General features: G+C 39.1%; 4 protein-coding genes and 1 long non-coding RNA gene across 5 annotated transcripts; 3 read left to right on the top strand and 2 right to left on the bottom strand.

The window, feature by feature from the left end:
• The first annotated feature begins 1,233 nt into the window (after window positions 1–1,233).
• Window positions 1,234–1,853, top strand: LOC145739402 (uncharacterized). Its single transcript, XR_014181022.1, has 3 exons — window positions 1,234–1,387; window positions 1,443–1,673; window positions 1,731–1,853. It is a non-coding gene; the product is annotated as an uncharacterized LOC145739402 (long non-coding RNA).
• Window positions 1,854–27,604: 25,751 nt separating this feature from the next.
• LOC145739399 (uncharacterized) lies at window positions 27,605–28,403 on the bottom strand. The gene is given in 3 exon segments (XM_081994830.1): window positions 27,605–27,716; window positions 27,779–27,887; window positions 27,890–28,403. Coding segments are annotated over 3 exon segments (519 nt in total). The 5' UTR covers window positions 28,188–28,403.
• Window positions 28,404–50,144: 21,741 nt separating this feature from the next.
• LOC145739401 (cysteine-rich protein 2-binding protein-like) lies at window positions 50,145–51,035 on the top strand. The gene is made up of 2 exons (XM_081994833.1): window positions 50,145–50,274; window positions 50,859–51,035. Exons 1-2 carry the CDS (start codon window positions 50,156–50,158, stop codon window positions 51,028–51,030), a joined length of 291 nt encoding a protein of 96 aa, XP_081850959.1. The 5' UTR covers window positions 50,145–50,155; the 3' UTR covers window positions 51,031–51,035.
• A 1,994-nt stretch (window positions 51,036–53,029) lies between these two features.
• LOC145739398 (uncharacterized) lies at window positions 53,030–60,335 on the bottom strand. The gene is made up of 2 exons (XM_081994829.1): window positions 58,894–60,335; window positions 53,030–53,228 (listed from the first exon to the last, which is right to left on the bottom strand). The coding sequence occupies exons 1-2, from the start codon at window positions 60,333–60,335 to the stop codon at window positions 53,030–53,032; spliced, it is 1,641 nt and encodes a 546-aa protein (XP_081850955.1).
• Window positions 60,336–68,892: 8,557 nt separating this feature from the next.
• Window positions 68,893–70,107, top strand: LOC145739397 (uncharacterized). The gene has a single exon (XM_081994828.1). The coding sequence runs from the start codon at window positions 68,893–68,895 to the stop codon at window positions 70,105–70,107; it is 1,215 nt and encodes a 404-aa protein (XP_081850954.1).
• The last annotated feature ends 1,982 nt before the right edge of the window (window positions 70,108–72,089 follow it).

Genomic DNA, 72,089 nt, shown 5'->3' with positions numbered 1-72,089 from the left:
TCGTTAGATCGTCGCTTTGGCGATAAAATGGCTTCAGCTGTGCGTCATCGTGACGTGTTCATTAACCCTAGATTCAATCCTCCTACCCGATTGACCTATATACACACTAGGGCAATCGCCACAAGATAACTCATAAACTCCCGACCTCCAAAACCGGTCAACCGGGTTCTTCAGTCCGACAACCTTTTCAGAGTATTTCTAACGCGAAAGGCTATATATATATTAAGTTTTTCAACAAATTTAGCTTATTGCAAAACAAAACATTCTTTCGCCACCCCAAATCACCAACTTGAAACGAAAACTCTCGTTTCCTAAGATTATAACTACGTTGTTTGCGCTGATATGCTAAATGAAGTTGTCTTCTAACCTCTACAAACATGTCTCGGAAACGTTCCAATCCAAATGCATAATCGTCACAATCTCCGGGGTTAATGTCAAACTCAGCCCTACCTAACGCCTCAAAGTCACTGTAAAATTTACCAGTCAGGGGGATATCTACCAAAAACTAAATAAGATGGCGGAAAATGGCCTCATTTTTACTTGTATTTATAGCCTGTTGAATGTTGTAAATTTGCTTGTCCCATTTAGTGTGTTGTTCGACATAGCAGCGGATAGCGAACCCACAGTTCTGTTTGCGCATTCTACAAAGCTGAAAAGAGTGAGTTGTACCAGATTAATGTCTTACATAAATTTGGAAATGATCTAGATATGAACTGTGAACCGTTGTCACAAATATTCAGAAAGGAAGTTCAGAAATTATTGGATGACGGAATTATTGTAGAAAGTCAGCCTCCGTGGAGTTTCCCTGCCATATTGATTGAAAAGCGAAGACATCCAGGTGAAGAGGTGCAATATAGGCTTTGTATAGACTATCGTGAACTCAATGTAATTACAAAAACAGATTTCTTTCCCCTGCCTAACATTCAAGAAACTATTGACAAATTGGCTAATGCGGAATTGTTTACTACCATGGATTTAGCATCTGGATATTTTCAAGGACCCTTACACCCTGAAGATAGAGAAAAAAGTGCATTTTCGACTCCAGAGAATCACTATGAGTTTCTAGAATGGCCATGGGATTAAAAAACGCACCTGCTACGTGGAGTCGCTTGATGAACCATATATTTGCGAATCTTACTTACAATGAGTGCCTCGTATATTTGGATGACCTCATTGTATTTAGTCCAGCCAATATTGACGTACATTTAGAGCGCCTACGTCATATATTCGAAAAAATGCGGGAGTGCAATTTAAAATTTAAACCAACTAAATGTAAATTTTTACAACGGGAAGCCGAATACTTGGGACACATTATAAAAGCCGAAGGGTACCCTGTCCGAAGAGGCAAGAGAAAATCGAAAGTTGGACCAGAAAATTCCTATAACTGGTAAGTTCATTCACATTATACATAAAAACTGTATAAAGAGCAATTATCACCACAGATGCTCACACTTCTTCCAATGCTACCTTAACATCTGAGGATATCCCTGATGAGGTGCTGAGGGCGATATCAAATGATACCATGGACAGTGATGCACTAGTAGCCACAATGCTGCAGCTGCAATTTGATAAAGAGTATGACAAGATGCTGATGAGAACACAACAAAAGTATAATGGTGACTCTAAAGTGTCGATATCTTTCAAGAAGTTTAAAAGAACTCCTGAAAATTTTGGTAAGTTAAGAGAGTCAATTTGTGTTTCCAAACTGTTTTCATGATGTTGTCTTGTAGATTTTGAAAGTGATGAGGAGGAAAACACTAGAGACAGAAAAGAGTGGAATCATTTTGACAGTTTTCTTAGAGATAAAACCAGTTTTCCAGTATGTGGTTACAAGGTAAGTTTTTTTTTTGTTTTTGACTTTAAGGGAAAAGTTTTACTTAATGGGTTACAATGTTAATTTTGTAAAATGTAGAGATTTTTTAATAAACTATTTGGTAACGCAACCTTTTAGCCTGAGAAAACTCGAATTATTGAAAACTATCCTGTGCCAAGGACAGTTAAAGAGGTACGTGCTTTTCTTGGACTATGTGGATTTTATCGCAAGTTTGTTCCAAATTTTGCCAAGGTTAGTCACCCACTGACTCAGTTGACCAAAAAAAATTAAAAATGGCTTTGGACACAGAACCACCAAATCGCATTTGATACCCTGAAACAAGCTTTGATTAAGCCGCCTATTCTAAAGTACCCAGATATGAATCGTGAATTTATTTTGAACACAGACGCAAGTGCAACTGCAATCGCCGCCATTTTGACGCAAAAATATGACGGAATCGAACATCCTGTATGTTACGCCAGCCGTACGCTGAATACTGCTGACCAGCAATTGAAAAAGAATGCCTGGCTATAGTGTACGCTGTTAAGAAATACCGAATCTACTTAACAGGAACTTATTTTACAATTATGACGGACCATCGGCCACTGAAATATTTATTAAATACTAAGGATCCAAGTTCCAGACTGACCAAATGGAGTATGTTCCTAATGGAATACAGTTTTACTGTTCAATATAGACCAGGAAAAATAAATGCAAATGTAGATAGCCTTACAAGACTAAGAACAGATGATCCGCAGCCGATTTCAGCTGTATTACATGAAAATGAACTCACACCGATTTATGACGTACATTGGAATAAAGAGGATCTTATTCGCTTGCAGACCGAGGATCATTAACTCAGCTGCTTAATAAATAACAGTACGTTGGACGAGGAGACAGACTATATAATAATAGATGAACTTCTGCGAAAACGACGTAACTTAATTCCGTACCAGCAACAATGACCTGTTTACCCGTTGCTCGACAACCGCCTATTATACAGTGCAGGTCAAAAGTTTAAATTTTCGCATTTTTGTTCGGGTTTTACGACAAAAAGGCTCACGACAAAAAGTCCGTGATAGGTACTACAAATTTCATTAATACTATTTTTCAATCAACTCAACCGTACAGGCGCAAAAAAATCAAAACCGTTTTCCCATGTTAATCTCCTATGTCCAGGGTGCTCTTGGACACTTGGTATATTATATTTGCTTTGTCCTACAGGGAGGGGTGGGATGTGATGCCCCGGGAACATATTAGAAATTATCTTTTTGTTTATTTTTCAAAGTCAAAATTGTAATCAAAATTAAATTAGAACTTACGGAATTAGTTTGAGGCACATCTGAACACTACTAGACACAACACTTAAATGAAAGACTAGTTTGAAAGAAAAATCTGACTTCAAATCCTAAGCCAAACCTCTAAGAGATTTAATTGGCCAGCGTCGTTAATCCAGAAGCGGGGATATATTTCTATTAGTAGGTGTTTATAAGGAAAGGAATTTTTCTGTCATACTGTCGCCACAAATTCTCATCTTTTTGACCCCAAGCAAAAATGATTTATCGCCTGCAGCAGGAAAAAATTATTATTACTTATTGCACCCGACGACATGTTTTTCAAATTCCACCTTTTGACCTGACGCATTCCTGCTCACAGAATGATGTAAATTTCGTAGTATAAATATTCCCACCATTTTGGCAAACAGTCAGTCAGAATCGGGCAGTCAAAACTGAAACGTCGTCAAGTCGAAGACAAGTGTGAAAAGTCGGTTAAAGTTCAAAAAAGACCTAATGGGGTCAAGTTCTAGTCATGTTCAGTAGTGCAAAATAAGTTCTACCAAAATTCTTCAGTGTGCAAGATTTGTGAAACTAAGGTGTTTGGAAAACCTTCCAAAATTCTCGTAAAGAAACCACGTAACCGCTTGACCTAAAGCCTGTCACTTCAACTCAACTCAACATGTCCAGAAGGTACGTTAAAGCCAGAATTGCTAACTAGACCTAAGTCTTTGGAACCGAACCGTACCTAGCTGAGTAATTAATTATGTTTTGGAATCTTAATAAATGTTAACAGCCCCGAAGCCCGGCTGCCATGGAGGCTACGTGGGAATAAGTGAAAGTGTTAGTGTAGGGATAAACATTTGCGAGTGGAAAAGAATCTCCAGGCCCTGCAATGTTGCTAAGGTAATAATAGCTGAAAAGTTATATTGGGCGCTGATAGATTCTGGAGCTGTTTTATCCCTAGTGAAACCCTCAGTTGCTCAGGGGTTTGTACCGTTACAAAATAGTGGAATTAACTTAGTGGATATTCAGGGAAATAGTATTCCCATTTTAGGAAGCACGTATTTGCGTGTAGGCATTGGGCCAAGAAGAATTGTGGAACATGAGTTCAAAGTACTTGAATCTGAGAGTTTTCAAACAGATTTAATATTGGGTCTCGATTTTTTGCATAAACATGGTGCAACTATTGATTGGGGAAGAGGAGAAATGGTACTCCTAGGAGAAAAACTACCTCTATATGAAGAGAATTTGGGGAGTTTATATGGGACTTTAAATGGACCACAAGTACAGAATCAGACGCATTCACACACTGCTATCTCCAACGATCATTCATCGTTGCTACCAACAACGAGGGATGTGGGCGTTCAAACGATTGGTAGTCGTTTGGAAGCAATGGAAAAATCAAACTCAGAAAAGCATGGATGTTCTGAGGACAAACTTGTATGTTCCGGTGATTTTAAAATGGATTCACGAGCTGCCGCAATGGAAGGCTCCGAAGTCCGGGGAGAATTTTTTTATGAGACTCATTATGTGGAAAATGAGGGAAAATTGTGGAAAATTTTATTAGAGGAACATTTAATTATACCCCCAAGAAGTGAGGTGATTTGTTTAGCTAGTATAGCTGATTCTTCAAGAGTTACGACTCAGCATGTTGTCATAGAGCCATGTGAAGATTCTCAGCAGGGATTACTAGTTGCGAGAAGTCTCTGTAAAAAGGGCAACAAGGTGCCTGTGAGGCTCATGCATGTATCAGATAAAGATATGCTGGTACAGCGAAGACAAAGGATAGCAGACGCCTTTGAACTGGATATTGAGAATAAGCCTGATGTACAGGGTGGGCAAATAAGCGAGGTAAGCGGCTATACCTCCGAAACTAATGATCGTAGAGAGTTACGGTAAAAAAATTTATAGGATAAGTAGGCAAGGGAAAATGCTGTAAATTATTTTCAATTTTCCAAGATGGCTACCAGAGGGCGTTTGTGCCATCTTGAATTACATAAAGTTACGTTTCTTGTGATTTTCCCCAATGAATGTAACAAAAACGTATTTGCGTTTTAATGTTAACTTAAAGTCGAACATTTTTTGAAAAAAACATTTTTCTCTATCTTTCGAAATAAAGTGGTGGGGGGTATTTGAATGTTGTTTTAAATAAATGCCTGTAACTTCGAAACGTCTTTAATACATTTGGATAAATTTGGTATCATTGAAAAGAGCATTTCTTGGGATTATAGGTTTCTTCTGATAATGACAGTTGTGACCTAAACGGCCGCCGATAGAGGGCGTTATTTGATAATATAACCAAAATAATGGATTTTCTCAAAAAATTTAAATGCAATGATATGACTTTTTGTAGACTAGAAAATAGACAAATGACTAACCAATAAGCCTGCGCAATCCGCATCTTAATATTTTTTTTTCTTTTTTTGTCATTTGTCTATTTTCTAGTCTACAAAAAGTCATATCATTGCATTTAAATTTTTTGAGAAAATCCATTATTTTGGTTATAATATCAAATAACGCCCTCTATCGGCGGCCGTTTAGGTGACAACTGTCATTATCAGAAGAAACCTAAAAGCCCAAGAAATGCTCTTTTCAATGATACCAAATTTATCCAAATGTATTAAAGACGTTCCGAAGTTACAGGCATTTATTTAAAACAACATTCAAATACCCCCCACCACTTTATTTCGAAAGATAGAGAAAAATGTTTTTTTCAAAAAATGTTCGACTTTAAGTTAACATTAAAACGCAAATACTTTTTTGTTACATTCATTGGGGAAAATCACAAGAAACGTAACTTTATGTAATTCAAGATGGAGCAAACGCCCTCTGGTAGCCATCTTGGAAACTTGAAAATAATTTCCAGCATTTTCCCTTGCCTACTTATCCTATAAATTTTTTTACCGTAACTCTCTACGATTATTAGTTTCGGAGGTACAGCCGCTTACCTCGCTTATTTGCCCACCCTGTACAAGAGCAAGCTATTAGAAAAGTAAATTTAGAAAGTACCCAAGTAATATTAAAGCAATTTAACCTGGAAGACGTCAAAAGCGACGACGAAGCCAAGCAAAAAAGATTGGTTGTAGAATTTATAGATATTTTCCATTCTCCTGACCAAAAATTGACTTGTACGACAAAAGTGACACACCGTATCATCACTGAAAGCGTACCGCCGATAATAAAGAGGCCATACCGAGTACCGTATCATCGACAACCAATATTTTAAAATCTAGGGACAACCAAAAAACAAGAAAAAATATTCTCACATTCTCTCTTCCAAAATCTTTTCTATATGAGAGTGAGTGATTTTGAACTACGCAAGGAAAATAACAGGGTGTACTTAGTAAACCAATCCTCGACCACAAGCAACCATTCATGCCCTTTCTTTGATCTTGGAAATGGACCAACCAAATCTACTGCCACACATTGAAATGGCAAATTGATAACCTTCTCCCTTCCCATCAAACCCATTCGAGCAGTATTACAAGCCTTTTGGGCGCCACAAACTTTTCAGTTTTTAACAAATTGAAGTATGTCTTTTTTGATCTTAGGCCAATAATAATACTCTTGCACCCTGTGCATGGTTTTAAAGAAACCAAAATGTCCGGCTGTCGGAGGACAATGAAGATTTTGCATGACCTCCGTCACCTGAGGTAAAAGTACAACTACGTTCACCTTCACATATTATACATATATTCGCCGATAACATACTCTTCGTTTGATGATGATCTCCGCTTTCACATTGAATTCAGTTTTATACTCCTGGTGCAAACTAGTAGTGTCGTGATACCCAATTATTATATTTATTATTCGAAGTTGTACAGCCTTCTAGAAATATGACGCTTCTTGAAATGTTTGGTTTAATTGCAACTAATCAGTTGAAGTAGCAAAATCGATGTTACCTGGATTTACGTCGACTAAATACCCGTATGCAGGTGCGTAAAGCAATTGATTTTGACTTTATGTTGCCCTACCTTCGCTTCCACTATTGTCTTACTCGCTACTACTATTACTTCTATTGCCGCCGTCCACACTCTTGGCATTTGGAATGCATTCCATAGGGTTAGCCTCTAGATGGTAATGACTCTTGTTACCGCCCACGAAATTTTGATACCCACATATTTTGCTCTATCTGATACGAAAGAGTAGACAACTATATCGCAAATCAATGATTTAGACAAAGATGACAGGTTTTTAATTTGAAGTAGTCACGTGATCAGCTGTCAAATGTGGGACACTGACAGATGTCACTTACAAAATTTAACTCGACCTTAGTCTAGAGCATTGTTTTTCAATACAGTTCTCTCTAATCACCAAGGTTCCCATCTATAATTTGAATCTGTAGTTTATAATAATATAGTCAATCTGATTTCTGACAAGTCGGCCTTTTTTATGATGTTTTTTAATGATATATTCTCCTGTTACATTTTCAGTTCCTCCTTGATTAACGTTAGCATTAAAATCTCCTAATATGCTGTTAACGATTTATTTTCTTAAGAGATTCATTGTTTTACTGACATCGTCAGAAAACTGTTCAACTTCTTCTTCAGTGTTTTGACTTGCTGGTGCGTATACTTGGATTATATTGAAATTGACAGGCTTGCTGTTGTACCAGAACTATTCTATCTGAGACGGGAACAAAACCTCTTACTGAATTAACTAAGGAGTTTGTTATTCAAATTGCAACTCCATTTCTGCTCTACGTAATTCTATCGCCATTATAATCGACTTTGTGCTTTCCTACTACATTTGTTCCTGTATTGGGCCACCTGACTTCGCTGCATCCCAATATGTCTATTTTTAGCACTTCCATTTCTCTTATCAAATTTTCTCCAATCTTACATTCCAGCTGCTCATTTTCCTCATTATTTCACCGGGGAATTCTTTCCAACCGCTCCCCACTATAGGGATGCCCGGGACTGAAGGCCGCGTCCGCTTTGTATCTATTCATGACCTTTGTGATTTTACTAGGTAAAGTTAATGAAGTGGTTTTTCCTTACCTTCTTTATCGCTGTACAAACGTCGTTTCTGTGGATAAACTACGCCGTTTGCTGTCTAAACTTCAGCCAATTAAAATTTTTACTACATACCTTGCCTTAGGTTAGTTCTGAGAAGCCAGTTGCCGCTGCCCAGTACTAGTTTTAGTCTACTAGGCTGTTTCATTTCACAGCTACGATATATATCTGGGAGGCATTCTACTTCTTTTTAACGGTGACTATTTTACTGCAGTTTATACCTAAATAAATCTGAGTTCCTTTGTGATCCTGCAACAAACTCTAATTCTGACATCAAGCACTTACTTTTTTTTTTTTTCTTACTTTAGTTAACTCACCTTTACTGGATTAGGATTAATGCCATAAGTGCAAAGCTTGCCGGGTATTTTTAACTAACTATTTTCTATATGTGACTGATCTTGAGCTTTCAGCTGTTTCTGGTAATTGTCCATGACCTTTTCTTCAATAGTTTGAGTTTGCTTAAGCAAAACTTTGACATCTCCTCCATAGTGACTAACATGAATTTCTAGATCATAATCTCCTAGATCACCTGCAAGATAATTTAAAATTTTTCATTCCCACATAATAAAAATTATACGTTTCTATGTAATAAAAAATAAGTTAATTTGTTACATTAGTTGACATATCGAAACAAAGATTTTGATAGAATGGAATTCTTGACTAAACGCAATGAACAGTTCATCTCCCCTACTATAGTTAATTTTGCCGTGGCCGTTGCAAATGTCGGTTTATGAAAGGAGATGATCTAGGAATTTTTTCTAAAAATGCGGAATTTCAGACCAGAAATTCAAATGGTCGCGTTGCATTGTTTGGCCGAGTTGGTGGCCAAATTACGGAAAGATTATATACCTTTTTTGCCTGAAGCCACTTTTGAAAGACGAGGATGAAAGGATGAAAAGTTAGTTCCAAAAGGCTATACGTAAAATGGATAATTAGTTATCCTAATTGGTCTATCAGAAGTAGAGAAACTCACTGTTTTTCTTCAATCCATAGTTTCACTATTTTGATTCTCGGGATCACATACTCTCTAGGTATGTCATCAAGTACGCTCCGCATTTAAGCTCCACGGCTTGATCGCCACACACTAAAGCGTGGTGAACATTTTAAGATGAACCTGCCAAATGAAACGCTCCGCCTTTCAGTTACACGTATATGATCATATCACCTTAAAAAAAGGTTGCAAACAGGGGATAACCTCTTAGATGAGTACCGTATCAAAGAGTCTGCTTTGCAGCTACACGTATTAGTTTTGTATACACTAAGGTAGGTTAGTTGACTGTGTTACCAGTGATTTGCAATGTGCAGTGCAGCTTTCATGTCCGTACCTGACCTAGATTAACTTGAAACTTGTCAATTTAACTGAACAAGCGTTGAAACGTTCAGTTACGAAGTACGGTGATATACCCACAAAGCACAGACCCGGATTATGTCATAATATACTTAACTATAATAGTTACGACAATTTATCCCTTCTCAAAAATCTTAATAATTGTCTTATTTAGACATTTAAAAACGTTCCCATTTTTCTAAATTGGACTCGGATGTTCTTATTGGCGAGAATATGCCATCTTAAGGCACCGAAAAAGCCTAGTATGTTTCAGGTCCAAACCAACTCTAGATTGTAATTCTCCAGTTTTCTTTTTAGTTAGTTAGTTTAGTATCTTTAGGCCGCTATGTCTTCTTAATAACCTCTTCTATAGTAGCTTTAGGTGTGCCGCTGTTTTTTATTACAAAAAGAATAACCGCCTTGTTAAACTATTTAACTTCTGTCCCGCTGTTTACGTTTTGTTTGGTTAAAAATGGCATATTTAATGATGCTTCATTATTCAGAATGTTGGGAGCAATAGAAACTTGGATTCTGGATGTGGAGGTCCATTAAATTGAACATACGTTTCATCTAGTTCATTAATTTTGCCAGCGCATTCAGTACAGTTTTTCAGAAAACATGGAATTCTAAGTATTCCAATATGAAACTCGCAAATACACTCCGGACACCAGTACTTGACCAGTATAGTGTCATGGGATCCAAAGATCTTAGGTTCGTTCTGCACATCATTACAGACAGTTGCTTTTTATTGGTTAGGATTTATGGATGTACCGGTCGCATCGTTAGGCTCGGAAAGTTCTGTAAAACCCCGCTCTGACGCTATTCTAATTATGTTTTCTGGGATGTCGGTGGAAAACCTCAAGTCCATTAGGAACATTCATAGCTGAGAATTCCAAATTAACTCTTAAGCCTTTGGCTACGATAGCGTCAAGCAGTACTCCTTTGCCGTTTGCCTCCTGTCCTGGCTAAAATGGATTCAGTTTGAACTATTAATTTGAGCGTCCTGCAATAACAGAATATACTGAAATCCAAATCTAAGTCTTAATTATAAAGACTACGGGTTACATGTTAAATCTTTTACTTCTGTATGAAACTACAAATCATGTGAGAAAAAGAAAATATGGGGTATATATAATAAATAGGAACCGCCTAAAGTATGGCGAATATCACCACCTATTTTGTAAATAGTAAAAACCATCACTGTTTTTTGGATATGCCAAAATGTAAAGTTGACGCCAAATGACGACCAAAAAGACGACAAAAAGGACGAGCGGAAAAAGAAAAATATATGTCCAGACTAACCGGTAAGCAGCACGACAATGAAGAATGCAATCAATTTAGCAGATACATAAACATTAGCGGCACCGCTCTACCGCTTGCCGCTCAGTCGCTCGCTACACAAAATCACCAAATGCGATCTTGGTAGCTCAATAAATAAGCCAGAAATTTGTGTCTAAGTTTGCATTGCCGTAATTATTAATTATTTCTACTATGCTGTTCTAGCGACCTGCAGACGCTTCAGTAGACATAGTCAATTTTCTTGTAGTAATAGAAAATATAGAAAAAATTAGTAAAAGTACGTGCAAGAATTCGATGTTGTTTAAATGTGAAACACTTTGACAATATTTTAAACATTTCAAGTTTTGCTATTGCAAATAAACAACAATTACTTACCGGAACAATCAGGAGCGCACTAAATACATAGAATATAAGGGCATCGAGGAATGAGAAGAATTCAATGTAATATACAGGGTGAGTCAGGGTTAAACGGCCAAACCTATACCATCGGGTGGTTCAGTAAAAAGCATAAGCTCCGTGCAAAAGTTTATTGATCCTTTATGAACTGGTTTCGGCCCTTTAGGCCATCATCAGCACTCAAATTCGTCAGATCAAGGCCGATCCACTGGAGACCACCACGCAATCAGACACAGAACACATGTCTAGGACAGGACTCAAGACGTCCACAAAAATTCAGCTGCGCAACACCCAACACAGTGACACTTAGTCTAAGATTACACCTTTAAAGGATGATTCACGTTACACCGTGCCCGGACCGGGCCGTGCTACGGACGGGGCACGGTCAAACATTGATAGAATATATTTATATTGTAACATAGTAATTACACTATGTTCCGTACCTACATTTGCTTCGGTCTCCCCCAATACCAGACTTATGTAAACAAGATCGGCGAATTGGGGTCATGATGTAGGTATAAATACAGCTTCAAAGCACGTACTAATTACTGATCTCTGGGTTAGTCTGGGTTCACCATCTGTGTAGCTTTTAGTGGAGCAGGTGGTGACCAAGTGCAAGCACCCGGGAATCAGCCTGTTAAAGGAAATAGCACGGGCGAGCAGCATTAGTTGCCGTACCGGCTTATCTCCCTTTAACAGTACCATAGGGTCTTATTCGGCGTGGTGAATGCACTGGGACACTAGTCTAGGGTTCTATTCACCCCCGGTAAGCGTGCGCCCTCCGCGAATTTCAACAACCATTCCCACAGACACACCGCACATCATGATCCTCGCCTTTTTGGCAATCGGGGGGTAAGACCATTGTAGTTTTATCTTAAATAAAAGCGGATTACCTGTATACCTGTGGTTTCCTTCTTCTGAGCTACCCCTTAACGTGACAATATGAGCTAATTCACACTTGACCGAGCCAAGTTTATGTCCGGCCAATGCACGGCCGGGGCACGGGGCATTTTTTTGCCGTTCCGGTCCGGACCGGCCATGACACGTCGTAACATGACTGTGTTTAGTTGCAGATGAGTGTGTTTCAGTGACAACTTTACAAGGACAGTCGACGAGAGACCATAGTTAGGTGAGCAGTAGAACAGCAAAATGGATGACGAAAAATTGCTATGTGTGCGCATCTACCCTGTGATTTATGATATGAGCCACCCTAAGTATTTAGATAATAAACATAAGAATTTGATTTGGAGAACCATAGCAGCTGAAGTACACCAATCTGGTAAGTAGACAAATATAGTAGTAAACAATTAGGCGTGTACAAACAATCTAGGTACTTATGAATGATACTCTCTCCTTAAAATATATACCTACTTATTTCGTATATAATAAAATAAAATCAATCTGAATTTTCAATGCGTTCGGTTGTTGATGCAAAATATGCTTTAAAAATGTCCCTTACTACAAATGCATCATTAACAGGTCTTCCTGGTTGATTGTTTATTTTATTTGATAGACCTGGTTGTGGATTTTCGACATTATTATTTACTATTCTTATGTACGCAAGAAGACGGAATAACAGAATCATCATCAACATTTTCTGGAGCAAGTTTTATTCTTCTGGAAAATATTCTAAACCTTTGCGTCAAAATACCAAAAGCGTTTTCGACAAGCCGCCGAAACTAATTTTCAGTAATTTTTTTTTTAAATATACATATTGTCACGTTTAGGGGTGCGTAGTGAGGGATGGTAGAGAAACAACCTAGGTCACAGGCAAGCCTCGTTTATTATAAAACAATGTGAACTAAACACTTAAGAGGGGTTATTCTTCGTGTCGTTGAGCGCATGGAAGTTCGGGGAGGGTGAGTTTGGTTTTAGCCCTTCAGCTACACCGTAAAGGGGCACGCAAGGTGTTCTTGTACGATGTGACCAAAGGACCAAGTGAACAACTGACAGGGTTAAGGGTTCTAACGGTCACTTCAAGTTGCGAGAGAACCCTTCTCTTTTCAGCCTGGGATCCTGAGAGGGTAGCGAGCCGACCCACCACTTCAAGTTAGGGAATGTTGCTCGCCGACCAACCCGGAGACCAGTGATTTTAGATGGCCAGCCTTGCTGAATAAATACTCGTCGATTGACCCAGATTCCTACCAGACTTGCTGACATAAACGATTATTCAGTGTACAGTACGATAGGTATCGTGCATGTAAATGTTGGAATCTGCGACAATATATTATATTAATAAATCTATCATAGTACTAGAAATGACCTACAGAGAGAGTTGTAATGCAACTATTCCGCTGTTGACATGGTAAATACTTTTAAGTTGTAGAACCACATGACACGACTTTAATTTGAAGGGTCAATTTCTACTCTCAACTACAACTTTTTTGTTACTTTTATCAATATGAAATCTAAAAAAAAATGTTAAATTATACCTTTAAATATACATATAAAAATAGAAAAAATGTATTGAAATTTTAATAATATTAAACCACTTTGTCACTTTCTTGTTTCGCTGCTAAAACACAAATTTATGTATAAAACATTAATGACTTTAGTTGACTTCCGGTCTTTTCCCGTTGGAATAGTTCTTCATACATTATACCCCTGAGCCTTACCTACAAGATGTCATTAAAACATTTTTCTCAAACTCCCGCTATTAAAAAAACCCTGGTTATTAATTATCGTCTGTCGCGGCTAATTTTAAACACCTGAACCGCAAGTGCGGGAACCGTAAAGTCATTTGACACTGTGTATCACGTGACATTGGTTTGTTCTGTCAATAAATTGATCAAATGACGTCCCGGTGCTTTTTGCTGTTCGTCTTTTGTTAATTAAATTATTTTATTTTTTAATTGTTTTTATATAATTTAATTACCTAAAAATTTCCGTATTTTCCTCTGTAATCATTTTACTTGAATAAACGAGGCGAGGCCGAGGCAGAGGTTTCTAAATATTACAGCAGCAGAGGAAATTTCACAATTTAAGGATGTGATCATGTATTGTTATGTATGTACCTCTAAAACAAGCTAAATAAACTATTATTATACTATTTCTCAAAATCGATTATGCTGCAAAAACTACCAGAAGAAAGAATAAATATACTTTTTGAGTAGAAATTTAGTTGACCAATATAAACCTCTGACTAATGCCGAATTTTAAAAAACTCTCTGAATTAAGAAAATCAATAAAAATATAGATATTTTCTTTAAAATCAAGCCCAGAAAACGAGCCCCCCTTTTTTTTTCTGAATATTTCAATGATGCAGAAAAAATAATAATAATCATAGAATTTTAAACACGATCTACATATACTCAGTTTTAATTTTGTCAAATTTAATAAATTAAATATTATTTTTAATGCCAAACCTTTAATTTACTAGAATTCTGGTAATAAACATTTCTGCCACAAATTTGTCTGTTTGAAGTATATGCTTATTTACTATAATACGCAGGTTTATAGAAACGTTTTGGGAAAAAGGTTTGGTTTTCTAAGTCTATCATTGCTAGGCAGAAATGGTTTTTTTGAAATGTGAGGCATTACGATTTTTTTTTATTTGAACGTTTTCTATAAAGTAGAAGTTTTTTCTTTTTTTTAAGTTTTTTTCTTTTACTGTAGAAGCTGAATCTGAAAAAAATTTTGTTGATACTATTTCTTCAATTATTTGGGTAAATGGATCATTATTAACTAGGTTTAATAAGATGGACACACTTAGCCCAGTCAACCAATTTTAAAAAAATATATTTGAAACATACTAAATAGTTCTAGTTTTTTGTTTTTATTTGGGGTGACCTCTTTCTCTCTTTAAAAACTAGCAAACGTCACCTATCTTGGTTGAATTCCATCGCCCTTGTTACCTAGTTTCCATTGTCCTGATGTGTGAACCATCCTTAACTTAAACTTGGCTTAAAATATGACGGTGCAAATGGGGTTTGTTATATTTGCTCTGCTCGCTCATGCGTGGCTTAAACTAACTCAAACGTGGCTATTACAAGCCAATGTAATAAAGGTCTAATGAGCCTATTAAAAAAAGTCGACATTCTAAAGCTTTATGGGCTAAAGCTTTATCTATTACTAAAAAGGCATATGCACTGTAAAATTAATGGTCTCAATGGTGTTACAAAAATTGTGTCGGCTAGTGTTATGGGTTACTTTTAGTCGACCGCTGGAATCCAAATAATCTAGCTTAATTTCATCCAATGATGCTGATCTTGCCTTAATTGGACATTTTACTTCTAGTATACCATCTGTGAGTTCCCAATCAAACTACCCGTCTGAAAGGACTTTCACGTTGTGACTTGAGTATTAAAAAATTGAGTGGTTGTGTCTTTGGATAAAAACTATATTATCGATAAAAAACCGGGAAAATAATGAATGCCGACACACCAGCAAGGTTAGGTTTTCAGAAAATATAATTCTTCCTTTTCTTATACCTAGGCCTTTCTCTAACAAGTTTTACTTATACCTACTCTCTACCATTTACAGCACACCATCCTCGCCGATTAAGCCATCAGGAGATGCTGCCAAAAACAAATGTCTTTATGTACTCTAAGTCCCGATCTTTTGACTTTACATTGCATTTGTTTTTCTCACTGTCTTATAGCTTTGGCTTCGTTTTCTATGCAATATAAAATAGATGGCAAGTTAGATATGTCTTTAGCTAATAGCATGTTTTTGGCTAAAGATATCCGAGAATTGCACGACTTTGTTTTAAAAATGAGGCCAAAGTTTGATGCAATAATAAATTTTTTCCGTTCTGTTTTCCATTTTGCACTATTCCTTTGTCCAATTGTCTTTTTTTCCAAATAATGTCGCTGAAATTCATTCATAGACAAGTTTTTCAAAAATGCCTCACATTGCTCCAATAAACGATCGTTTTCTACTTGGTTATTTTTATTACTATATGAAGCATTTAAATCATTGCACAGTTTGCAAATAAATATACCGCTAAATGTAATATTTTGATTGCTCTTCGAGGTAATGCAGGATTCGTGTACCCACCCATCACATGAATCGCATTGAACCCAAATCGCCGTTACATTTAATCTGCCCTGACAATAATATATGCAATGCTTTTAGTCAAAAATGTCATCTTCATCATTTAACTTATTAATATAATTTTTATTTCCTTGTTGGGCCCTTTTTAAATATTGTTACGATTTTCCCGTGGGTTCACACAAAGTCAGTTTAACTCAACAATTAATAACTTTATTTACACTTCAAAACACTCCGTACAATAATTAACTCAGCTATTAAAAACACTACTAACTACAATTCCACAACTATTCCACTATTTAAACTTTACCGCGTTCCCAAATTCACTACTACTCTACACTACTACGCCGACGTCGACACCGCTTCTTTTATATTCACAAACCACGTTCTAGAATGACCGCGAAACGCTTCGCGATTTGCTTCGAATATTCAAGATGCTTCCAGGTGTCGCTTCCTAAGTGTGGCCTACTTTAACACGCGCCCGGCGAGATATTTCTTTACCTCCAGATCTCGAATCCCATCTACAAAATACTGTGCCACAAGTTCTTCTTGGATTTCATCCGGGACGGCTGGGTAAGCCAGATGCACAAGGCGACGAATTTCGGTTTCAAACTCTTCTAGATTTTCACCAGTTTTCTGCTGTCTTGCCATTAATTGCGTTCGATACAGTCCTTTCTTATGTTGATCCCCATAACGACGTTCTAATGCAGCTACTAATGCTTCATAGTTGCTTCGTTGGGCGATAGGCACCGTCTGTAACAGCTCCAATGCAGGTCCTCGTAATGCCACTACTAGTGCTACAGCCATTTCCTTGTTACTCCATCCATTTGCATTTGCAGCGGCCTCAAATTGGAGTTGGTACATTGCCCATGAAGTTTGACCATCGTATGTGGGAGGCTTGATCTTGTTGAGCCCGTTTCCGGTGAACACTGTAGAGCTGACTCCTCTGCTGTCAATTTTCTGCTCTAAGTCACGTAACTTTATCTCGACATCATTCTGGATTTTATTAATGTCCTCCCGAACATCATTAATGTCCCCCCGAACATCGTTCTGAATTTTATTAATGTCCTCCCGAACATCATTCTGAATTTTGTTAATGTCCTCCCGAGCATCATTTAATTTTACCTGAACATCATACTCCATCTTTTTGAGACTATGAGTTACATACTCTTGGATTTCTGTTTTTGTCCCCGCTAGAACGTTCAATATTTCTACGTTACGCTCTCTATCTTCTTGACGCATTTCCATATCTTGTTGTCGAATTCTTTCTTGTTCTTCTTTGTTTTGTTGTCGAATCCTTTCTTGTTCTTCCTTGTTCCAGCTATTAAAAACACTACTACAATTCCACAACTATTCCACTATTTAAACTTTACCGCGTTCCCAAATTCACTACTACTCTACACTACTACGCCGACGTCGACACCGCTTCTTTTATATTCGCAAACCACGTTCTAGAATGACCGCGAAACGCTTCGCGATTTGCTTCGAATATTCAAGATGCTTCCAGGTGTCGCTTCCTAAGTGTGGCCTACTTTGACACGCGCCCGGCCAGATATTGCGGCGCATCGGTTTCATCGAGTATCGAGCATAGTAGGCCCAAACCGTAACAATATGGAACACTAAAATGGTTTGTAACAAGTTTTGAACGTTTGTTCCACTTTTCTTGTGAGATTCTTTCATCGTTTTCAGGTATCTTCGTTAATCTAGTCAAATTTGATTTGGAAATAATTAACTACAGTTCTTTATGTATTCCCAAAACATATTCTTACGTTATGGGGTAGCTCAGAGGAAATAAAACTCAGGCTTCCACAAGTAACCGACTTTATTTGTGAAGTTAAATCAATAGGTACAATAATCTTACCCCCAGATTGCCAAGATGGCGAAGAGGATTATGTGGGATGCAGGATCGAGTAGACGGAAGGTTCATGGAGTGCAAACGCTTTATCGGGGATGAATGAACCCTAGACTCGTGGGCATTCACCGGGCCGGTAAGGTCGTTATGGTACTAGCAAAGGGAGGTAAGTAGGTGCTGCAACTCTTACTGCACGCCCACACTATTTCCTTTGCTAGGGCTGATACTCGGGTGTGGCACTTGGTCACCTACTGCTCCACGTTGCGTTGCACAATAGGCGTACCCAGACTAACCCAGAGATCAGTGATTTGTACGTGATTTTGGTGCTGTATTTATACCCACATCATGACCTCAATTCGCCGATCTTGCTTACACAGACATTGTACTGGAGGAGACTGAGGCAATATTTGGTAACGGAACATAGTGTAATTTCTATGTTACATGGCCCTTCCCTGGAAACTGGTCGTATTTATATATAAAACTCCAAGTAAACAATTCATTACGCTATGATCCCAAGGGGTTGTTCTATCAAGTCGGGCTGTTCGAGCATCCTTACCCGTTACTCAGTTCACGGGTAACAAAGTTCCCTGCCAGTCGATCTCCTTGGTCTCGCCATCTATCGTTGAAGTCTCTGATCTTCTCGCCGGCTGGTGTATACGCAGGTCTCGTATTTTGTTCTGTGCGCTGGATGGGGTTACTGTCGTTAGGTCCGGCATCTTGCAACAAGAATTGCTTATGTTATGTGTTCATTAAAGATAAAGATTATGTTCTACTACCTTACTAATTTCCCTAACTCTGCATTGTCTACTTTTTTACTGCTACTACTACTACTACTACGAGGAATTGGGCGCCCTGTGTTCCTCATAATCCCCCTCTTCTTCCTCTTCGGCTATTTCCCCTAGTGTCCATTCGTCGTAGAATGGTTGTATTCTGCCTAAGTGTACCACATCTGTTTTTCTGCCCCCCCGCCTCTTGTTTTACTTCGTAATTAACCTCGCTCATTTTTTTTGTAATTCTGTACGGCCCGAACCACCTTAACAACAGTTTTTCACTCTTGCGCACTTTCCTTATTGGTATGAATATTTTTACTCTGTCTCCAACTTCATACTCTCCCTCTCTATGTTTGTTATCGTATAGTTCCTTATCTTTTACTTTTCCGTATCTTTACATGTTGTCCACGGCTAATGCTCTGATTAGTAACGCTTTCTCCCTTAGTTCCTTGGCATTCGACCTTGTTTCATTATTTAGAAGCGCTGCGTCTAAGGCAGGGTCGGACTTCTTGCAAATATTAACTCAAAGGGCGTGAATTGCGTAGTCTCTTACTTTGCCGTGTTGTAGGCGAAAGTGACGAAGGGCAGGTATGAACACCAGTCTGTTTGTTCCGTGTTACAATACAGGGACAGCATGTCGGCTAGTGTTTTGTTCAGCCTTTCGGTCAAGCCATTGCACGACTGGTGATATGCCGTGGTGAAAGTGCTTTGAACACCCATTATTTTTTGTAACTCTTGCACTATTTCTGACTTGAAAACCTTTTCCCTGTCGCTCAGAATGGTGCGAGGTATACCATGTATCCCCAAGGGTTTCCTGTTTGAAGGCCCTTTTTTTCCCTGACAGTCCCTGCACTCTCGGATGTACTTGTGTACGTGTTTCACCATGTTGTCCCAGTAGTATTTTGGGCTAAGTCTACTCAGGGTTTTAGTTATGCCCATGTGTCCACTTGTGGGTACGTTGTGAGCTTCCCATAATACTTCCTCTTTTAGTGCCCGTGGTATTACAAGTACACATTCTAAGTCTTTATCTATGGTGGCCTTGTATAATACATTATCCTTTACCGTAAAGTTCTTTGCCTTTCGTCGCGTTATGGCGTTGCAGTTGCTGTTAATTGGGTCTAAAATTGCTTCTTTTAATTCCTTTAAGTCTTTGTCCCTGTCTTGAAGTTTGTCTATTTTCACCACGTGGTCTTCCATAATTTTGATTTTAGCAAAAAACGTTAAATACAAAACTAGTAGATATTTAGGTCTACTTTATTCCTAGCTAAACAGTTATTATACAGGGTGTCCCAAATTCGAGTAACGAACCAAACTTATGTTTTTTTAAATACAATGACCAACTTTTTATGCGATATTTGAATTCTACGTCAAATTCTAGACTTAATTGATGTGAAATGTCTATATCGATATTCAACTGTTTCCACAGCTTCGTCCTTGATTGATTGAATTTTGCCAACCCCCTTAACTTCCTTAATTTTGATTTTAGGAAAAAACGTTAAATACAACACTAATAGATATTTAGGTCTACTCTTTTCTTGGGTAAACAGTTATTATACAGGGTGTCCCAAATTTGAGTAGCAAACCAAACTTATGTTTTTTTAAATACAATGACCAACTTTTTATCCGATATTTGAATTCTACGTCAAATTCTAGACCTAATTGATTTAAAATGGCTGTATGTAAAATGTCTGTGTAGCAGCATCTGTTATAACACTGTTGCCTCGACTATGTGATAAAGGGTTAATTTAGTTACTGAAATTTGGGACACCCTGTATAATAACTAATAATCTAAGGGTAAATTAGACCTAAATATCTACTAGTTTTGTATTTAACGTTTTTTGCTAAAATCAAAATTAAAGAAGTTAAGTAGGTGGTCAAAATTCAATCAATCAAGGACCCTGCTGCGGAAACAGTTGAATATCGATACAGACATTTTAGATCAATTAGGTCTAGAATTTGACGTAGAATTCAAATATCGGATAAAAAGTTGGTCATTGTATTTAAAAAAACATAAGTTTGGTTTGTTACTCAAATTTGGGACACCCTGTATAATAACTGTTTATCCAAGAAAAAAGTAGACCTAAATATCTACTAGTTTTGTATTTAACGTTTTATGCTAAAATCAAAATTATGGAAGTTAAGGGGGTGGTCAAAATTGAATCAATCACCCTGTACTTGGGTGATTTGCATAACACGTCCTCATAATCCGCCAACAATTGCCTAGCCTTTAGGAGAAAATACTTAACTGATCGCCGTTTCCTTTTCTATCTTTGCTATTGTCATATCCTTATACCAAAGACTAGAGATATTATACATACTGTAATAAGACCGGACAGCCGGCATAATTTCTTTGATGTTTTGGGCGAACATTTCTATGACCTTGAACGCCTGGCTCTTTAAATCGGAGACCCAAACGCTGTTGTCAACATGTTAGTTAATTCAGTGAAACAGCGTTGTCGATTAATTATTTTTTATTTTACATCTAATATAAGTTATTATATCTTCCAACACACCCATATGATTTAGACTGCTTCCTTGATTCTGCTCTGGGTCAAGTCTATGTTGCAGGTTACTAAATAAATTAGTTGAGACTGAGGATGAAACGAAAGTCTTAGGCACAGCACTGCACAACAACTTTGTTTTTTCAAAGGGATTGTTATACATATCACTGTCGAAATGATCACTACAAATTCTAAGTGTTTCATAACTATGCCTGAAATCAAAATTTGGTTTTAAAAGGTCTCCACGACCTGAAGCTTCTAACCATTGGGTGCATCTGTAAATATAAAAAATATTACTTTTGTTTAGTTTTAGTAGCCTAAGTAATAATGCACTTACCTAGTTTCATCTTTGGGCAATCGAAAAAATTTGACTTTTTGTGTTTTTTCTCCAATACAGCTAGATTTCTTATTGTTGTTCTTACAGCTATTATATATGCATCGCATATTGTTACATTATAAACAAAATTAACAAAATCCGAAAATTTAACCTTACTTTGTCTCTTTACATACTTTATTCTTTACTACAAATAAACAAATTAAGAAACAAAAACCCAGATTTACGCGATGTTGCCAACTCACAAATATCATTCAATCAATCATATGGATGTTTTATTGCCATGTCGTTGTTTTAGGCATTTTAGGATTAGATATACCGTAATATTATTTAATTTTTCTAATGATAACTATTTATATAGTTCTATTTAAATATAGTATAATCTAACATATGTAATTTGCAAAGGATTTGTTAAGAGGAACATTGAAGTCACGAAATAAAGAGAGAATTGGCATTGCTGCTCATAGAGATGCTGGAATGCTGGGGTGGGAGTTGTCGAGTCCCTTTAAACGGGAGTCTTCAATCTTTCTCTCTCTAATTTTATTCACTCTGTCTTACTGTCTCTTCTTATTAGTCCTATATACATCCCTATTCTTTGCTTATACACTATCCTTGGTACCGGACCGAGGTTTTTTAGTTCTATCTTGATACATCCTTCGTATTGCCCGCAGCTGCACAGCAGATCATCATCTCAAATAGTTGGGGAGGATTTTCAATCCTGTTTTCGCCTTGCCGTCGCGCGTTTTCATTTTGCCTTTCCCTTTTGATAACCAGTTTTCTATGTTTATGTTTCTAAAATAGTCCGACAGGATTTCTTTGTTGGTTACCCAGCTTGTGTGGTCGCTTCGTTGACTTAGTATTGGTAAGACAATGCCCTTTATTTTCTCCTGTTGTGCCCATTGTTTCAGTGCTGTGCAGCATCTTCTGAAGGATTATATGGCTACTGAGCGGGTGTTTTCTTCTTTGGTCGTCATTTGTATTATTCGTCGGCCGTTTTTCGAAAAGAAATCCAGTTCTCCCAAGTAAAAGTTGTTCCTATTTTTTACCCCGGCGTGGCTTCTGATGGTCCTTGCAATACCTCTATCATTACAGGATGTAGTTGACACTGTAAATGCACATGCCGTGTCCTTGGAGAAGGAGAATATAGATTTGGGTACCTCGTGTATGCTTGTCTTTGGTGTATGTAGTATTGCTTTTAGGTGCCTTTATTTGCGGGTTCACTTGGTTAGTGATTTTCGCTTGCTCTGTCCTACTTTTTTGCGGGAATAGTCGTGGGTTTTGTTGCTTAGTGCTTTTTGCTTGGTAGCTGAATGTGATGGACAACTGTTCTTCTAAGGTTAGTGTTTTCTTTGACATGTTAATTGTTGCTTTTGTATCTTCCAAAAATTCCATGCCCAAGATGAGTGGCTGGGGTGGGTTTTCCAGTATAGTTGCTCGTATATCCCATCTTCCTACGTAATTCCCTACTATCTCAAGTGATGTCTTTGTTTCCCCTAGGCTCGGAATTCTTTGCCCCCCTGCAGAAATTCATCCATAGCAAGTTCCAAAAACTGTACTATGCAAGACGCTGGACTCACTATCACAAAGAGACAGAAACTGCTATCTTTCTGTTTTTGATTGTTTAGTCCGGAATAACACGACATTTGTTTTATCATTGTTAAGCAAAAGTTTATTTCCCGAGAACCAATGAATTCACCGAATTTTGTTCCACCGCGAGTTACCTGACTCAACTGTCTATTCCCTACAAGAAGTTTAGTGTCATCTGCATAACAAGTAATAGCCTCATCCGGACTAGTTGCCATAGACGCTGAGCAATAATTTTTTCCACATGTGGACTTCCTAACAATCTGCCTTCTCCCAGTTAAGTATGATTTAAACAGACTTAGGGCATTTTCCCTGACCCCATACAATTCAAGTTTGTCTAGAAGAAGATGTATGTTTTAGATAGGTCTAAGAATATTCCCATTGCTAAACAGCCTTTTTCCAAATTATATTATTTTTCTTGTAAATTCAAACACAGCAATGTATGTTGATGATCCAGCCAAATATGCATGTTGAATGGGTTATATTAAATTAGACCTATTCATAAAGTGTAAAAGTCTATCACACATTACCTTTTCAAATCATTTTGCAAAGGAAGGCAGAATGCTAATAGGTCTGTAGTTGTCCAAAATTGTTGGATTGCCTTTCTTAAAGATCGGTCTAATTACTGCTGTTTTTAACTGGCCAGGAAAAACACCCTGCTCCAAAGCATTGTTTATCAGAAATGACAAAACATGGCAAATGTATGGAACTGTCATCTTTACAATATTAGCAGGAATCTCATCCACACCAGCACTGTACTTATTCTTCATTTTGGTAGCAAATCCACATACCTCGGCCTCAGACACTGGCCTTAATAACATAGACCGGCTATCAGTCTTAACATTGTTTAATATTTTTATTATCTCTGGAATTTTATTCAACAAAAATTTATTATAAAGAGTAGGCAACTGCTCTATGTTCTCACCAATACCAATATCCGAGTGTTCTTCTTTGCCCATAGTTTCCCTATACCAGGTGTCCTGGACTTTCAGGACGTAATCAAATTTGTATGCTCTTTCTATCTAAAATATAAAAAAGGTACCATTTCATTTAAGTTTTCTGAGATAATGGCAAAAAAATTTCGATTTTTGAAAAAGCGCCCTCTAGCAGTTAGTTAGTTAACTGAAATAAATTGTGTTATAGACCATTAAAAAGAGCAAACCAATACCTTTCTAACGAGCTACTTACTTCATTAAATATTAATTATCCGTTATCAAGATATTTAAATTTTTCTGTGACGAGATTCGCAGCGCTCTCAACGGAAAACGCGTAAAGTTATAGAATTGCTTCAAAAACGTAAGTGTGTTGTTTTAAACATAGCTTTTCATTTAGATTTTCACAGTTATTTCACTTTTTTCATAGTTATTGAGATATCGCCGATGACCTCTGTTAGTGGAAGACCCGGTACATAAAACTGTTGGAGTTTAATACCAGAAAAGATGTGAGTAAACTTTCAATTGTCCGTGAAATAGAGTGTGCTGTAGTGGACTGGCATTTTCAGGGGGTAACAATTGGGGTAGTTTGTATTTATAGGCCACCTTCGGGTGATTTCAACCTTTTCCTAGATAAATTACAAAAAGTAAATGAAAAACTGAATGCCGGTATGGGACAAAAACCCAAATCAATTTGCATAGCAGGATACTTTAATGTTGAATTGTTAAAAGACAATAAGCTTAAATTGGATATGCTGTCAATGCTGGAATCACAAGGATTTAAACAAACTATCTTGAATACTAGAGTAAACAATTACTCTGCAACATGCATTGACAATAATTTTGTAAATAGTAGTTTAGACTATCTAGATAGCGATACTCTGGAAACGTGTATTTCCGATCATATGGCTCAAATTATTGTTCTGTAATTAGAGGCACCTAGTATAAATATGGCACCTTATAGGCGACTCTATAGTAAGGAAAGTAAGTTGTATTTTGTCAATTACTTGAAAAATGATTATTGGTCTTTAGTCTATAATAACGGAAATGAAAACATTGATTCACAATGGAATATTTTTATGCGAGATTTTATTTACATCTTTTAGTTTTCCTTTAAAATTAAGTAATAAAAACAAGTCAACACGACAAATCGAACCCGAAGGTACAAGATTGCAAAAATAGACTGGACATTCCTCTTATGTTATGTAGATTGGACAGTAAATAAAAAACTCAGTACAAAGTAGTAAAAAAGAATATCACAATCCTTTGCAAATTACTGGGTCTGAGCGGTATCAAAAACTTATTTTGACATCTGATAACAAATCTAAATGTATGTGGGCAATATACCAGGTGCCCAAGAGCAACCTGGACATAGGAGATTAACATGGGAAAACAGTTTTGATTTTTTTGCGCCTGTACGGTTGATTTAATTGAAAAATCGTATTAATGAAAGTTGTAGTACCTGTCACGGACTAGTATTCTGTATTTTTTTCAGTTCTCTAACTTGAGCCGTTTTGTCGTAAAACATGAACAAAAATGCGAAAATTTAAACTTTTTACCTGCACTGTATAAGCGGTTGTCGAGCAACCGTACCAGCAACAATGACCTGTTTACCTGTTGCTCGACAACCGCCTATACAGTGCAGGCCAAAAGTTTAAATTTTCTCATTTTTGTTCGTGTTTTACGACGAAAGGACTCAAGTTAGAGATCTGAAAAAAATCCAGAAAACTAGTCCGTGATAGGTACTACAACTTTCATTAATACGATTTTTCAATTAAATCAACCGTACAGGCGCAAAAAAATCAAAACTGTTTTCCCATGTTAATCTCCTATGTCCAGGTTGCTCTTGGGCACCTGGTATATTGCCCACATACATTTAGATTTGTTATCAGATGTCAAAATAAGTTTTTGATACCGCTCAGACCCAGTAATTTGCAAAGGATTGTGATATTCTTTTTTTACTACTTTGTACTGAGTTTTTTATTTACTGTCCAATCTACATAACATAAGAGGAATGTCCAGTCTATTTTTGCAATCTTGTACCTTCGGGTTCGATTTGTCGTGTTGACTTGTTTTTATTACTTAATTTTAAAGGAAAACTAAAAGATGTAAATAAAATCTCGCATAAAAATATTCCATTGTGAATCAATGTTTTCATTTCCGTTATTATAGACTAAAGACCAATAATCATTTTTCAAGTAATTGACAAAATACAACTTACTTTCCTTACTATAGAATCGCCTATAAGGTGCCATATTTATACTAGGTGCCTCTAATTACAGAACAATAATTTGAGCCATATGATCGGAAATACACGTTTCCATAGTATCGCTATCTAGATAGTCTAAACTACTATTTACAAAATTATTGTCAATGCATGTTGCAGAGTAATTGTTTACTCTAGTATTCAAGATAGTTTGTTTAAATCCTTGTGATTCCAGCATTGACAGCATATCCAATTTAAGCTTATTGTCTTTTAACAATTCAACATTAAAGTATCCTGCTATGCAAATTGATTTGGGTTTTTGTCCCATACCGGCATTCAGTTTTTCATTTACTTTTTGTAATTTATCTAGGAAAAGGTTGAAATCACCCGAAGGTGGCCTATAAATACAAACTACCCCAATTGTTACCCACTGAAAATGCCAGTCCACTACAGCACACTCTATTTCACGGACAATTGAAAGTTTACTCACATCTTTTCTGGTATTAAACTCCAACAGTTTTATGTACCGGGTCTTCCACTAACAGAGGTCATCGGCGATATCTCAATAACTATGAAAAAAGTGAAATAACTGTGAAAATCTAAATGAAAAGCTATGTTTAAAACAACACACTTACGTTTTTGAAGCAATTCTATAAGTTTACGCGTTTTCCGTTGAGAGCGCTGCGAATCTCGTCACAGAAAAATTTAAATATCTTGATAACGGATAATTAATATTTAATGAAGTAAGTAGCTCGTTAGAAAGGTATGGGTTTGCTCTTTTTAATGGTCTATAACACAATTTATTTCAGTTAACTAACTAACTGCTAGAGGGCGCTTTTTCTAAAATCGAAATTTTTTTTCCATTATCTCAGAGAACTTAAATGAAATGGTACCTTTTTTATATTTTAGATAGAAAGAGCATACAAATTTGATTACGTCCTGAAAGTTTCATGTCGCTATCAATTTTCGTTTCATAAATATGCATGTTTAAAATCGATGCGCCCTAAACATATTAAATTAAAAAACTATGCCTATAGTTATTAGGTTATAGAATGAACGGGGGCTTCATACCTTAATATTAATAACGAGTTAAACTTAAACTAACTTAAAAATAGTGTTTAACGTATGCACTTAAATAATATAACAGAAATGTTTGAAAAAAGCAGATAAATAAATGAAAAAAGTCCTCTAGTGCCGTCCTATATGTTCAAATTGACGCCCGTTGTTCTCGATGCACATAAGTAGCCTGTCTCTCGTTGATGTAACAGCAGATTTTATTTCTACTACAGGAATTCTACTTATGCATTCAACTATTGCTTGCATCATATCTTCCCTTGTAGCGGGTTTGGACGGACGAGTAAACCTCATGCTTTACTTTTCCCCAAAGGTAAAAATCTAAGCAGGTTAAATCCGGAGACCTTTAAATAGGTAGGTATACTTAAGTGATGATTAAAATACAATTTAAATTTGAAAACAATACCTCGGAGGCCACGGAAATAAACTACCTCTTCCAATCCAGCGGTTAGGAAAAGAAACATCTAAATGGCGCAGAACATTTTGCGTATAATGTGCAAGACACCCGAAATGTCCAGTGTCCAGACATCTTCTAACTGAAGAGGTAAATTATTTTCGAGGAAATGTAAGTACCTCTTGCCATTCAGCGTTTTTTCGAAAAAAATCGGTCCTATAATTTGACCGCCCAAAATTCCACACCATACGTTTAAATGCAATCGACCTTGGGCTTGAACCTCATGTAACCATCGAGAGTTGGTACTACACCAATACCTAGTATTACGCTGATTAACGGTTCCATCACTATTAAACGTTGCTTTGTCGGTCCATAATATTTGGTATAAGAATCTATGGTCTTGCGCAAGCATGTTTAGCATCCAATGGCAATGGTTTAAACGACGGTCAAAATCTTATATATAAAGAGCTTGATGGAGAACCATATGGTACGGATGTAGTCTAAATAGGAATAATACAACGTATTATAATTTTGGAGTAATTGTTATTATTTTATTTAATAAGTAATTCTAGCGAATGGGTCCAAATAAACATCACAAAAACACCTCGAATAACTTCAATAAAGTGAAACGTTGACAAACCGGGTATAATTATGGTTTAACTGTTATATACCATAAACAATGCCAAAAAAAGGAAAATCCGAAAAAGTGATAAAATCTGGATTTTTAGGAAACTATCAACAAAACGCCATTTAGATTTATTTATGACAGAAAACTCCGCTTCTTTTGTTTTCGCAGCCTGCTACATATTTTTAATCAAGATACCTAGGCACTGCAAAATTCTTACCATAGGTCAGATGTAGTAACATGCATATTTATTAAACGAATTTTGATAGCGACTTGAAACTTTCAGGACCTAATCAAAATTATATGCTCTTTCTATCTAAAATATAAAAAAGGTACCATTTGATATAAGTTTTCTGAGATAATTGCAAAAAAATTGCGATTTTTTTGAAAAAGCGCCTTCTAGCAGTGAGTTAGTTAACAAAAATAAATTGTGTTATAGACCATTAAATAGAGCAAACCAATACCTTTCTAACGAGCTATACTTCATTAAATAATAATTATCCGTTTTCAAGATATTTAAGTTTTTCTGTGACGAGATTCGCAGCGCCCTCAACGGAAAACGCGTGACGTTAGAGAAAACTTTCTTATACAAAAAATGTGTAGAATTGCTTCGAAAACGTAAGTGTGTTATTTTAAACATAGCTTTTCATTTAGATGTTCACAGTTATATCACTTTTTTGCGTTTATTATGTAAGTTGCGCCACCTAGCGGAAGAGATAGAGTTAAAAAAATATATTTTCAGCATTTTCTCTTAGCCACATTAGTTATATAATTTTTTTTTTCAAAGTTGTATCTTTCATAATTTTCGAGATATGGGCAATGACGTCTGTTAGTGGAACACCCGGTACAATATAGCGGTAATTGTTGATCTATCTTGCAATCCATGCTGTGTACCAGAGCGTACTTGGCAGTGATATAAAAAAATATTAATTCTACACATTATAATCAATTCAAAAACCTTAGAAAAACTGTATAACAGACTTATTGGTCTGTTGTTCCATATGTAGTATTTAGCCCGCTTTCATGAACGGGTGTAACTATTGATAATTGAAGCTGCTCCGGAAACACTCCAAATTTTAATGCATTGTTTATGATAAAACTGAGAACAACAGCAAGTGCCTCAATTCAATATTTTAAAACACTCGTGGGAATCCCATCTTTCCCAAAACTGTTTTTCTTTTCAAGTTTTTTCTGCAATTACAATACAGAATCTCATGACATGTGCGCTTGCTTTTATTAATAGACTACATTTCTAAGTTAGTGTATGATTGAATTATTTGAGAAACCAGTAAGTTATCATGTTCTTTACGGTATTGTTATATTTTTGTTTATAATAGATATTTTATGTCTATATTTAGACAACATAAGCAAGTTGTTCCGTTTCTTTTTACTCTTAATTACTTCAACTTTATTTAGATATTGACACTTGTTTAATTTATATCCGCTATTAAATATCCTTTTTTGAAAGTGTTGATTAAACATACCACTAAATTTGAACATAAAAACTCGCCATTGCTCATTTACGTCTTCACACTGAACGGTATACACATTGAGCCACTCCTGTTTTCGAAGTGCTGATTTGAAATCATTTTTAGCATTGATTGAGAAGAATCTTCCCATTTGGGGTTTTTGTTCAATTTTATTATATACTTTAAAAATCACCTTTTGATCTGAGTGATCCGAGATGTGCGTTTTAAAAATTGAGCCAATTACATCATTCCAATCTGTAAAAGTAATATCAGAACACTTCTTACATATTTTGGTTACTCCATAAGGTGGCCAAAAATGGCTCGTGCAATTCCAAGGGACTCCATTACAGAGAATAGTCTAGGTTTGTTTGTTTTCGATGGCAGTGTTAAAATAACGTCCAAAAAAGTTTTTTTTTTCAAGTCATTTTGAGATGTTCAACAAACTTTATTTGATTTGAAAAAGCGCAATACTACCAGATCGTAGCCTGTACAAGGCTACTACTATTATTGTCTTTTTCTTCATGTTTCAGGAAGATACTGCACATTCAAATTCCCGTTTTACTAAAAGGGCTCACTGCACCTTTTTTAAGCACATTATAGATTTGTGAACATAAATTGCTCATCGTCCGTGTTGACCTTCATCTTAACAGAAATTTGCTGACACTCTGAAATTCCTGACGATCAAGCGGCAAGCTGACTTTATGTTTTCCAATGTTCTGTTATTACAAACATTTTGCATTCTCGATTATTTTGTAACATTTGTTCAGTTTTATTTACACTATTTCCTAACTACTGTAAATTTTGATAAAAGAGGGTAAATTCTAAGCATTCTTGATGTTTAGAACTTGATGGCGGTGGCTTCAGAGCTGTTCCATGAGGGAAAATTATGCTTTTACTTCTCATGCTTAGCCGGGATGGCTCATGCTTAGTCTTCATAAAAAAATTGTGTGAAAATTTATATTACATTGGTACTGTAATGAGTTTATTTTATAAATTGGGCAGTTTATATCCCGGGCTGAGTGTCGACTCATATTTGGATCCATTTTTAGTTTCAGACAGTTAGGACACTTTATTGTATTTTCCGTACAGTCTTTGCATTGGTACTCCCCATCACATTTGTGAAAACATGGTTTTTCATTGCAATATTTTGCGACATCACCAAATCCAGCACAATTCAAGCATAACGCTTGGTTAGGGTGTTCTTTTACAAACACATCAGATGTTTCACCACTCCGTAGATGTTTTTATTTTTATATCCTTCGTTTATGGTTTTTGTATGTCTTTTTTAAGTTTCATTAACAGTTTGTATTTGGAGATGCTTTTTAATATATTTTTGGGAAAATGAAAACAAACTAAACAAATTTATTGCAGAACTCTTATTCTGACAATATTTAAAAAACTTACCGTTTGGGGGTGTGTCATCAAGCACGTAATTTGCAACGCGTAAAGCAACTTGTTTAGTTGCCTTAGAGTCCTCAAAATGCAAGTCCAATAATTGGGGAACAACTAATCTAATGACCTGGTTAAATAACTGTATGTATTGAATAACTTTGCTTAATTTCAGTTCTTTTAAATATCTTAAATGGATAAGCTTGGATAAATTGACATGAATACTTAATAACGGATGCAAACATAAACTTCCTAAAAGTTTTGGAAAAAGTGGGGCCAACCAATATGACATTTTAGCAGTAAGCTCTTCTATAGCTATTTTTTTACAGTTGTCGAAAACATCCCTTTATACGTATTTGTTCAATTATCGACTCGATATTTTTCAAATTACCTACTAATTTTACCAACAGTTTACAGACCAACAGGCGTCCGAAGGTGAAAGAGAACGTGCGTCTCAAAGCATACCTTTTTGTTGACCCGTGACATGCGCCTTTTTGATGCCAAAACTGAAAATGTATGGTTCTTCCCAACAATTTTTCTTCTTTTTAAGTTGCCGTCTCCACACGAAGGTTGGCGATCCAAATGGCTAACATGGTCCTGGATACTGCAGCTCTGAATATGTCTATTGATGAGCATCCAAACCATCTTCTGAGATCTTTTAACCATGAATTTTATTGTCATGTCTGTCTGTCTGTTATGTGTTTTAAAGTTCTTTTTGTTTTCCCATACGCCTCACCACCTTCTTTTTTGTTACTTTTTGTACCCATGGTATGCGGAGTACTTTTCTGTACAAGTAGATCTCAAAGGGCTTTGGGCTACTGTCTAGACCAAGGTTAAGCGTCCAATTGTAAATGAAGCACCTGACCATACGAGTTCGAAGTTCCAAGCTGAGGTCTGATTTTGTGATCTGCATTTTCATTTGAGTAAACACTTTTCTAGCTTGTTCAATTCCGGATCTTACTTCCGTCGATCTGATCATTTATTATTGTGTCCAGATATTTGAAGGAGTATACTTGTTGTACGATATTGCCCTTAATCGACAGGTTTGCGTTGATGTTAGTTTTTGAAAAAACGAGCACTTTGTTTTTTAATGTTTATGAGCAGTCCATACTGCTCGTTGTGTTGAAAAACGCGGTCGACCATGCCCTGCAGGTCTATCGTTATCTGCTATGATCACAGTGGCATGCGTATACCGAATATTGTTAATCTTGATGTCATTTACCGCGATGCCCCCATTTACTGTGTCTATATGGCCTCGGTCTGTTGAAAAGCAGTGGAGAGAGTGTGCAGCCCTGTCTTACTCCCCTTGTTTTACACTCACATCGACGATTTGGTGCCAGTAAAAGTTGAAGATGATGTTTATTTCCTGTTGGTCTACTCCGGTTTATTTTCAGGATTTGCCTTTTGGTAGTCTGTGACGCAAGCGAAAACGTTGACGTTCATGTCTCTCATCAAAAATTATTACGACGATATATTAAAAGTTGTTTAAATTAAGGCATAGTATTCTGTATTTCCGAGAAAACAAATTTTAATTAGTCGCTTTCTGAACCTGGAATCTGAATTGGTTAATTGTCGTGGTGTTGTTCAAACAGCGCGTGGAGATATTCGATTTTCCTTGACCTTTTAAATCAAAAAGAAACAAATTAATAACTCTTTTCGTTGAATGGTTATTATTTGTTTTAAGATTTATTAGGACATGGTTAGCGACGTTTTTTGTGTATTAAGTTGTTGACAGCCAGAAGTATACTTCCACAGACACGTACTGACAAATTCAAGAAACTTGGACCCAATATCCAAGTACGACTCTTTGGTTCTGATGTTCTCGCAGGTTTTCATTGAACTTGCAGGCTCAGATGCTACCGACTACGTTTCTAGTTCATCTTCAGGGTTTTTAACACTATCTGAAAGTCGTATTCAAAAAGATAAGTGAAATAATATTAAAGTTTTCTTAAAAACCTGTTTGGTGTTTTCTCGAATCTGATGAATGTTTCTTGAATCTGATGATGATGTGTGTGGTGGTGGTCGTACCGGATTTTCCTTGTGTCTGGTCTGTCCGATATTCTTTTTCTCAAAGTTTGTGGCGTTATTAGATACTGTTGGGTCTGTTAAAATTAGGTTCTTGGGATCGTCAAAAATAAAAAAACGTGGTTTCTCGTGGAACTGCAACTTTATAACTAACCTTTATTTTATCGAAAAGATTAAAGCAAATTTGACACACTTGCTGTCATCATTTCCGACATTGTTGCCAATAAATAATTATTGATACTAATTTAACACCCCCCACTTATCAATAATTAACATTAAAACTTAAAATTAATCTTTGATCGCAGTACGATCATTATTAATTAAACCTAATAACTGCACACATTTGTCATGTTTTACAACTTTTCGTAAAAACGTCAGCACACATATTTTCGGTAGACAGATAGTGAACAGATATAAGTAATTCGATATTATAACCATAATGAAATGATACCTAATATCTATGTGCTTAGTTCTTTTATGATGAATAGGATTTACCAGCAATTTCTGTGCACTTTGACTATCGTTATAAATAGGAATACTACAAAAATTAACAGTAATTTATTTGTATGAGTTTTGCAAAAAAATAGTTTCCCTTCTAGCTCTAGAAATTGCCACATATTCCGATTCAGTACTTGACAGAAAAACAGATAATTGTTTTTTTACTTTCGTAAAGATATACGTGAGTTTCACAATTTGAATACAAAACCAGAATATGATTTCCTGTCCTTTATGCTCCCTCCCCAGTCAGCATCTACAAAACCTTCTATGTTATTATCATTTTTACTAAATGTCAAACAGTAGTTTTTAGTTCCCTGTAAATACTTCAAAACTCTTTTGGCAGAATTCCAGTGACTCTCATTATATGATTAGTCAAATTGACTCAAAAAACTAACTGTATGGCACAAATCAGGCCTAGTTAATACAACCAAGTACGTCAAACTTCCAATTAATTGCTGATAAAGGTATTTTACACTGCTACAATCAGTGTAGAATACCTTCATGCATCTTTTCCATAGGAGTTTTGACAGGATTACAATTTTGCATATTAAATCGTTTGTAAGTTGGTTACTATAACCTTTTTGACTTAACTGTATGGTACCCTTAGACTTATTTCGAATAATTTCCATTCCCAAACAATTCTTCGGTTTACCCAATTCTTTTATTTTAAATTCAGAACTTAAAGACAATTTAAGATTATTTATTTCCAGAGAATTATTCGAAAATAAAAAAAGTCATCAACATAAAGAGCTATAACTATGAGACAGTCTTCGGAGCTTTTAATATAGACACAAGGTTCATAGGCTGATTTCTTATAACCCAACTTTATCAAAAAAACATTTATTCGACTATACCAAGCTCTAGATGACTGAAGAATTAAAACCTTCAGGTTGTTTCATGTAAACAGGTTTCTCCAGAAAACCGATCAAAAATGCGGTACAAACATAGGTGAGTTATATTAAGATCTAACTTTACAGACAAAGCAATAAATAGCCTTAAAGTATTATGCCTCACAACAGGCGCAAAAGTTTGATCATAATCTATACCTTCCCTTTGTGTAAACCCCCTAGCCACTAATCTTGCTCAAAAACACAATTTTCCCGCACTGTCGTTTTTTTTTCTAACACGCATTCTCTATCACCTTATCATTTGGTGCCTCTACTAGATCCCAGGCATCATTCTCTTCCAACGATTGAAATTCAGTATTGATAGCTTTCCTCCATTGATCACTATCTGGTCTAGAGAAGGGTTCTGTGACTGTCTCTAGATCTTTTTCCATGTCTACAACCCCATTTTTCAGAAATTCTTTCTCATCATGACACATGTAAGTTACATAATCATCATATGTTTTTGGCTTGGGTTCTCTCTGTGATCTTCTTAGATCAAGGTTGAAATCTAGATTTAAATTTTCACTCTCAAAACTTTCATCTGGTTTATAATCACTGTCATTTGGATTTTGTCCCAGACTTTCCCCACTGAATCTGAAAATTGTAGTAACTCACTTTCTAGGGTTGTAGATTTATCCTCACTGTCATTTAGTTTGTTATCAGACTCATAATCTAAATTAATTACAGTCTCTTCCTGATTTTCCACATTCTCCATTATAATTACATCTCGACTAGTGATAACTGTGTTGTTACGTGGGTTATAATGCCTGTAACCCTTAATAGTTTCACTGCTAAAAACCAGTATCATTTTTTCAGACTTTCTGTCAAATTTCCTTCTTTTATTGGTAGGGATATTGTCACGTTTAAATTGTAAAGCTTTTTTGGCCCAACAAGTTAAACGAGACGTGCGTTTATTACTTTAATAGACGCCTTTACCGAGATCTTGTTTCAGAGGTAGAATCAAACCACTTGGTAGGAAAATATAATTTAATAACTAAATGATAGTTAAAACTAATTGACAAGATGGTTGGTTTATCAACTTAGTGAATCGGAATAAAACCTTCAAACATAATTCCCAAAGTAACACTTTAAACAATACCTTTTACATGCACAAAATATTACAATAACAAATCTATACTTACATTTGTTAAACAATTATGAGGGCAGCTTCGTGGAGGGTTTGGCACTCGCGATTTATTATAGTTTAAGATATGGTTTACTATTTAATTAATTTATAAACCCGGTGCGGGTTGCAGAATTCAGGACAACTACATTCTGTGGCGTGAGCGGAGTCTTCTGGCTAGGTACTGCCTTCTCCGACGTGGTGCACAGCAAAACTGGATTGATTGGAATGAACTGAACTGAACCGAACTGAACTCCTCTCTAGGGTACAACTTCCTTTTTATAGCATTTCAGACACTGGTTCCACCAATCAAAATTCCCAGACCTGGCCTCGTCTAGCCGACAACTCGTGACGACCTTTCGACCCTCGGTACTTGGAAAACACTCCACATATTTCGCAATTCAGCAAATGCATCATAATTGCAGTTGCACTCTGACCGCATTCCACAATTTTCGTGACAATATGTACCATAGCGGTCGAACCAAAAACCTTAGTATTACTAACATCTGGTTTTTTACCATTCCAAACTTGATATGGAGTTTTATCACTTAAAAAGCAGCAGCTATTGATCTATTTTTAATGTAGACTGCAGCATTAACCGCCTCTGCCCAAAATTTATTCTCTCTATCCATTTCTAGATTTGCATCATAAAGCAAACATCTAGATTTTTCAACTATGGTTCTATTCATGCGTTCACTGGTACCATTTTGTTGTGGAGTGTACGGGTTTGTGGTCTGATAAATAATTCCATGTTGTTTTAAATAACTTAAATAACTCAAAATTATGGCTGCAGAATTCCCCACCGTTGTGACTTTTCAGAACTTTTATTTTTTTATTTTTTTAAGTCTCCACCATGGCTTTAAAAACTTTAAAACACTCCAGTGTTTCACTCTTTCATGCTATACAGTAAATAAAATACATTTTACTGTAGTCATCCTCAAAAATTAGAAAATATCTTGAACGTCCTATTGAACTCACTTCCATAGGACCACATAAGTCAGAATGTACAATTTCCAGTAAGTCTTTCGACCTTGTCCTTGCATTTGGAAAAGGATATCTACTGTGTTTTCCCTCATAACAAGTTATACAGTGTTGTTTTTCTATTTTGCCACTAAATTGAATTCCTTGTACAACATCTTTGCTCATCTTATTTAAATCTGCAAAATTTATGTTCCCCAAACTTCTGTGCCATGTCTGGGCTGTACTTAATGAGGTGCTTAAAAAACATTTTTCTGAATTTACACTATTTACAGATTTGTATACATTATCAACTAAATCAGCGGTTGCTATCAATACTTTATTTTTATTATAGATTTTACAACCAGCTTGCTCAAAAATCACAGAATTTCCATTTTTTGTAAGTTGACTAACTGATAAAAGATTTGTTTTAAACTTTAGTACATACAATGCATCTTTAATAACAATATCATGAACAATTTAGGTTGAAGAAACTGGATCTGGGCTCATAACCTGTTAAAATTAGGTTCTTGGGATCGTCAAAAATAAAACAACGTGGTTTCTCGTGGAATTGCAACTTGATAACTAACCTTTATTTTATCGAAAAGAATAAAGCAAATTTGACACACTTGCTGTCATCATTTCCGGCATTGTTGCCAAATAGTTAATTACTGATACTAATTTAACAGGGTCCTGGTGAATTCCGTGAGAGAGGGAGTTGGGGAATTTAAATGGTTCATGGTGGGACCACCATGAATAATGTTCTGCGTTCTGGTCAAGGTGTAAGTGTATTTGTGTGTATCATCTGGTGAGGACATTAGGTTATTTAGACTGTAATAGGCTTTTATTGATGACATATTCACGAAAATGTTGGAAAATTGTTGTTCCGAAGCAGTGCCAGTTTTAGTTTTAAGTGGACACATGAGTAAGGTTAAAGATTCAATAAGTCCACTTGTGCAGTATTTGCGTAAATCACAGCACTGTTTGGTAGTTTGTGATTGGTCCAAAAAATCAGCAAGCTAAAAACTGTTTTTTTAAACAATCAAGTTTCCCTTACGGTTTTTGGATACTTACGTGTATAATTAATAATTTTTAAACACATTATATTTTCTTATATTACACATATTACTATTTTATATTCACGTATATTTTTTAACAGTCATTACTAAAAATGTGACACCTGAGTCATGTACGTTACAACAAAGTCTTGTGGTTTCTACTTATCATGACAATAATAACGCTAGCGATCTGATTGGCACGGTAAAGCAGTTAAAATGTATACAATCAAACAATCAATTTTAGTTTCATACAGATGACCAGCCAGAATGAAGGGGCGGATGAAATCAAAAGGCTCCGATTTAATTTCAAAATCCACGCATATTTCCTAGGTGCCTCGAATGCACCAGAGAAGAGGTCCGCTGGCCATAATGATTTTATTCTTGATAACCGTCTGTGTGGTTTCAAATGCCGGTTCTTACTTCTGGGTATATCGTCTTTGCGACTGCAGGATGACAGCGATTAAATGACTCTATCAGAAGTTTTTTCTTTTTCTCTCTAGATTTTTCTTATAGCAACACGTGACGTTTCTCGACAAAGACTGCGGAAACAGATTTGGGAATGATTTTTTTTTTGACTAGACAGGGAATAAATGACACCGCATTATTTGCAATATTGACGTTTTTTTTTTGAGAAATTAGGAAATTGGAATATAATTGGAAAGCTGAACAACGAATAAAAATTTCAAACGGTAAAAATGAGCAATTTGGTCTAATTAAACTCTTTACCAAAAACCCTCTTTACCCCTATAATAGATAATTTATATTTGGTAATTGTGCGTTCATACGCAGCATCTCATTATTGCTGGTGGTTTTCGGCGGTTTACAAAAATAAGATTGTTCACCATGGTTTTAATGGTACGGGGAACATCTCACTTTGTTACGCTTTGAAGATCAAGTCGAAAGTGTCTAAATTGACATTGTTCCAGTTCAGCGCACTGATCAGAACCGAGTAGAGCAAGACCTAGTTCTAAGGAAGCAGATAATATAGTGCGTATTAAACTGATTTAATTTTACTTGTCTTACTTGATGTTGTTGCGACCCATAGTAACGTTTTCTTACTCAAAACAATTCTTAGCCAAAAACAATCTCTGCTTAATTAAATTCCAACTAAAAGCGTTCAAGTTTCCAGTTCCGCCGTCGATCTGGTGGCGCCATCATAACCCTCCCTACTCTCCTAGCTTTCACTGAGTTTTGGGTACAATTTGCCTACAAACGAGACAGTTTAATTCCGCAGGTGATTCGAGTTTTAATATTTCATTTTTCTTGACAAGAGGAAAAAAATCTGTGGCAAGTTTATCAAGTAAAATTGATCCAACTCGAGCGTGATAGAGCGGTCTTTGCTGTCAAACTCTTCATGGCCAACACCGGAACACAATAAGCTGCAACGTTTTGCAGTACCTAGAGCAATTTGGCGGCGCTTGAATCTATTTATATTCCTTAGGATTACATTGGACTAAATCGGCTAAATGGGGCTCGTTTGTAGTCAGTCTCTCCCTAATTGTTTGTACGTCTCAATATCGACAAAGATCGAGTCCGGTGTTGTTTTAACATACACAACATGGATTTAATCCCCATAGTGTAGAAATGTAATTATATCTCCAATATGCCGGAGAAAGGAATTCTGTCGAAATGAACTCATTACAGAATAAAGATTTTTGCCTGACGGAAGTACAATTTCTACGCTATCAAAGATACAGTTTCTATTTTAAAAAGTTCTAATCTGGAACGCATTTGGATTGTAGTTAAATCAACCTCTACTTCGAACTGCAGATGAAAATGTTCCCAAATAATCTTGAAAAAACTTGTATGTTGATAGGTATTCAATGACATGTTTCATATGGGAAATATATTTTTCAAACATATTATTAAACCTGAATAAATTAACAAGTTTTTTTTTTTTTTAATTCAATTATATTATGCCTATTTATAAAACTTGCCCACTGAATACTATTACCTTTACGGTTTATTATTATTGTAAAGGAATTTTGTCAAAACGGTCACGAGAAAATGTTAGTTCGATCTTGTTTAGCAAAATTCTATAGATTATAAATATGTTATACAAGGTGTCCAAAAAGTCTGGAATATTGCAAATATCTCGAAAACTACTGATTTTATTTTTCTCAAAGTTTACATATTGTCATAAGTAAATAAAAGCGCAAAACGTGAGGGTAAAACGATGTTTGCAAGTATACAGAGTCAGTCACAAAGTAGATCAACTTTCTTAATTCAAACCGTACTCATCTGTAGCGCTTTTCTTGCGGGTTTCCTCGGTTACGTTGCCTCGAGCGCCACCTTCGTTATTTATAGTGGCTGAAGGTCCACTTTGCGGTACCTGGTTAGCCTTTAGACAGCTGGAGAAAAGTTCCAAAGGGTTCGGGAAGAAGACAAAATTAAAACAACTGTTTCCTCTAAATGCACTGTATTGCGGCTCACGGTACTTACAGTAAATACTTACGGTAACGAATACCCAATGAAACGGAAGTTACCTTATTCGGTGGTACGGGGAAAGCGTGTAACGACAATGAAAACTACCTACGGACCCTTCACTACTGATTAGCCTGACTACTGCAGATTAAGACTGACTGTGACACGGTGAAAGAACGGCGGTACGGTACGGTTATGTAAAACTGACTATTCGGCTCCGGAATTCGTTCCAAAAACCCAAAGAGGCCCAATTACGTGACCAGCGGTGTTCCCGTCACTCGACCTAACCTCTAGGTGCCGCCCCGATTCCCCGGGGTAAGACAAATAGAGCCTCCGTTGCTCGCTGTTTCCCCAAGCACGCAACAGAGGTTTCAAGTCTCGTGACGCTGCCAGTCACACAGCCGCTAATCCCTCCAGTATCCCCAAACCCGTTTACTACTCCGTTTCCCCGGAGCTAAGCAAACGAGTCACAGGTTTCACCGTTCCCGCTTGCTACACCGTTTCCCCGGTGTTCAACAAACAGGAACAGGACCAGAAGGATTACCTAACTGTTTTCACAAAAAAAAGTAACTGAAGCCGGCGCCGTTTCACCAGAAATACCCTCAAACGGAAAACCCCGGAAAAATATAGCAAATACCCCAAATGAAAATCCCCGGAAAAATATAGTAAATGCCCCAAATGAAAATCCCCGGAAAAAATACTGAAAATGCCCCAAACGGAAACCCCGGGAAAATACTGAAAGTGCCCCAATTTGCAGTCTGTTAAAATAACTACAGTTAACGGTACGGGTTTAAACATCAAACAGAACAAATACCGGACGGTCGGTATGTGCCTATTTTTTACTTACAGATTCGCGGAGATAAGAGATAACGGTCGGCACGGATCAGCTTAGCTGGCTGGTTTCGATCTTTTGATGATCGAAGAATCCCTATTTTCCGGTTCGGGGCCCTCCTTTATACACAAAACCCACGGTGGGGGCTGTCAGTGGCGGTACCCACTCTCAGCGCCCACCGAACCATTTCGAACGGCCCCGGACGGCCCCGATAAAATCGACGCCACGACGGCCGCGGTCCAGCACCTAGCAGTGAAGGTCACGCGCAAATTCGATAGAAACAGCCAAAATTAGTAACTTCGTTACACACTCCCCCCTCTTACGGAAAAAAAAAATATATTTCCCCAACATAATATATTTTTTTTTTATTAAAGCGAAAAAAAAAGCTAAACAAAAAAGAAACTCTAACGTGAATTAATTAAGCTTAACCTAACTTAACCTAATCTAAAACTAATCCACTAGACGGTGGCGTCTTTCGGGGCACCCACACCGTGGGCAACCCCGGGACGAAGACCGGCGGCGGTCAGGAGACGGAACGGGAACGGCGGGCGACCTGCGGGAGCGCGAAGGTCGCGGTGGCGGCGGAGGCAGCAGCGGCTGTGGGCAGCATCGACGGGTGGTGACACCCAGCCTCCCGCACTGGGAGCAGAAAAGCAGCGGTGACAGCTGGCACTCCGTCCGGTAATGCCCCCGGTGACCGCACCTCCAGCACGAGTCGGGGTGCACCGTCACCCGATGTCCTCCATCCACCTTGTCTCCTCTCGGAGGCGCCGGATTGCCACTGGCGTCTCGGGTCGGCTCGGGGGCGGCGGCGACGGTGCGTGGCGGCCCACCTCCCGATAGAAGGGGTCACCCCCCGTTGGGACTACCACCAACACATCTGACGACGCGTCACTGTCGCTCATGTCGGCTAGTACAAAAAAAACAATAAGTGTCGGTACAGGACCCCCGAAACAAAACGAATAGACAACACAATCTACTCCCACAATACTTGTTACCCCCTTTTCTACATTACGGTGTTACCAACTGTTTTTTTTTCTTCGGTGCCCTACGGCGGTGCCTGCGACCGTCTAGGCAGCGCCACGCGTACCCGCGCCCCAGTGGAGCTGGTCAATAGGACCCGGCGGCGCCCGCTGGACGCCGAAAACCTTCCCCCCAATGCCGCCACAAGATCGGGTGGCCAGTCCCTCGGGTCCGGATACACTCCGGCAAAGTCCGCAACCAGGTGGTCCGGCCAAGCCTCTCCGTCGCGCGGTGCCCGACCGCCATGCCGTGCCAGTAGGATTTCGGCCGCCGACAGGCCGGGTATTGGGGGCGGCAGAGTGACAGGGATTAACCTCCATGTCGGCGGCGGCGGTGGCGACGGCGGCAACGGTGATAATAAGGGCGGCATTGGAGACAAACAGGGCAGCGGCGGCGTCCGGGGCGAGGCAAACGGGGACGGCACAGACGGCGGCGGCGTCGGCGGACCAAACAAGTCGGTCGACGGCGGCGGGGGTGACGGTACGGTCGGTGGTGACGGTCGCGTTGGCGGGGCGAACACCCGGTTATCCGGCTCCCCTAAATCGCCGAGGAACTCGAGCAGCTCCTCTGGCCAATCCCGAAGGTGGGGAAACTGCTCGAGACAGGGGCGCTTCGACGGCGACGGAGTCATTCTCTGTAAACATAGTTGTAAGGTACGGGTGTTTCGGCACATTACCTGCCCACATAATCACTAGGCGGTACAAAAAAAAAAAACGGCACAACCCCAATTACAACCCTCGAAACTCTACGGTACATTAATACATCACCTCCGCAGAACTTAATGGTTTTAAGTCCTTGATATGTATACGGCGGTACCATTTTCCGCTCTCATCCCTTAAGTCGTACACCACCGGTGACACCACTCGTTTTACCAAGTACGGTCCGGAAAACTTCGGGGCTAACTTTGCAGCAAAACCCTTGTCGGCGGATGACAACGGGTTTTCCCGTTTCATAAGTCGATCCCCAACTTTACATCTCCATTCTCGTCGGCGCAAATTGTAGTTACGGCTCTGTGCGGAGAAAGCTCGGCCCAGATTAACTCGGACCAACTCATAAACTTCAGCAAGCTTTCGGAGATGTTCGGTATAGCCTTGGTAGTCGGTTTCGGCGGGCGGGCGGTCGTTTTTAAGGTCGGTGACGGGCGGACGGGACAATGCAGCGGGCGGCTCTAACTCTCGGCCAAAGTTCAGAAAAGCCGAAGTAAACCCTGTAGACTCATGTCGGGACGTGTTCACGGCGAAAACCAAATCTGTAAGATAAACATCCCACTTTCTGTGGTTTTCCTCACAAAAGGAAGCCACCATAGTTTTCAAAGTTTTATTTGTACGCTCTACCGGGTTTGCTTGCGGTGTGTACGGCGGAGTCAGACGGTGGTTTATTCCCATTTCCTTCAGTAAACCACGGAACAGTTTACCAGTAAACTGGGTCCCGTTGTCGAAAATCACGGTTTTCGGACACCCAAAGCGCATTAAGACTTCCTCGTGTAGAGCTTGACTGACGGCCTTGGCGGTAGCTTTGCGGATGGCTTTGCACTGGACCCACTTTGTAAACCTATCCTGAAATACAACCATATAAGAGTTACCCTTAGAGGACCTCGGCAACGGCCCCACTAGGTCAGTGCTAACGGTTTCCCACGGTTGACAGTTGCGGGACGGTTGCATCTTTCCAGGCGGTTTCTGGGATTCACCCTTAAATCGCTGACAAACAGAGCAATTCCGGACGAACCGAGCGGTATCTCGGAACATCCCTGGCCAATAATAGCGGCGGGCAATGCGGGCCATTGTCTTGGCTATGCCCTGATGGCCGGCGGTCGGTTGAGAGTGGTTTTCTTCCAGTACAGCTTTTCGAGCATCCTTAGGCACGCAAACTTTCCATGGATCGGCCATTTCGTTCTCAGTCAAGTCGGTCATGTCCCAGAAATGTCGATAGAGACGGCCATTGCGCACACAAAAATCCGGAAAAGCTTCGGGGTTCTTTTCCACGGCGGTTTTCTTCGAACTGTACCAAGGACAAGGTACGAAGTCTTCGAGAGCGGAAACGGGGTCCACTTCGTCTTCAGGCTTGCCTACCGGACTCCTAGACAAAGCATCGGCTACTTTATTAAGTATTCCCTTACGGTATTTAATTTCGAAGTCAAACTGTTGCAAATACACACTCCATCGAGCCAAACGGCCGGACGGGCTCTTTAAGGAGTGTAACCAGCGGAGCGACTGGTGGTCAGTCACTACGGTAAACCGGTAGCCCTCTAAGTACGGTCTCATCTTTTCGGTGCCCAAAACTATGGCCAGACACTCTTTTTCAGTCACGGAGTACTTCTTTTCGGCGGCGGACAGACTACGGCTGGCGTACGCAATGACATGGTCACCATCGGTGTCATGCTGAATCAGAGCTGCCCCTAATCCAGCGTCGGAGGCGTCTGTAAAATAAACGGCTTGGTAAAGTCAGGACAGGTTAATACGGGCGCCTCTGTAAGCCGGATTTTTAACTGCTCAAATGCAGCCTGCTGTTCTTCCTGCCATTGCCAGCGTACGTTTTTCTTTAACAGGTGGTTCAACGGGGCGGCTAATTGTGAGAAATTTTCCACAAAACGGCGGTACCACGATGCAACTCCCAGAAATCTTCGTACGCCCCTCACGTTAGTCGGCGGCGGTAAACTGAGTATTGCCGAGACCTTTTCCGGGTCAGTGCGGATTCCCTCGGATGTGACAAAGTGACCCAAATACCGGAGCGATCGGCGCCCGAATTGACACTTCTCTGGATTCAATTTCAGGTTGGCGGCTCGTAGACGGTCAAACACCTGTTTTAAAAAGTGTAAATGCTCGTTAAATGTCTCGCCCAGTACTATTATGTCATCTAAATAGGCGAAACAGTACGGCTCTAACTCAGGCCCGATCACACGGTCCATTAGGCGCTGAAAGGTGGCGGGGGCGGAATGAAGACCAAACGGCATTACTCGGAACTGGAACAGACCTCTACCCGGTACGGTAAACGTGGTAATCGGTTTACTTTCTTCCGTCAACGGTACTTGCCAATAACCCTGTTTCAAGTCTATACTAGAAATGTATCTGGCTCTGCGCAGCTTGTCTAGTATTGCGTTGATAAACGGCAACGGGTACGCATCCGGACGAGACACAGAGTTCACTTTCTGAAAATCGATACAGAACCGGTGCTTACCATCCTTTTTCTTGACAATCACCACCGGCGAGCTCCAGGGGCTCATGGAAGGCTCAATAACGCCCTCTTCCAGCATCCGATCAACCTCTGTGTTGATCACTTCCTGCATTTTCGGATTGCGGGGGTGATATCTTTGTTTTATTGGGTCGTTTTGTGTCAAGTTAATGTGGTGGTAAATCAGCGGTGTTGTGCCCTCTATTGACTCAAAACCGGGTAGTTCGGCGGCCAAAAAGTTCTGAAGTCGGTTCTCTTCATCGGCGGTTAACAACAGTTTCGGCGGTGCGGTAAGACCCAACGGACTGCATGGAAGAGGCAGCGGTACTACGGAAACCTGACTGGTGCTTAGATCAATCTGAAAAGCATGTTGTTTTAACAAATCCATGCCAAACACAACGTCGGAAGTGAGATTTGGCAAATAGCTCAGATCTGCCTGCAAACTAAGATCATTAATAGAGACGGTAAGCCGGAAAGCTTCGGTGATCTTGACCACGCCTCCACTAGCAACTTGAGCGGAACTGGTGTGCGGGGTGATCTGTTGCGAACGTTTAGCAACACACAACTCCCTAACGGCGTCACCTATGAAAGAATGAGCTGCTCCGGTATCTATTAATGCCCTAAACGGTGTTTCTAAAATTGTAACAGGCAGGTGCGGACGGCAATCTTCTTTTATACGGACAGGCAACGTTTCGGTTTGACGGTGCTGGACGAACCTTGCTGCAATGCAACACCGATCTAGTTTCCCGTCTGGCAGGTGCAATCCCGGCTCAATACACCGGCCTTGCCTGGTTTCTGCAGGCCGAACGGTAATGGCCTTTTTGACCGCAGTTCCAGCATTGAGGGCCGTTATCCGTAGCCTGTTGGCTTGGTCCGGCCCGTTCTTCGGTCCCAGTGGATGGTCTAGCTGGCGCCACTGCCGTTGGCCTAATTGCCCGGTTTGCTTGACTATCTGTAAATTGACGGGTGTTAGTAAAATTTCGGGGCCCTGAGAATGGCCGTGACGACGGTACGGAGGCGGGAATTATAGGCGGCGGCGGTGAGTGCAGCTCCTTGAACAATAGTTCGGTTTCTCGAACCGATCGGGCAAAGCTGGTGCGATCCGAAAAATCGCCCCGACGGATCTGTTGTCGGTACTCCGGCAACAAATTACGATAGAGCCACCTCAGCTCTTCTTCCGGGCTAATTCCCCCATGACTGCGGATTAACGTCTGCAGCTCCGTTATATACGCACCAGCCGAATTCATTCGGTCGCTGACGTCGCCGACTGATTTCCAGCTCCAAATCTTCGGCATAATTTATGGGGAAGTAGAAGCTGCGAAAATCAGCCAGAAACTGCCCCCAGGATCGCCAACTTCCCCTGTTGTTACGGAACCACAATGCGGCCTCACCCTGTAACAAATCAGGCATATGTGGCAATAAAACGTCCATGGAAATGCTTTGAGCATCACAGAGCTCTTGGACACGCTCCACAAATGCAACGGGGTCGTTTTGGCCATCAAAGTACACTTTCCAGTTGTGTACTTGCACATGGGGAGTCGGCGGCGGTACGGTGGTAAACGGGGATCCAGAAACGGCGGGCGGTGAGTGAACGGTCGGCGGCAGGGCAAACGTGACGGCTGGCAAGCCTGTCATAGTGACAGGAGGCGTTGTCACCACAGAAGTACCTGTAACAGTCGTAAAATACCGGGTGGTCGTGGACGTTACGGCGGTAGTGGTTGGCGGTGACAGTGGGTGGTTTGGAAACCCTACAACCGGTACTGCAGGAAACGCAAACTGTTGCAAGTGTGGGGACGGTGTTGCCACACCCTCACGCATGTAACGCACCAGTCGTCTACGCAACATTTCCACGGTCCCAGTCACATCCAGGCAAAACTTACTGAGTTGACCCTGCAACTCTTCCTTTTTCAACCCGTAAATCCAACTCACCCTCACGTCAGTCGGTCCCGGTACTACCGACAACTCCATGTTGTCGCTGTCTCGACACTCGGTCACTCCACCAGCGGCCCTGTCTCCGCTGTAGCCTTCCTCGTCCATTTCTTTTCAGCTAAAGAAAACCGGCAAAAGAAAACAGACTATAATAAAGGGGGAAGAAAAAAAAAAACGGTCCCTGCTCGGGCGCCAAATTTGTAGCGCTTTTCTTGCGGGTTTTCTCGGTTACGTTGCCTCGAGCGCCACCTTCGTTATTTATAGTGGCTGAAGGTCCACTTTGCGGTACCTGGGTAGCCTTTAGACAGCTGGAGAAAAGTTCCAAAGGGTTCGGGAAGAAAACAAAATTAAAACAACTGTTTCCTCTAAATGCACTGTATTGCGGCTCACGGTACTTACAGTAAATACTTACGGTAACGAATACCCAATGAAACGGAAGTTACCTTATTCGGTGGTACGGGGAAAGCGTGTAACGACAATGAAAACTACCTACGGACCCTTCACTACTGATTAGCCTGACTACTGTAGATTAAGACTGACTGTGACACGGTGAAAGAACGGCGGTACGGTACGGTTATGTAAAACTGACTATTCGGCGCCGGAATTCGTTGACCAGCGGTTTGACCAGCGGCCCAATTACGTGACCAGCGGTGTTCCCGTCACTCGACCTAACCTCTAGGTGCCGCCCCGATTCCCCGGGGTAAGACAAATAGAGCCTCCGTTGCTCGCTGTTTCCCCAAGCACGCAACAGAGGTTTCAAGTCTCGTGACGCTGCCAGTCACACAGCCGCTAATCCCTCTAGTATCCCCAAACCCGTTTACTACTCCGTTTCCCCGGAGCTAAGCAAACGAGTCACAGGTTTCACCGTTCCCGCTTGCTACACCGTTTCCCCGGTGTTCAACAAACAGGAACAGGACCAGAAGGATTACCTAACTGTTTTCACAAAAAAAAGTAACTGAAGCCGGCGCCGTTTTACCAGAAATACCCTCAAACGGAAAACCCCGGAAAAATATAAAGTAGAGTAAAGTAAACCAAATAGAATAACAATGTAAATTGACAGAGACATCAGAATCCAAAAACCTGTTTTTTTTTTTTAATTTCTGTTGGACTGGATTTCTCTGGTAATAAATTTGCGTTTACTTGTGCCGCTTGTTTGGAATGGTTGACAACATGACCGTCTCCATGACTAATTTACATTTAAAAGGGGAAATTATTGTTGTAATTTAGTTATTGTAATAATTTTTAGTACTGTCAGGTAATGTCCATAAAAGGTCTAAAAATATTGAAGAAATATATTTAAATTTCAAGAATGATATATATGTATATGAATATATATATATATATATATATATATATATATGATAAAACACAAAACAGGCTTGTGCTAAATATTAATGAAATTCTAAATTTTCTTAAATGTAATATTGGTGCTGTTTGTTTCTACTCGTATGTAAAGCATCGCACGGCAAAATTTTCTGAAAAGTTCGTTTTTCATTGTGTTGTTCATACAGTGTTTAACGACAAGTGTCCATGCAATACTTAAATTTCTGGGAGTTGACACTTGTTGGTTCTTTTACCATCAATTCAAAGGGCAACGGTCTTTATTCTTGCTCAGTCATCTTGTCACAGATTCCCACATTTGCATTCACCATACCTATTGTACTTACAGTAAATACTTACGGTAACGAATACCCAATGAAACGGAAGTTACCTTATTCGGTGGTACGGGGAAAGCGTGTAACGACAATGAAAACTACCTACGGACCTAAGACAAATAGAGCCTCCGTTGCTCGCTGTTTCCCCAAGCACGCAACAGAGGTTTCAAGTCTCGTGACGCTGCCAGTCACACAGCCGCTAATCCCTCTAGTATCCCCAAACCCGTTTACTACTCCGTTTCCCCGGAGCTAAGCAAACGAGTCACAGGTTTCACCGTTCCCGCTTGCTACACCGTTTCCCCGGTGTTCAACAAACAGGAACAGGACCAGAAGGATTACCTAACTGTTTTCACAAAAAAAAGTAACTGAAGCCGGCGCCGTTTTACCAGAAATACCCTCAAACGGAAAACCCCGGAAAAATATAGCAAATACCCCAAATGAAAATCCCCGGAAAAATATAGTAAATGCCCCAAATGAAAATCCCCGGAAAAAATACTGAAAATGCCCCAAACGGAAACCCCGGAAAAATACTGAAAGTGCCCCAATTTGCAGTCTGTTAAAATAACTACAGTTAACGGTACGGGTTTAAACAGCAAACAGAACAAATACCGGACGGTCGGTATGTGCCTATTTTTTACTTACAGATTCGCGGAGATAAGAGATAACGGTCGGCACGGATCGGCTTAGCTGGCTGGTTTCGATCTTTTGATGATCGAAGAATCCCTATTTTCCGGTTCGGGGCCCTCCTTTATACACAAAACCCACGGTGGGGGCTGTCAGTGGCGGTACCCACTCTCAGCGCCCACCGAACCATTTCGAACGGCCCCGGACGGCCCCGATAAAATTGCAGAATTACTACTTTGACAACTACTTTTTTTTTTAGTTAAAAAACCATTATATATAGTACTAAAATTTGATTAATTTTAGGACACAGAAAAAATTTAAAACAATTTAACAACATATTGACGTTATAGCTATCATTGTTACTCCTACCATTGTTTTAGGTGGGCACAACATTAAAAAGACATGAGTTTTAAATAATTAAATAGGCAAATAGGTATATACAACTTACTTAGTGGAATTTTTTATCTCATTGAAATAAAATTATAAAATTGTGTATCACTGAATTGGTCTTTATGAGTACTCTTAAAATTTGATGTAATATTTAGGGCATTAGGTTTGGTTTAAGAAAGTTGGTATACTTTGTGACTGACCCTGTATACAAAACCGCGTTTTACCTTCACGTCACGCGGTCTTATTTACTATAACAATATGCAAACTTTGAGAAAAATAAAACCACTAGTTTTCAGGTATAAGCCGCATTAAAATGCTGAAATTGGCCACTAAACTCACGGGCGGTATACGCAAAGAAATGATACTGTCACCGTACAGCAGTATTTACTTGAAGCCCTACATTAGACGAGATTCAGAAACTATACCAAATTGGTAAATTAGCTCTGTTCAGTGAGTTCTGACTGTGGCGTCACTTATCTCATAAATGCTACTGAGAAGCTTCTAAAAAATGTCTGAAGCTTCTACAAGTGTCTTAAACCTTCTCAGAGTTGTTTTAAATTGCCAGGTGCCTCTAGGACCATTTTGAAAGTGTCAGAGACCTTTAAATCCTACTGAGAATATTCTAAAAACTCTCAGAGTCCTCTACTTGTGTATAAAACCTTTCCATAACAGTTTTAAATTGCCGGAGGCATCTAGGACCATTTTGACAGTGTCAAAGACCTCTAAATGCTACTGAGAACCTTCTAAAAACTGTCAGAGGCATCTAAAAGTCTCTTAAGCCTTCCCAGACATGTTTTAAATTGCCATAGGCCTCTAGGACCATTTTGAAAGTGTCATAGAACTCTAAATGCTACTGAGAACTTAATAAAAAGTGCCAGACGTTCTAAACCTGCTAAATATTTTAAAAATTAATCCCACATTTTGCCGGTGATGGTGACGCAACAGTCAAAAGATGACTGAACAAACAATATAACGGTTATCTAGAACGGTTTTGCCTTAACAATAAATGCGTCAAGGCTTCGACTAATGGCAGAGGTGCAAATAGTGGCAAACAAATCCAACCCGGACTTTGTACTACCACCTCCCCTGGACTGCACCTACGTGCAACCCGAACACATTCCAGCCATAAACAGCTTATGCAACCAGTTTTTCTGGCCTGGAATCGATCGTAAAAAAGTAACTTTTTAGACACCCTGTATAAGGATAACCATGGTGGAGCAGAAAGTACTTTAAGGAAGTTGCAGGTTGTTTGCAGGAAGTTGTATGTAAATATGAATGAAATAAAATAGCTCAGTGTTACCCTTATATCCCCTAATACAAGTCGTGATACTCTTATTAATTACGTCTTCTAATGGCTATTGAATCCAATATCTATTTTTTAAGTTAATGAATGAGTACAAAAACGTGTCTCGCCAACATTAAATAATATTAAAAATAAACTAGGAGAAATTCGCCATTTACAGTTTTCATTTTGTGCAGACGTCGCCATTCGTTAAAAAAGTGATATTCTTGGGCTCAGTCATTAAAGAAATACTTTTTGCAATAAGAAAGGTACAATACAATTCACACACGCTGTATATAAGGAAATCTTCTACTCTATTACAAAATGGTGCTAAAATCGTTTTATTTCACAACAATAAATTAACTAATATTTAAATAATTTTTTTAAATATTAGTAGTCATTTTTCACAAAAAGGGGATTCAGTTCCAGTGTCCCCGTTTCTATGACTGTATGACCAGAGAAACAAATAATGAAACATATTTTTTTCATACAAAATAAATTCCTTTTCCTTAAGTTTTTAAACTGAATAGGAACCTGAGTGTTAACATTTAATATTTTTGTCATTTAATTCCTGTAGTTGTTGAAATATATATTTTTCGCAAATGTTGCTCGGCGGTTTATGTCGTTACAGTTGGTAAATTATATTCTTTAATTAATTTGTAAATAAATTGAAAACAGTGACAGATTCTAAAAAAGATAAACAGGAGAAACATGTTTTTGAATCGAACAAAACATTGCAGAAAAATAGACTGACTACTAAAAAATGTGATATAACCGAAGTAAAGTAGAGTAAAGTAAACCAAATAGAATAACAATGTAAATTGACAGAGACATCAGAATCCAAAAACCTGTTTTTTTTTTTTAATTTCTGTTGGACTGGATTTCTCTGGTAATAAATTTGCGTTTACTTGTGCCGCTTGTTTGGAATGGTTGACAACATGACCGTCTCCATGACTAATTTACATTTAAAAGGGGAAATTATTGTTGTAATTTAGTTATTGTAATAATTTTTAGTACTGTCAGGTAATGTCCATAAAAGGTCTAAAAATATTGAAGAAATATATTTAAATTTCAAGAATGATATATATGTATATGAATATATATATATATATATATATATATATATGATAAAACACAAAACAGGCTTGTGCTAAATATTAATGAAATTCTAAATTTTCTTAAATGTAATATTGGTGCTGTTTGTTTCTACTCGTATGTAAAGCATCGCACGGCAAAATTTTCTGAAAAGTTCGTTTTTCATTGTGTTGTTCATACAGTGTTTAACGACAAGTGTCCATGCAATACTTAAATTTCTGGGAGTTGACACTTGTTGGTTCTTTTACCATCAATTCAAAGGGCAACGGTCTTTATTCTTGCTCAGTCATCTTGTCACAGATTTCCACATTTGCATTCACCATACCTATTGTACTTTACACCGAATAATCGTCTATGTAAGCAAGTCTGGTAGGAATCTGGGTCAATCGACGAGTATTTAATCAGCTTCGCTGGCTATCTAAAATCAATGGTCTCCGGGTCGGTCGGCGAGCAACAGTTTCTAACTTGAAGTGGTGGGACGGTTCGCTACCCTCTTAGGATACCAGGCTGAAAAGAGAAGGGTTCTCTCGCAACTTGAAGTGACCGTTTGAACCCTTAACCCTATCAGTTTACTACTCGGTCCTTTGGTCACACCGTACAACAACACCTTGCGTGCCCCCCTTTACGGTGTAACTGAAGGGCTGAACTAGACTCGCCCTCCTCGTAACTTTCATGAAGGAGTCGGTAAATACGGCGTTAGTAGCCCTTCTAATCTGGGGGTAACAATAACTCTACTGTATTCCTTATTTTAATCATTTTATAATAAACGCGGCTTGCCTGTGACCTAAGTTGTTTCTCTATCATCCCTCACTACGCACCCTTAAAAGTGACAATATCAGACTGAAACTGATTTTTATCATCTGCTATAAAATCTGGATCGTCATAGTCTTCTTCACTGCTATTCTCAGCAACTTCCTCATCAGAATCAGTCTCTAGCTCTGTGTCCAATTCTTGCTGTGGTGGTAGATCCCCCACTGAATCAGATACATCTGACTGTTCTTGATTAAAACTGTACACAAAATCAAAATTCTGAGGTTTTGTTTCCACAATAATGACGTCACGACTTCATTGGAAGATGAATCATAAAGGCGGTAACCGTTAACTTCACCGTACCCCACCAAAACCATCTGTTTTTATTTTTTTTTTTGGTATGTGACACATAACTTTACTACCAAAAACACGAAAATCAGCAACATTTAGTTTCTGACTAGTCCATGCTTTAAAAGGTGTGGTTTTAATACCACTTAGTGATGGTCTATTATACAAGTTCACTGAAGTGTTTACAGCTTCAGCTCATAATTCCTTTTTGAGATTGGTTTTCTGGTGTAATATGTAACATTTTTGTAAAATTGGTTCAAAATTCTGGTTGCAGAATTCTCCGCCATTATCTGAACGCAAACACTTAACTTTTCTGTTTGTTTGATTTTCTACAATGGCCTTGAGAAGTTTAAACATCTCAAAAACTTGATCTTTTCTCTTCAGGAAATAAACAAACAACGTTCTGCTACAATCAACCTGCGAAAGTAAGAAATATCTGGACCCACCTAAAGATTTGACCTCCATAGGCCCACAAACATCAGCATGTACAACTTCAAGTAAAGTACTGGCCCTATTTTTACTACTAGCAAAAGGTATACGTGTCTGTTTTCCCTCACAACATACAATACAAGCTTTTGTATTTTCGAGTCTTAGTTTTGTTCAAAAAATTATAGTTCAAATGAGCAAAACCTCTGTACCAAATTTCACTAGATGGCTTCGATACGTAACGTTCTTGCTCTTTCTCTAACGAAATTTTGAACGAGATATTTCGAATGAATTCTAGTACTTCCAATAAAGGCATTGCAATTAGGTTGAAGTTTGAAGTGATAGGTAGTGGTTCAGAGATTGTAACTAGCCATAAGTTGTAGTCAACTTCTTGAACGTTGACGTTTGACATGTTCTTGAAAGAATGTTCTGTTGTCTCAACAGTTGCGCTTCGCATATAGCATCGCTGTCGATAGGATACTGGAGGACGTTAAAGCAGATCTTCACTCTTGTCTGCAGATTTTTACAGTTCTCTAAATTTTGAAGTGATACATACAATAAAGAATCATCATCTCTCGCGATGTAATTTTTAGTTGTTTGAAGAATATGAAAGAAACCTGTTCGATTATCCAAAATTGGGATAGGAAATGTTCTAAAAAGTGTATACGCTTCAGGTTCTACTAATGGAATAAGAAGAACAAAAACTACTTTGTTTTCTGATTGGTAGGCTTCTAATTCAATAATATCAAGATACTTAGCAACACTTGAAGTGTAAGTTGGTAAAGGAAAATTATTTTTAGATAATGTTCGTGAAATCTCCTGGAGAGAAGTGATTAACCCTGGATTGCTACCCTTATTTTCAGAACTCAATCTGCTACATTGGGTACAGGCGTACCCCAAATACAAAATTAAATATAGATAACTTATTTGAAAAAAATTAGGTATATAACAGAAAAACCACCTAGAATAGTATTCCAAATATTTGATTTATTTAACAAAAACGGTTTTTTTTATATCATTCCGCACAAGTTGGACATATTTTCTTTTGGTGCTGTAAACAAATAAAATTTTTGCATACAGCACAACTAACCCTGGATTTTCGAACTTCGCGCCTCGGACAAAATGTGCATCTACCTGTGGTAGTAGCTGGTCTAGGTGCTGCTTCTACGACGTTTGGAAACACGAGCAGATATGCTACGCTGGGGAACACCTTTACCCAGGATAACAAATATCTCCTAAATAAGCACACAAATACGCTGCACGAATATCACGCATAAACAACCTACCCGTAAAATGAAACTACTCAGAAGGTCATGACCAAAGCGCCATCTGTTTTCCACTAGCAGGATATTTAGATAAGGCTGGGGTACGAGTGTACCCCAAGTAGCATTCCAGGGTTAAATCAATAGGAGTGATTATTGAGCTATGCAAGATTTTTAATCGAGCAAAGGTGATGGCATTTACAATATCATCAAGATAGTTTTCCAAATATACGTAGCTTTCCATTAATGATTGACAGAAATTTAATACTTTTACTTGCGCTTCATAAAAAGCTACATCGTGTGTTCGTTGTGTGTGACTTAATACATTCGTTAAAATATTCGCCATCAGCGTAATCTAAGTTTCCTGTAATGGATTTAAAAATACCACCTATACCATTGACTAAACCTCGTTTACTACGAAAAGCGTAATTGTATGTATCAGCTAAAATTTCTTTATATTTTTGTTCTACTGAGCTGGCAGTTTGCCTTATGAGACTAACATGAGTTTGAATTTCAACGTTAAATGATGTCATACGGGTGAAGGATCGTTAAATGATGTTACTAAATCATCAATTATCTTATTATTCTCGCGTATACTGCATGCGGATTGCTTGAAGGTCTTTGTAAACAAGAAGTGTCCATTTGTCATTAGATATTTTAACTGTACCTGCTTCATGGTAAAATATTCCTATAGTATTATTAATGGGGGATATGAACTGAGCGATGACTTGCGATGTAATTCCGAGGAATCTGGAACGGAAAACATCTAGTCATAGAATGGTTTCATTCTGTCGAAATTTATTTTTCAAATCGAGTTAGTAGTTTCTGGATGTTTCATCAGGGTCTTTTAAGTAAATGAAAAGGCCAGAGAATAACCACTTTAACAACTTATATTTAACATCAAATACAAAACGTGCTTGGCAGCTTTTAAAAACAGAACAACAACCCGAAAAACAGGAATCAAGTATTCCCAACATTTTACACCTAATTCTACCTTGACAGTTGACACACTGTCGTTGAAGACCAGTAAAATTTGCTGGTTTAGGTTTTATCGAAAAATAATATAATTAAAATTCGAAAACGGCGCACCACCTTTCTGAACGGGACTCACCTGTCTAAAACTTCCTGGCTTGAAGGAGAGCGCTCTCGTTAAGAAATGTGGATTCGTCGGCTTGGATGGACTGGAGTGAGTAACACTCGCGAGTCGCGGTAATACGAAAAAAAGTCAAAAAAAGACGTGACAAGTTGAGTACGCTTTTAGCTTGATGCTGCTAGGTCGACACTTTGAATGGTACTGTCGCTATTGCGCACGCAGTTCTAGGTGTCCCTTATGATAGACAGTGTGCCGTATTGTCGCGGAAAAAAAGGTAAAAAAAAGAAACACGAAATTTATAGGTCCTTAAGCGCATAAAAAAAAAGAGACAAGTTTTAGAGTTTATGAAACACAAGATCAAGTCAATAAATAAACAGTAATCAACATTCCACCCACCAAAACATATGTGTTTTAATCTAGTTAAAAAAAAAGAAAACAAATAAGCAAATAAAGATACTAAACTAAATTACGTGGAGTTGCAAAGACTTTAATTTATGGGTAAAGGACATACTTTTACAACGGGGCGTTGTAAAGTACCCTTGGCTGTTTTTAATGTGACCACTCGTACCACGCCGTCGTTACCGGGGTGCAATTTGAGCACTCTACCCAAATCCCACTCTAGAGGCGATTTTTGTTCGTTCCTAATGACAACCAATGTATTTTCCTGAATGTTCGGATAATGACTTGACCACTTTGTACGTTGTTGTAAGGTATGAAGGTATTCATTGCTCCAGCGCTTCCAAAAATCGAATCGCATTTTCGACAGTAGTTGCCATCTAGATAGGTGATTAGTATGAATTTGTGTCAAATCGGGCTCTGGAAAACTCGAAAGGGGTTCAGAAGTCAGAAAATGGCCCGGTGTTAACGGTAGAAGGTCGTTTGGATCTTCACTTATTGGACCCAAAGGCCTTGAATTAAGAAGGGCCTCTATTTGGGTAAGAAGAGTGTAAAACTCTTCGTATGTCATGATTTGACCTCCAACTACACGAAATAGGTGAGTCTTGACGGACTTGACACCTGCCTCACTCAAGCCATTGAAATGGGGAGCCCCCGGAGGATTAAAATGCCAGCGAATGCATAATTTTGAAGCTGCGGCCTCCGCCAAAGAGGTGAGTTCGTTGCTAGCTCCTTTAAAATTTGTTCCTTGATCTGAATATATGTCAGATACGCGGCCTCTTCGAGCTATAAACCGGCGCAGACACGCTAAAAAAGCGTCTGTTGTCAAGTCTGAGGCAAGTTCTAAATGCAATGCCTTTGTGGCACAACACACAAAGACGCAAATATAGGCTTTATTTAGACTTTTGATGCCTCTGCGCTTGGTTGGGGTGACTGCAAAGGGCCCTGCGTAGTCAACACAAACGCGAGAAAATGGTTTGACTTGAGAAACTCTATATGACGGGAGGTTTGCCATGTACGGTTGCAAGCTTCGAGGTTTTGTGCGGAAGCACTTTATGCATGTCGAAAGACAGCGATAAATTGCGCTTCGCGGGCTAATGATCCAGAAATTTTGAAGAAGTATATTATGTAGGGTTTTTAATCCTGGGTGTAGATTTTCTCGGTGGGCGTGTTCTATAATTAGATCGGTTAGTCTATGATTTTTAGGCAATAATATAGGATGTTTTGTCTCGAAGGCGAGAAGGGAATTTTTCAATCGACCACCCACCCTAAGGATACCCTGGTGATCCAGGAAAGGCGAAAGTTTTCGAAAAGGTTTCTGGATCGTCAAGGTATGTTTAACCGTACGAATAAGGTCAGAAAAACATTTTTGCTGTACGAATTTCACCAAGACGTGCATAGAAGTTTGCAGTTCGTCGGGTGAAACATTTTTCGAAGTTCTCGAGTGTAAAAGTCTATGTTTCGGATTGAGGCGAAGGATATAAGCGATAATGCGCTGAACAGTCTGAATGGCCGAAAATTTTGAGAGCAGAAGATCAATTATGTCCAGGTTCTCGATTGCGACGTGGTTAGTTAGAACGTTCTGTTCTTGCGATACATCTGGAAATTGTGTTGTATAAAATGCAGGCTGCTCAGGCCAAAGCTCAGGGGGGGACTCAAGAAATTCAGGTCCGTGCCACCACAAGTCAAAATTAATGAGCTCAGAGGGTGTAAGACCTCTGGAGACACAGTCAGCTGGATTTATTTCCGTGGGAACATAGTGCCATGTAGAAGCTTTAAGATTTTCTTGTATATAAGAAACTCTATTGGCTACGAAGGTTTTCCAGCGATGAGCAGAGCCCTTGACCCAAGTGAGCGCAACTTGGGAATCACTCCAGGCATAAGTAGCATCGAAAACATACTTATCGGAGTATGACTTCGTGACATAAACGATCAATTCGGTCAGAAGGTGAGCCGAGCAAAGTTCAAGGCGTGGAATCGATACAACTTTTAGTGGTGCAACTTTCGACTTTCCGGAAATCAAGACCACCTTTGGCGTTCCACAAGAGGTAATGAAGCGAAAATAAACAACGCATCCATATCCTATGGAGCTGGCGTCGCAAAAGCCATGCAATTCTACTCGTAAAACTGAATCAGACACAATCAAACGAGGAATTCTTATATTAGAAATATCGGGTAATTGTTCTTTAAAACGTTTCCAGACTTGTATGATGTCCTTTGAAGGCGTTTCGTCCCAGTCTGTTTTTGCAAGCCATAATTGCTGCATGATATGTTTGGCCGATAGAACACAAGGTGATAAAAGACCTAACGGATCAAAGATACGTGCGATTTGGGAAAGAATACTCCGTTTTGTACAGAGAGAGTCAATTGGGTTAAACGAGTAACTAAAAAAGTCGGACTTTGGATCCCACTGTAGACCTAAAACTTTCAGGAAAGTAGGACCATCAGTGTCGAAGCTAATTTGAGTGTTTTCCGAAGGCACATTAGACAGAATATCTGGACAATTACTGGCCCATTTGCGTAACTCAAAACCTCCCTTTTTGAGGAGTAGAATCAAATCGTTCTGAAGGTTTAGAGCTGCTTTAAGATTATCTGCACCCGCAACGCAATCGTCAATATAGACAGAGCTTTGAATTACTTTCGAAGCTAATGGATAATTTTCCTGTTCAATTAAAGCTAGCTCCTTAAGCGTACGAAGGGCCAGGTAGGGAGCTGAGGAGATCCCGAAAGTAACTCTATTCAGAACATATTCTGAGAGAGCTTCTGACCTTGAAAAACGCCAAAGAAATCTCTGGTAATTTCTATGTTCAGGCTGAACGAGAATCTGACAATACATCTGTTTTATATCACTTATAAAGGCAATAGGATGAGTTCTAAATTTAAACAAAATATCAGTTAAATCTTGATGGAGTTTAGGTCCTGGAAATAGGACGTCGTTGAGGCTATAACCACTTGTAGTTTTTGCACTGGCATCAAAAACTATTCGAAGCTTCGTGGAGACGCTGTCAGGTTTGATGACGCAGTGATGAGGCAAATAAAATGCTGTAGAGCATTGATAATCGCGAGGGGAGATTTGAGATATATATCCTTGTTCGATGTAATCTCGAATGAAGTCGGAGTATGCTTTGTATAAATCAGGGTTTTTACTAAGTCGTGATTCCAAAAAATTAAAACGACGCAAGGCTTGGGTATACGAGTCGCCAAGGTTAGGTTTTGAATGTCGAAAGGGAAGAGACACAACAAAACGTCCCGACGAGTCTCTGTATACAGAACTTTTGTAGATATTTTCACACTTAATTTCATCGGCAGACATAATGTCAGAAGGACAAGAAGGATTTTCAATTTCCCAAAATTTCTGCATAAGCTGGTCAACCTGTGGCTCGCAGGACACATGACTGATCAACAAAGACGTGTTCTGGGCAGAAAGCATATCGGCTTTTCCTTGAAGTACCCAACCAAAAACTGTCTCAAGCGCGACAGGTTGCCCAGGCTTTCCGAAGATGCGACCCGGGCCGAGAATATAAGGCATAAGTTCTGCCCCAATGAGCATATCCACGGAACCTGGAGTATCAAAAGCAGGATCTGCAAGTTGCAAATTAGCAATATGATTCCAGTCGGTTTTCATAACCTGCACTTTGGGTTGATTTGAACAGACTTTTGGAAGAATGACCGCGTGAAAATTAAAAGTAGGCTCTTGGTTAGAACACGGTTTTATGAGACACTGCGTAACTCCTTTGTTAGATATTGAACGTTGATCGTTAATGCCTTCAAGCGATATGGACGAATGTTGGCGTCGCAGACCAAGGCGATTGACAAAACGTTCCGAGATAAAATTAGCCATTCCCCCTGTATCGAGGAGTGCCCGAATTTTGTGGAAGTTACCCTGATTATCTTTAATTTGAATGACAGCAGTTGAAAGGAGAACTGTAGATTGTGCGAATGAGTGGGGAACTGAACTGCTGCTGCATTGCAAAGCTTGCAAAGAACCCGAGTTCTCAGAAGAAACTGCAGAAGTACTTGCAGAATGTTGTGGCCCTGTAATATCGTTAGAGGGATAAGAAACCGCAGGGTTTTGGTTTAGATGTAATAGGGTGTGATGTAACTGATTGCACACGCGACACCTTGTAGAAGACTTGCAATTGCGTGCTGAATGACGAGGGTGCAGACAATTTAGACAAAGACTATTAGATTTTGCAAAGTTGAAACGATCGATGGGAGATTTGGAAGTGAAAATGTAGCAACGATAGAGAGCATGACTTTGGGAACACAAGGCACATTTGAAGTTGGAGGCTTGATTTGAAGACCGCCCAGATACAGCATCTGAATTCAGAAAGACAGAGGAGGGTTTTCTGTTTCCATTACCCGAGGAAACGTGCTTGAAGTTAGTAGAGATTGAAGCATGTTGGACAGTCTCCAAAGCCATTGCCGTGGCACTTAAAAAGGTGGTAAGCATTTTATACGTGGGAATAGTTTCTTGGTTATGTTGGAGTTCAAACTCTGTTCTGGATTTTGTATCTAATTTGCGAGCCAAAATATTGAAAAGCACAAAATCCCAACCGTCCGTATCAATATTTTGAGCCTTTAAAGCATCTATATTTTCCGTAAAGGTATTTAATAAATGTCGAATATCTTTTGGAGACTGTTTTTGTAAGCAAGGAGCGTCAAAAATTTCATTTAAGTAGGCAGTGGCTAAAAAACTTTTATTTTCATAACGAGTTACAAGAGAATTATAGGCAGTTTCATAATTGTCTTCAGTTAGGGGTAAGCCCTTAATAAGATTCAGTGGTTCTTGCTTCAATGAAGTAATCAAATAGTGAAACTTTTCGACATTTGATAAATTAACATTAGTGTGAATGATGCTCTCAAACAAATCGAAAAATGATGGCCACATTTTAATGTTGCCCTCAAAAATAGGAATATTGATTTTTGGAAGCCTGGCGGCCGACAGAGGTGAAGTATTTTGCGAAGTGTTAAAATCAGAGGCAGCGGGAGCTTGTGCAGGCGATTGAATAGAACGGACCTTGGACTTTACATCATAGAGATATTTATCTGCTAATTTTCTTATTTTGTCTTGGGCAGCAAAGTCAGTATCACTGGCAATTAAAGAAATAATGTCATTGTGAATTGATTGAAAATCAGCATAAATTTCCTGCAGAGCGCTCTCGTTAAGAAATGTGGATTCGTCGGCTTGGATGGACTGGAGTGAGTAACACTCGCGAGTCGCGGTAATACGAAAAAAAGTCAAAAAAAGACGTGACAAGTTGAGTACGCTTTTAGCTTGATGCTGCTAGGTCGACACTTTGAATGGTACTGTCGCTATTGCGCACGCAGTTCTAGGTGTCCCTTATGATAGACAGTGTGCCGTATTGTCGCGGAAAAAAAGGTAAAAAAAAAGAAACACGAAATTTATAGGTCCTTAAGCGCATAAAAAAAAGAGACAAGTTTTAGAGTTTATGAAACACAAGATCAAGTCAATAAATAAACAGTAATCAACACACACCGTTTTAACATAGACATGAGAACTGACCGATCTTATACGTAAACTCCTTTTATACTCATGGTACAGCCATGATATAACAATCCCTCCCTTCACAAGTTTAAACGCTGCGGTGGCTTAATTTTCCTTTTTGGCCTAGCCCTTATGTCTAAACTAGAAGAAGGAACTTCGCTATCATTATTATCACTAACCCTAACTAACACCTCAGGCGGTTTAATAGGCAACCTGACTGCAGACTCTAGGTCTAAGTCAGAGTTTTCAGCACTGCTTTCACTAACAGAATGATCTTGCGTTTTCTCCGTTAAACTTGGAGCACTTATCGCGGTACCGATCACTTCACTGCCAGACTCAGCGCTTGCAATATTTGGTCTGTGAGCCTCAGATACAATACAAGGCAACTTATTTTCTACCTTAGACTCAACTAAAGAATCTGAATCAAGTAGATTTTCTTTATCTCTAACCACTTGATTTAGATGCCTTTTCCAAACTAAATCTTCATCAATTAATCTGCACAAATACATACGCTCACTCAAAACCTCATCGATAATAGCTTTACACCAAGCTTTACGATTAGGATTTCGATAGTCACGGCATAAAACCTTATCATTAACTTTAAATTGCTCTTGACTAACACCCTTATAATCTTTAACATTCTCATCTCCCCTACTCTTTTCACTGGACAGTAAATCAAACCTATTTCCAATTTTATGTCTAAAAACCAAACTAGAAGGTGAAACTCCAGTTGTCGAATGCACAGAATTTCGGTAATGGAATAAATATCTACTCATCAATATTTCAAAAGACACATTCCTGTTCGAATTGTCCATAATTGCCTTGTAAAGACCATTCTTAAAGCTTTTAACTGCATTTTCCGCAAACCCGTTAGTTGCAGGGTGAAAAGGCGGTGATGTTAGATGTTTAATTCCATTTCCGGACAAGAACTTAGAAAATAATTCCGAACTAAACTGAGGTCCATTATCAGTAACTACTACCCTAGGTAAACCTAATCGAGCCATACATTCTCTAAATTTTTCTACAGTGGTCGCTGCATCAGTTGAGTTCATGATGAATGCCTCAACCCACCTTGAAAATGTATCTGCAAGGATAAGTATCATTTTGCCCTGTATAGGACCCAAAAAATCAGCATGTATCCTCTCAAAGAAATAAGAAGATTTATCACATGGAAACAACATACTTTTTTGGTTCCGGTTTGGACAAAACACATACACTACAACGGTTTACTAAATTTTCAATCTCACTGTCTAGTGAAGGCCACCAAAAATACGCTCGGGCATTAGCTCTCATCTTACACACTCCCTCATGTGTACCATGCAACTCTTTTAATAACTGAGGCCGGAGCTTTGTAGGAATTACAGCTCTAAATCCCCACATTATTACTCCTTTATCAATTGAAAGTTCATCCTTGCGACATACAAACGGCCGTAATAATTTATTATCTACCTTTTCTGGAAAACCATATCGAATCAAATTAAACTACTTTTCCTAAAACAGGATCTCGACGGGTTTCAGATCTAAGTTTATACAAGTCAATAGGTAGTAAATTTTCCATAAAATGTAGATAATCAGATTCATCATGCTCCACCACATCATTTTCTACAGGAAGGGGTAATCTACTTAACATGTCAGCATTTACATTCTTCTTACCCCTAATATATTTAAAGGTATAGTCAAATCCTTGCAGGAACAATGACCAACGCTGCAAACGACCAGCAGCCATAAGAGGTAAGCTTTTATTTTTACCAAACAAAGCTTGCAAAGGCCTATGGTCTGATATAATTTCAAACTTTCTACCTGCCAAATACTGATACAACTTTTGCACGGCCCAATAAATGCTAAGTGCCTCTTTATGAATAACACTATAGTTTTTCTCAGCTTTAGATAAAACTCTGGACACAAAACAAATAGGCCTTTCAGATCCGTCAGGCAAAATATGTAACAAAACTGCTCCTAACCCATACTGACTGCTATCACACACCAACCTCAAAGGTTTAACTGGGTCATAGTGCATTAAAACACAGTCAGATGATATTTCTTTCTTGACCAAATTAAAATACTTCTCACACCTATCATTCCATTTAATAGAAGCACCCTTTTGTAACATTTCGTAGAAAGGTTTTAGCTTTTCAACAAATTTTTAAAAAATTTTGAATAGTAATTTACCATTCCTACAAATGCTCTAATTTCTGTAACATTTTTTGGTCTAGGCAGGTCTAGAATTGCTTTAACTTTTTGATTATCTCGTTCTAAACCTTTTGCTGAGATTTTATGACCTAAATAAAATATGGAGCTTTTGAAAAATTCACATTTTTTTAAATTCAATCTAAAACCTGATTTCTTCAATCTTTCAAACACCTGCTTTAAATTCTCAAGATGTTCCCTATCATTACTACCAGTAACAACAATGTCATCTAAATAATTAACAGTACCCTTACAACCTTGAAGAACTTTTTCCACAATGTTTTGAAAAATGGCACATGCAGGCTTAGTACCATATGGAAGTCGCTTGACTTTAAAAATACCGTATGGTGTACTCCAAGCTAACAACTCACTTGTCTCTTCATCTACACATAACTGGTTGTAAGCATTTCGAAAATCCAATTTTGTAAATTTCTGACCACCTTGCAAAGCCGCGAAAATATCCTCTATTCTGGGCAAGGGATAGTTAAAGTCTTTTAAATACTTATTTATAGTCATTTTATAATTTGCACATAAACGTATATCTAACCCATTTGTATTTAATACAGAAAGAATAGGAGTTCCAAATTTAGCATTATCAACTTTTTCAATCACCTCCTCACTCTCAAGGCTCTCTAACTCTTTTATTACCTTATTCCTAAAAGCAAAAGGAATTTGATGAGGTTTTCTAAAAATAGGTTGAATATTTTCTGTAGTTTCCAGCCTAATTAGACCTCCATTGTAAGTTCCTAACTCATTACTAAAAATATTTGAATACCCTGACAGCATTGACTCTAATGAAGGGTTATTAGTGAGCATATTTTCTAAACCTACTTTAAAAAGACTTATACCAGCTTGTTCACTCACCTCCTTACCTTTAAAAACAACTGTCACACCATTCAAAGTAAGACCAAATTTAGCCCAAATGTCTCTACCCAATAAAGCTCGAGTAGCTCCTTCGACTATCACAAAATTAAATGTATGAGATACATTACCAATGCAGACAGAAGCACTTATCATGCCCTTAGGATGCGCTCAGGACCATCATAATATTTTAAAACTATGACATTAGAAAAATGTAATTTATACAAATCATATGGCAAACATGACATACCAGCACCTGTTCAACCTCCATACATACTGGCTTACTATTTATTAAAACATTAACACATAAAGGTTTCACAAAGCCATTAGGATTTGACCCCATTTGTAATACATCTTTTATATGAAAAAGATCAAGTTCCCTAGTGCTATCTGTGTCATTAAAATGGGTGGTTTTAATGTCAGCTTTACAAGCTGCAACAATATGACCCTTCTTTTTGCATTTACTACACACAAATTTCTTAAATTTACATTTTTTAAAATCATGGTCACTTTTATTACAGTGAAAACATAACCACTGCTTACCAGTCCCTCGTTGCTGGCCCTCTGTTACAAATGACTTCTTAGAGCTTATAGTGGAAGTCTGTGGGGTCTTCTTGGCAATCTGGTTGACAGCCACTACCCTAGACTCCTTTAAAGCAGCTTCCTTTGCTACTGCAATCTCCAGCATCTGCATCAAAGGCCTGGTTGGTTTTTCTTCACAAAGCCGGTCGAGTATGGGTCCAGACTTCAATCCAGCCACAAACTTGTCTTTAACTCGCTCCTCCAACATGTTTCCAAATTCGCAATCGGTTGCAGTCTTCTTAATTTTTACAAACCACTGGTTTACTGTCTCCTCCCCTTGGCGAAGCAAATCAAACTGAATCCTTTTCCTGTACACTGACACCGCTGGTCTAAATTGACTATCCAACAGCCTAACCAACTCAGCATAGGACTTTTCAAATGGCTTTTCAGGGTGACAAAGATTTTTAATAATCTTATAAGTATCTTCACTAATTGATGTGATTAAAATTGATACCTTTCTATCTTCTTCAACCCTGTTTGCCCTTAAACATTGATCCAGCCTTTCGACAAACACTTCCCAGTCATCGCCAATATTGAACACGCGGATATTTGACAAATTTCCAGTGTTAATAACTGTTACATTCGGAACAATCACTTCTTCTGCATCCATCTTTGTAAGATAAATAAATGCTTTTTCCGGACTCCTTGTAAGACACTGCTTACCAAAACTGCTAATAATTGTGGTTTTTAAAAGGAAATTAAGCTCTGGTTATAAGACACTCCGAAATAGTTAGGTTAGCCGGTGTGGATCACTAATTTCCACAATCAATACAAACTTAAGGCTTCCAATTTTACCCTCGTCGCCACTTTTGTTACATCGGGGTCTTTTAACTAAATGAAAAGGCCAGAAAATAACCACTTTAACAACTTATATTTAACATCTAATACAAAACGTGCTTGGCAGCTTTTAAACACAGAACAACAACCCGAAAAACAGGAATCAAGTATTCCCAACATTTTACACCTAATTCTACCTTGACAGTTGACACACCGTTTTAACATAGACATGACAACTGACCGATCTTATACGTAAACTACAGCCATGATATAACACTGGAGGTATGTCCGAATACTAATTCATAAGGACTGAAACCATGAGTTTTTTTTTTTGTATTATTATAAGATATTACAGCGTATAGAAGAATGTTAAAAGGATGTTCGTCAGGATGCTCTGTTTTTTTTTAATATTGATCATTTCATTTAGTGTAGCATGAAATCTTTCTATTGAAACGTTTGATTGGGGGTGACTTACGCTTGAAAAAGTTAATTTTATATCGAAAAGGCGACAGAGGTCTTTCACGAGTACGTTATCAAATTCTTTACCACGATCACAGTGTATTCTCAAAGGAGTACCATAGTGCTGGAAAAATACTACTAAGGTATTAGCAATATTAGAAGCTTTTTTATCAGATGGGGTAAGCTTGAGTAAATTTAGTTAATTCGTCACGAATGGTGAGTACATAATTGCGAGTTGGATATTCAAATAAATCCATGTTAATTCGTTCAAAAGGTGTTCTTGGAGTTTGCAAGGTTACTTTTTGCAAGTTTCACAACTCTTGATTAGTTTTTCAACATCTTTGGTTAAACCTGGCCAATTATACTTTTCTTTGATTCTTTTAATGGTTTCGTTTATGCCACGATGTAAGTTATTTTTTAACGCCGCCGTACTAGCGTCATACGAGCACAACTGCCCGGCTAAGGAACGGGTAGTTGGAGGAACGCCATGGTGGAACTCTCTCTTAGAGAGACACCGTAAGAAGGTCCGTAAGCTTTTTAACAAAGCAAAAAGGATCAATACTGTGGAACACTGGGACAACCACAAGTTGGCTCAGAAGCTCTACAAGAAAGCGATACGAGACTCCCGTAGAGATACGTGGAGGAGGTACTGCTCGGACATTGAGGACACCACTGAGGCGTCCAGATTAACGCGGATCCTCAGGAGGGAGTCGTGCTTGCGCCTGGGCTCTGTGGCCCGGCCGGAGGGGGGCTTTACCGAGACACCGGAGGAGACCCTAGGCATCATGCTTGGGACTCACTTCCCGGGGTCGAGTCAGGTGGGGCCAATACTCACGGAAAGCGGGAATTGTGACGTACGGGCAGACCGTGCGTTTGCTGACCGTATCGTTACTTTTGAAAGGGTGAAATGGGCTATATGCTCGTTTGCCCCGTTTAAGTCGCCGGGGACTGACGGTATCTTTCCGGCGCTTCTCCAGAGGAGCCCGGAGGAGATGATCCTGGTCCTGCTGGGGATATTTAGGCGATCACTCACTCTGGGGTACATCCCTGAGGCCTGGAGAAGAGTGAGAGTCGTGTTCATTCCTAAGCCGGGAAAGGCGGATTACTCTAATCCGAAATCGTTTCGTCCCATCAGCCTCTCGAGCTTCATGTTGAAGACTCTTGAGCGCATTGTGGACCGTCATATTAAGGAGGAGCTGCTCACTGTGGCTCCTCTACACGAGAAGCAATACGCTTACAGGGCGGGTAGGTCTACGGAGGCCGCCCTTCATCACCTCGTACAGAGGCTGGAGAAGGGCAGAGCGCCCGGATGCGCCACCCTTGCGGCGTTTGTGGATATAGAGGGGGCGTTTGACAACACCTCCTTTGCATCGATATGCCAAGCCCTTGAGCGGCGTGGGGCCCATCCGGTGGTTGCCGGGTGGGTGAAAACCATGTTGTCCAACCGTTTGGTTTTTGCGGAGCTCAACGCAGTCACGTCGGAGGCGTGGGTCGCCAGGGGATGCCCCCAAGGGGGCGTTCTCTCGCCTACTCTTTGGTGCCTAGTTGTTGATACTCTGCTGTGGAGACTCAACTCCGCAGATGTCTACGCCCAGGCCTACGCGGACGATGTGGCCATTCTTTCGAGTGGTCGTGCCGTCGGGGCCCTGCGAGGAATATCCAGGCTGCCCTTCAATCAACACAGGTTTGGTGTGAGGGGGAGGGGCTTTCTGTGAACCCGGAAAAAGTGGAAGTCGTCATCTTTACGAGACGACGAAAACTCGGACCGTTGCCGGACTTAAATCTGTTTGGCCGCATTCTGAGGTACAAATCCCAGGTCAAATACCTAGGGGTCATTCTAGATTCCAGGCTGACCTGGAACGAGCACCTTGCAGTAAAAATCGGGAAGGCCCGCAATGCTCTCTGGGCGTGCAAAAGGGCCTTTGATACCACGTGGGGACTCCAGCCGAGAATCCTTCGATGGATATACTGCGCTGTTGTTCGCCCAATGATAACATACGGAGCGATTGTTTGGTCCGGAGCTATGGATACGGCCAAGTCACGAGCCTTGTTGGACAGGGTTCAAAGACTTGTCTGTGTCTGTATTACAGGTGCAATGAAAACTGCCCCAACAAGGGCACTGGAGCGGCTATGTGGGCTCGAGCCGCTGCACCTGTTTATACAAAAAGAAGCCGCCAGGGCAGCCCACAGACTGGCAGGTCTCAATATGCTGATTACAGACTCAGCTGAACCGTGGGGTCATCTCGGGGGCTGGGGGGAGGCGTTGAGGGAGTGCCCGGAACTGTTGATGAAGCAGGATCGGGTGCCTCCGACGCTTCTGTCAAGCGGACCTCTAAAGTTTGTAGTACCCGAGAGGGAGGACTGGAATTTCTCTCAAAACTCTATCCTCCCGTCGCATGGAGACGTCTGGTTTACAGATGGATCCAAAACCGTGACGGGGGCAGGGGCAGGTGTGTATGGTGCAACTTCGGGGACGAGGCTTAGCTTCCCTCTAGGCTGCCACTGTACCATCTTCCAGGCCGAGATCTTTGCGATCATCCGATGCGGGGAGTTTATTTTAAACTCACCGCTATACCGGAAGGATATATTTATCTGTACGGACAGCAAGGCAGCAATGGCTGCCTTAAAAGCTGATTCAACGACGTCTGCGCTGGTGCTGGAGTGTAAGAAAACACTCTTGTCGCTCGCGCGGATGGCCAAGGTACGCCTAACTTGGGTCCCGGGGCACTCCGGTGTTAGGGGAAACGAGGAGGCGGACAGGTTGGCCCTATGTGGCTCCAAAGAGAGCCCCGTAGGGCCCGAACCTATTGTAGGACTTGCCGGTGTGGTCGGATCCGCCCTTGTGGACCGTATCTTCTGGCAAAGATCCGATATTGCTTGGGAGGAGGCCGGAGGCATGCGGCAGTCGCGATGTCTCATGGGCTTCTTTTCAAAGAACAAGTCGAAGTCACTGATGGAATTATCCAGAAAGGACCTCAGATGTGTGACAGGACTTCTCACGGGTCACTGTCAGATGAGAAGACACATGCACATTCTGGGTCTGTCACAGGATCCGATATGTCGCTTATGTCAGGAAGACGAGGAAACTCCGACACATGTTCTCACACAGTGCCCGGCACTTGCGACGATCAGAAAAGAGCTTTGGGGTAAGAGTGTGATCAACCCCTTAGATATTCAAGGTACCCGGCCAAGGAGGCTCTGCAGCTTTGTCAGGGCCACCGAATTGGAGGGGTACTAGCTTGTGATGGGTCACAATGGGCCCGGCTAGCGGCCTAAGTGTCTTCTCCGTAGGGAGCCCATCTAACTACATTCATTCATTCAAGTTATTTTTTCCGCTGTGATACTGGTGTAAAATTATTGGGATTTGGTCTGGCTCTGGAGTTTTGACAATATTTTGACATAATATGTCAAAATAGAGACAATCATTTTAAAATATTATTTTAAAATAAATGTCTTTATCAGCTAAAATAAAACATAGCATTTCAGTTATAGGTAACTGTATGTTATTTTCTATACAATACGTTGTATTCGGTTCAAATTTATCACGATCTTTGTATAAAGTGAAAAAGAGAACTGGAGCTACGGAGTCGTTGTCGTAGGGCAACGGGATTATAAAAAATTTATCGTCAATGATTTAATGATGTAATTCTTCAAGTCTATTCCTCCGAAAGAATGTGACAATATTTTTATGGGATTTATCGATAAGTTGTAAATTAGATATTTCGATTTTTGAATAATCGTTCATAGATGTGGTTTTATATAAGTGTGTATGTGTTATGCTTTGTGTGAAACTTTACACATTCTTGAAAATGATTGATTTTTATTCTTGATAATGCATCGGCATTGCTATTAATTTTTCCGGGTTTGTATTCGATCTTATAGTCGTATTCTTCTAACTTTAGCCGCCAACGTGTTAAGCGACTTCCGGGGTCTTTTATTGAGAAAAGCCATGTTAAAGGACGATGATCTGTAATGAGAGTGAATTTACGGCCAAAAAGATATGGTCGAAAATGTTTGACTGTCCATACGATTGCGAGGAGTTCCCTTTCAATTGTGGAGTATGATGTTTCGGATTGGCCATATATAATACAATAAATTATATTATGGAAAATCTAGATAATAAAAACAAGGTAGCTGGTATTTATTTCGATTTGTCAAAGGCTTTTGACAATATTAATCATGAACTTTTAATTCAAAAACTGGAGGGATACGGTGTTAGGGGAGTCTGTTCTAGATTGGTTCAGTCTTATCTACAAAACAGAAGTCAGTGTGTTTCAATAACGTCAAATGGCATTACACATATATCTCAGTCAAGAAAAATTACACAAGGAGTCCCGCAGGGATCCATTTTGGGTCCACTCTTATTCATAATTTATGTCAACGAATTGTCCGAACGAGTTGACGACGGAATGGTCTGTCAGTATGCTGACGATACTTCGGTCATATTGGCATGTTCAACTAACAAAACCCTATCATCTTTTTGCTCAAAAACGCTACAAACCATGGAAGAATGGTGCGCGGAAAACTGCTTGAGATTGAATGTTGAAAAGACTCGGTTGCTAAACTTTGATAAACAAAAGCAAAACTACTCCCTTTACGTTCCCTGTAAAGGTGGATCTATTCCAGTCGATAGCGGCACAAAATTTCTAGGAGTTTATCTGGAACCACAATTAAATTGGGAGATAAACAGCAGAGTCCTTGTTTCCAGACTAAGCAGCATCTGCGCTCTTTTGCGCCGACTCCGAGATGTTCTGACCTTAGATTCCATTCGAATGTATTACATTTCCTGTGTCCAACCATTAATCTCATATAGTATCCTGTTCTGGGGTTCTTCAGCCGGCGGCTCATCGTCGGTATTCATAGCGCAAAAACGCATCATTCGTACTATATTCAATTTAAAACCTATCACTAGTTGTAAATCCTATTTTAGTAGTTTTAACGTTTTTACTGCTCCGGCATTGTATTTCCTGGCACTGGTGGTTTTTGTGAAGAAAAACCCTGAGCTCTTTAATAGAAACTGTGATATTTATACCCCCGAAATGTCGATGGGCACCAGGTGTGCTACTGATCTTCGCGTACCCAGACATCAGTCAAGTTTCTTCGAAAAAGGCCCTTTTTATAGAGCGATCAAAGCATACAACATGTTGCCACGTGATATTCGACGGGTTCGGGTTGCCGCCTCGTTCAGAGAGAGAGTCATCACTTTTCTTAAGGAAAAAC

Source organism: Ips typographus, unplaced genomic scaffold, assembly GCF_016097725.1.
Source record: "Ips typographus isolate SLU unplaced genomic scaffold, UJ_Ityp_2.0 IpsContig119, whole genome shotgun sequence".
NCBI lineage: Eukaryota > Metazoa > Arthropoda > Insecta > Coleoptera > Curculionidae > Ips > Ips typographus.
The sequence above is the reverse complement of the archived record's forward strand: the minus strand, read 5'-3'. Positions and strand labels throughout refer to the sequence as shown.

Coding starts and splice junctions, on each gene's coding strand:
- LOC145739401 (XM_081994833.1), top strand. CDS start 50,156: ATGCTGAAATTGGCCACTAAACTCACGGGCGGTATACGCAAAGAAATG. Junction 50,275..50,858: donor TCAGAAACTATACCAAATTG/GTAAATTAGCTC, acceptor AAATGCGTCAAG/GCTTCGACTAATGGCAGAGG.
- LOC145739398 (XM_081994829.1), bottom strand. CDS start 60,335: ATGGCTAATTTTATCTCGGAACGTTTTGTCAATCGCCTTGGTCTGCGA. Junction 53,229..58,893: donor GGTCTACAGTGGGATCCAAA/GTCCGACTTTTT, acceptor TTTTGTGTACAG/TTTTAATCAAGAACAGTCAG.
- LOC145739397 (XM_081994828.1), top strand. CDS start 68,893: ATGGATACGGCCAAGTCACGAGCCTTGTTGGACAGGGTTCAAAGACTT.